Source organism: Pinus tabuliformis, chromosome 2_2 (assembly GCF_031772625.1).
Source record: "Pinus tabuliformis cultivar Carrire ecotype Pingquan chromosome 2_2, CPIR1, whole genome shotgun sequence".
NCBI lineage: Eukaryota > Viridiplantae > Streptophyta > Pinopsida > Pinales > Pinaceae > Pinus > Pinus tabuliformis.
The window spans coordinates 1,292,463,798-1,292,535,886 of NC_142300.1; the positions used below are offsets into that span (position 1 = coordinate 1,292,463,798).

At 37.0% G+C, this 72,089-nt stretch overlaps 1 pseudogene; it reads left to right on the top strand.

Annotated features, from left to right (window-relative positions):
• The first annotated feature begins 28,142 nt into the window (after positions 1-28,142).
• Positions 28,143-58,459, top strand: LOC149198227 (uncharacterized; annotated as a pseudogene).
• Positions 58,460-72,089: the final 13,630 nt, after the last annotated feature.

The following is a 72,089-nucleotide window of genomic DNA, read 5'->3' on the forward strand; positions in this document are numbered from 1 at the left end:
TTCAGGTTCCTTACTAGGTGTTTGCATTTTCTTTCCTCGGGGCATCAGTTACCGATAATAATTCTCTACTATGCCCTTTGAATTCCTTCAAAATAAATTTTCAAACCAAGCTTAAGTAAAAATTTAAAAAAATCTACACACCTTTTTTCACTTTGTAGGAGCTCGATATCGCCTCTGATGTATCTCTGTACTTTCCAATCATCTAGTTCTGAATTTGTGACCTGTAGTATCTCTCTGTTTCCTCTTTTCAATGCCACCAGTCTGATCCAAATTGGATTCTCCAAGGAGGAGTTATTCACAATCTCCCAAGATGACCTGATTATAGACCTTTCCAGAAGAGCGAAGTTGTATGAAGTGCCACGTGTACAATTTTCGATATTTGGTTCTGAAAAAGATATACAAGAAACTACAGTCTGTCCTCTTTCTATACCTTCTCATGAAATTTCAATCTGATTCCCAGAGAGAAAGTTATGACGATTTTCCCTAGGTCACCTGTTTTGAATGTAATTCAGGAGTCTGCAAAAAGGCCAACTTCCTCAGATCATATCTCCGCAAATATCGCTCTAAACGCTCTAAAATTTGGACCCAAGTTTCAGCGCGATTTCTTATCAAATGGGTTTTTTTTGCGACTTCTGAAATGTCACAAAAAAAACGTTATAATGAAAATTCCACGATGACCTGTTTGGAGCAGCGAAACCCTAGAATCCAAAGCTCTGATACCAAATGTTATGAAACCAGCTCAAGAAAAGATAGAAAAGATAGATCAACGCCTTAGAATTCAGCCTCTTCGAGGGGGAAACCTCCTTTACATTACATAAATGAACAATTCTTGGATGATTCAAATGACAAAACCTCCTTTCTATATATAGGAGTCTAAGGAGTCACAATATAATCCAGCTGACCTAACAATAATAACATAAAGCCACAAAAATAACAATAGAGGGATTCTATGGGGCATAGAAATAACAATATGGGGGTAATAGGGGCACAACAATATAAATAAGGGGTATAACTACAATAGTAATGGGGTAATCACTAGTATTATAGGGACCCCACAGATATTATTAGTCTTACCGTTGTTAGGCTGCTTGGTGGCTTTCTGTTTATTAGTTTCAGGGACATCTATTCTTCTGCTCCTCAGATTGTATTGTTTATGGACTTCATAAATGGTTGTATCATATCCCTCCCTAAAGTCAAATGATTCACCTGACTGAGTTTGGAATTGTTTCAGAACGTAAGCTTCTTGATCGTCTTGGGTCAAGAAAACTTGTTCTCCATTGTTGAGTCCCATCAAATTGATTTGGGTGTCTTCTGTTGGTTCATCAGAAGTGGAGGCTTCAGCATAATTTTCTTGGAAAGGGGGCCTAAGATTTTGATCAGGGCCAGTCTTCCCAGTATTCTGATTTTGGTTCTTCCTGAAATTTGGATTTCTCCCAGTGTTGCTAGGTTGTCCATCCCAAGGGGATTTCCTTTCGATTGTTTCTACTCTATCTCCTAATCTCTCCATACCTTTGATAATAGCATCAAGTTTTTGTTCAAAGGCTGAGGGTTCTTCTTTCAAAGGTATCCTCCTTTCAGCTCTGGCTCTAGCTCATTTGGATATTAGGTTAGCTTCAACGCTAACAGCTATGCTTTGCATCTCTTCTAAGGTTCGAGGAGCTCTTTCCCTAAGTTGATATGCCATATCTGAATCAAATCCATCAGGGAATTTGATTAATGCCAAATCTGGAGGAGGTCTAAGGTTTTGGGGGATAGCATTGTAAACATTATTAAACCTAGTACAATAATCTTGTACAGTTTCCTGTGTTCCCCTCTTCAAGTTTTCATACTCTGACAAAATATGGAGAGGGTCTTTCTTCTTTTCCCATCTGTTCAAGAATGTCTGATAAAGAGCTTGTAGGTCATTAATACTGTTTGTAGGAAGGGCTCTAAACCATGTTCTAACATCTCCAGTTAAACTTTGAACAAATATCCTCATTCTAACATCATCAGCATCAACCTCATATATCTCAAAATAGTGAGTCATTTTCTTGGTATGTTGTTGTGCAGTGTAAGTACCAGAGCCATCAAAAGGAGTGATTTTACTTTGATAGTCTTGGGGCATAGCCCCTGGGTTGGCAGGTAAATGCAGAGGAGTGTATCTGTTTGCCATGGCTAGAGGGATAGATGTGACGGATGGTGTTTGGTCAATTTAGTGTGTCCTAAATTGCTACATTAATTATCAATCCGGGAGTCGTAGACTAATGAAGTGTGGCGCACTATATGTGCAAGACAGCCTCTTTCTTACCTTTTTGTCATTTTCAATTTTTATTTTGTTTTGGAGGTTTTTATCTTCGTTTATCTCCTAATATGAATGGAAATCCTATTCCTAAGTTTTAAGAATACTATAGAAGGCAAGTATGGATATAGATTTTAAGGAAATTATGTCCTCTATAATGATTTCCAGAACTTAGTACACTTCAGAGGTCTTAGAACATACTAGTGATGAAATTAATGCTTGAACAAGAATAAAAATGTGATGTTATTTAAATCAAGCAAATAATGAACTACTGATCATGAAACTATTATCTCTGCTGCTGTCTAAATACAGAAAAATGAATTAAGCTACTGCACTCAAATAAATCAAAAATTGCATTCTAATAAAAGTAAAATCAATTCACATCATTCATAGTTCAATACCTCGCCAGGTAGTCTAAGCTATGGCTTTCGGAGATAATGTCAATGATATGAGCAAGTTGATGTCTAATTGCAGAAAAGTAAAACTAAAATCAAATCACATCATCCATAGTCTGATACCTCGCCATGTAGTCTAAGCTATGGCTTTCGGAAATAACATCGATGATATGAGCAAGTTGATATCTAAACTAACTAAAAAAGCAAGTGAACAAGACTGAAATCAACAAAACAGAACTCGAATTAAAAAGAAAACTAAGAAAAGTAAAGTCAGCAGAGAATTAATCCCATGTCACTAGTCATTGCGAAAATTATATGAAAATGCCCGGGCCTACTCTATCTTGAAACATACACACACTGATCAACATTAACAACAATATACAAAGCTTGTAAAATCATGAACAGGAATGAAATGTTAGTACCATAACAGATGAAATATACACAAGTGGATAGCTATGAAACATGTGCAATGAAAATAAGGAAATAGTACATAAAAATTGTACAACAACAAGGAAAACGAAACCTCAACGTACAGGGGCCCTCTGCACAGCCTCGGTCAACAGGCTATCAATCCAAAATTATGTTCACGCAATCATATAGAAACAGAGTCTTCTTTATATATCAAAACAGAGGAAGAATCCTCTCGTTATCACAGTGGAACTAGTGTCACGGCACAGTAACTTTTACAACAAAATTACATTAACAAAGACTAACTTTTATGCATATAGAAACACGTTATTATAACAAAAATTTCATAATTGTTTTCCTGTGAAACTACGTCAACAGAAGACACGTAAAAGACAGAGTCCATGGATTTAGCATAATGGTTGCTGAGGCTATTAAATCTATCAACCGTGGCTATTGGATTCACATCATGGGGCAGTCTACAGCTGTCAGCATGTCCCCATAGATCTACGAACGGCCACGAATCCTTCACGTGCTTGAAAACGGAGTCTTGTTGCTGTAGGACTCCTCTGTTTGACCACCGCTTGGCCAAACATCGTCGGTCTGTGTTAACGACGGGGAGATCCAGTTGGACGGGACACGAGTCCCACACGCTGTAAAGGAATGAGGTAGCAGGTGTAAGAGCTCGGGTGGGAGTGGACACAAGTTCCGCACGCTGCAAATGAATGATGTAGCAGTTGTAATGGGTTCCCAAAGTATAGTGCAATATCCAATATCCAAAGTATAGTTGTTTCCTTTTTGATGAGGTTTTGGATTCACAAGATTTTTATTTGTATTTCGTACATTACTTTTCCTCTCGTCAAGTATAAATATTTTTAATTTTAGATTATTAACGTCTTGCTTTATATTAAAACAAAATAATGTAATTTTAAATTTTATTATATATATTTGTAACTTTGGTGAGACTATATTTTTATTATGTTTAATATATTATCTTTATTTTGGTAGAGAATTAAATGAGTAATTTATTATTTTAACAAAGTTTCTAGCCGTTCTAGATAGCCGTTGATGGTCAATCTAATTAATCTAGCCGTTTGGATGATCTACTCTCCCTATATAATTGGTAGCCATGATCTGACTCCTCAACTTGTCCTGACGATGAACCACACTAGTTGGTTTGAAACGCATCGACAAAGGTTTTCTACATGTGATTTACGCCAAACCTCTTCTTAATAAAAGTTTCTAAATATTATCTATCCAAAACCCATATATATATATATATATATATTTAAACTATTTCAAAATTCAATATCATTAATTATTACTAAAATTATTTTTAATTTATTTTAATTAAAATTATATCTTTTTTATAGTGAAATATAATACTAATAGAAATAAAAATGCATTTTTTTATCTAAATAGAATAAAAACAAAAAAATTTAATCCCTTATTAAAACTTTAATTTTAATTAAAACTGAAATTCAAATTCAATTGTGAATGTTTTTTATATATCTACTATATTACAAAGACCCTACTTTGGCTAGTAGGTACAAAAGGAGCTCTGAAGACCTTGGGGAAAATTTGTTTGGGTCGGAGCTAGTCAAGCTCTGTAGTGCTCAAGATTTCATAATTTGCAACGGTCTAAAGAAGTGTCCCAATTCCAGCAAGATGACCTGTATCCATGGACTTGGTAGCAGCGTGGTAGACTACGTTATTTCTGATCTCCCATTATACAACGAAATAATAAATTTTGATATCTTAAATGACCACGAACCTGACTCTGATCATAGGCCTTTACTTATAACTCTCAATTTTGTCATGGATAGAGTTCCCACAGAAAATAATACTTACAGCCAAAAGAACTTAATATTTGATAGAAATAAAAATGATCTCTTTCTAAATGAATTAAAAACTAATTTGCTTCCTTTATCTAGTATAGACAACATAGAATATCTCTATCATAATTTTACTACAACCCTCTCATATTCTATTAACAAGTTCTCAATTGAAGTTTCAAATAATAAAAGAAATAGCAAAACCAATCCATGGTATGACAAAGATTGTAAAAGTGCGAGGAGAGCAATTAAGGAAGTTGTTGATGAATCTCTTAAAATGGACAAGATAAAAATATACAAAGTCCTAACTAAAAGGAAAAAGAGGCAGTACATTCGTCAAAGACATGAGAATCTCTTACACCTCTCTAAGGTAGCTCCTAAGAAATTTTGGAGGCAGATTCTGACTAGGAAGACTAAAGATAATAATAAAATTGCTCTTCACGATTGGAATTCCTATCTTAAAAAGCTTTATGAATCTCCAAATGTCATGGATAATTTGGAAACCCTGCTTACAACGAAAGAAGTTTTTTCTTTAGAAGATATTAAGTTTGGGGTTAATCGCCTCGCTAATGGGAAAGCTAAGGACATTGAAGGTTACCAGGTGGAAATCTTAAAAATTGGAGGTCTTGTCCTCATCCCCCATATTCACAAGCTTTTCAATCAAGCAGTCAAGCAAGGGTTCCCTAAACCTTGGACTGAGAGCCTCATTATCCCTATTTTTAAAAGTGGGGATACAAATAACCCCTCTAATTATCGGACAATTATGATCAGCCCTCTCTTAGCCAAGTTATATGGTATTATTTTGGAAAAGAAGTTCAGCATATGGCTTGAAAGTGAAGGTAAGCGGGCTAAAGGCCGAGCAGTTTCAGAAGGCATCACTCAACAACAGACCACCTCGTTATGCTTAGGATCATTGCGGAGGAATGTCGTAATGATAAATCCAATGTATTTTGTTGCTTTGTGGACTTTAGAAAGGCTTTCGATACGGTTCCTAGATACAACCTTTGGAATAGATTAGAAGAGCTAAAGGTTCCTCTCGATTTAAGCGCTGCCGCCATAAGGTTATACAAGAATGTAATTGCCAAGCTAAAGAGCAATGAGGGGTGGTCAAAAGATATTAAGTGTAACATCGGAGTTAAATAAGGTTGCCCCCTCTCCCCTACCCTATTTGGCATTTACATCGATAATCTTGAAGGCTACTTAGAGGAAGCAGGGTGTGATGGCACGATCTTAGCTGGGATGTCGTCATCCTTCTTCTCTATGCTGACGATATTGTTCTTTTGGCAAGGTGCCCATCTGATCTTGATAAGCAACTCAGGCTTCTTAAGGATTTATGCTCTACCATGGGTATGATTGTTAACACTGACAAAACAAAAGTTATGATTATCAAATCCAAGAAGGACACTTACGCTAATTTTATGTATGACAATGATAACTTGGAGGAAGTGTATTCTTACAAGTACCTAGGAATTGATATTCATCACAAGCTCAGTTGGAACCATAACATTGAGAAAAGGATTAATGGGGTGTGGAAAGCTTATTTTGGTCTTGAAAATAATTGTAAAACAACAAACCTCGTAATGTGGGATAAAAAGAAGTTCCTCTCTGAAACTTTAGTCACTCATATTATCTTATATGGGTGTGAGGTTTGGGGTTGCAACATCTCCAGAGAATCATGGAGAAAGATTGAGCAAATCCAGAAGCGTCTTATAACTTATAACCTAAAAATTAAAAGTAATACACCCAATCCTATTCTCCTTATAGAAGCAGGTCTTTCCCCTATTGAGAGCCTAGCTATGATTAGGTTTCTGCTGTACAAGCACAAACTCAATAACATAGACGATCATAGACTTCCCAAGCTAGCTTTAAGTTCCAGCCAAAACCACCTAAGGCTCAATCGGGGGTGGCATAAACACACAAGGGCCTGGTTAAACTATTGGGAGATCAAAGAGAATGATGCATTGCAAGACATAAATAACATTAAATATATTGTTATTTCTAAGTTCAAAAAAAAATGTGGTGTGAGAAAGATTTAGCGGCTAAAAGAAAATTAACTTATTATAAGAAGGTCATCAACCCCACCCTAGAAGATCAAAAGTATCTCCCTATTTTAACTAGCTCAAAGAAGAAAATTAATATAGCCAAGATTAGAACAAATTCTCATGAGATCCATAGTGAAACAGGTCATTTGGCAGTTCCTAAAACGCCATGGATGGAAAGGATCTGCCATATATGTGAGAATAGGAACATTGAGGATGAAAACCACTTCTTCTTAGAGTGCCCCACATACAACCACATTAGATCTCAGTTTCACAATCTTTGTTACAATACTGACCTTCCTAACCTTTTACAATGTCAAAATTATAGTGAGCTCGGAAGGCTTCTCTCCAAGCTTTTTGAGCATAGGAATAAAATCTTAAATCAAATTAAATAATTTGTTTTTAGGTCCGATAGACCAATGTTTGGTCTCAGGAGATGTTAACCATCATCATCATTATCATCATGTTAATTTTAATATTAGATATAAAAAAAAATGTCTAACAATAAAATGCTCCCGTAAAACTTAAATGAATTGAAATTTCTTTAACTTTGTTGGAGTCATGATTGCCGTTACACCAAAACCTTCAGGGGTTAGTAAACAGACACATCGTTAGATTTAATTTGAATTATCCTTCTACACCGCCATTAACCGGGAGCCAGGTGTGTTTCGAACTCAAGCTCTTTGGCTTTGATACCACTTGTTGGAGTCACGATTTCCGTTACACCAAAACTAGCAAGTATTAATAAACAGACACATCGCTACATTTAAGCACATGTCACGAAACACGAGGAGAGCGCTGGATTATCCTTCTACACTACCATTAACAAGGAGCTCAACAAACTTTACAATTAACTTATATTCTCATTTCCTCTCATGCTAAATTCAATAAACAACTCAATATTGTTTATGTTGTTTATGAAACATTCAATATTATTTATGGAACATAGAGTAGTTTGTGACTTACACTTAGGGCGAAAAGATTACTAATTTAAAATTCCATAAACACAAATCCAACTATAAATAAAATTGGTATACCTAAACAAAATGCAATCCTAAATAATTTTGACTATCTAAATAGCCATAAATGGAACCGGATTAGTCCCACCTATTTACATTCCTATTAACTTACCAAAAAACACAGAATTCAATACTTCCAATTTGACTTTGCCAACTGTATGATCTTTATGAAGAATTCTAGACGGATGCCACCGATACACTACCAAATTTTTATTTCATTTTCATTTTAAAATACAATTCACTCTCTTTGTTGCTTGTTAATGAGGTGTATTTAAAATATATAAAAGGTTTATATCTAATTTTAAAATGTTAATCTTATAATTGAATTGAGTACAACTTAAATATTTTAAAATTTTAATATATTATTATTTTTTAAAAATTAAATTATAAAAGTATACTTTTATATTATTAACTATTAATAAAATTATAATTATATGATTTTATTAATAATTAATAAAATATAATATAATTTTATAATTAAAATTTTAGCCTATGCAATGTTTAACTTATCGTTATTGCATTGAATACATGATTAATGGATCAGAAATACGGAAGGTGGTACAACCACACTTCCCCCCTCGATTAAGTGGGTTGACTATTGAGATTTTATCCCATCGCCCCCCGTTATCATTATTATTCATCTCATTCAAGAGAAAGTCATTATCACTGGAAAAACTGGAAAAAATCTGATCTCGATCCTTGATAAGAAGAGGATGGTTATCTTGGAGAAGTGAGGAGCGGATAGAAGGGAGTAGTGGGAGGAGAGTGAAAGATTAGTTGTAGAGCAACTTATATGATTTAGATGGTTAACCACTTGGTTTCCAGAATGTCAAACATGAAGGGGAATGATAACTAGAAGATGGGGGATAAGAGAAGAAAGACAAGTGAGAAAAATATCTAGACGTCATCTAGAGGAGAGTTTCTCAACTAGCAAACCATTGATGAGGTTTTTCAAAGTTGATATTAGAAGATGAGAATCACCTTCTACATTGAGCTTATGGAACCCATGTGAGCGTGAAACAAGAAGACCCCTTTCAAGAGCGAAAAACTCTACGATTTTGTTATTATTGTTGGAGGCAACAAGTATATAAATAGGGTGACTAGCTGAGCCTTGAAAGAGGCCTTAATAGCCAGAAGTGCTCGGGTTACCTTTTGATGCTCCATAGAAATTAAATATGAGGAAGTTTGAAGGTGGGGGGGACCAAATTGAGGGAGAAGAGAGGGAGGGAGGGAAGAGGCAAGGAAGGTGGACGAAGTGAGAGGTTTTCCAAGATAGTATATGCAATAGGGACAACTTATCAATCTTCAAAGGACCAAGGGGTTATGAGCATCGTTCCCCTGATTTAGTGAAATACTTTGTGCCAGGTGTCTTCAACATTAACTGAGTGTCCACATAAAATTATGCCATTTCTTTCTTTCCATGGGGACCAAAGAACAAAACTTGGAGTGAGGATCCAGGCTTAGTTAAGAATTGGATAAATCCAACATTCTCCAAGCCAAACTTTGCATTATGCCTATTTGATTGACCAAAGAGAAGGGAAATTTAGGTCCACAATTGTTCGGCATAAGGACATGCATTTAAATTATGCCCAATCGTTTCCTTATTGTTTTTGCAAAGATAACAAAAGGAGGGACTAGAAAATCTTGTTTTAATAATTCTATCCCAAGTTAGGGGCATGTGCCTAACTAATATCCATAGAAAATGAGCGACTTTGGGCCATGAATTTAGAGTTTAAATAAAAAACTAGATTAGATCCTATTATATTTGGTTATGTTCAACTATTAATGATAAGCTTCCTTGAAAGTGAACAAACCAACTAGTTTATATCGCTAGCGAGGCTTATCATATCCTTCCATAACTGGGATTTTCCTTTGGTTTAATCTTTCTTCTAGAAGAGCCTAGTCCCGATAAGGGTTCTGTAACAACCCTAGTAAAAATTCATGTAAAAAAAATATAAGACGAAGGTCATGGGACATGTATTCCACGCTAAATGTTGGGGAAAATATCGTAGTGGGTGTTCATTTCAGTTATTATGGATAAAGGAAATTGGCAAAGGCAATGACAAAGGCTTTGGAAAGGCATGAGTCATTAATTGACATTTTATTTTGAAATTAAGAGAAAAGGAAGGTGAAAGGTCACAGGTTTCATGTGAGGAGGAAAATGAAGAAAAATAATGGAAAAATTAAGAAAATAGAGGCCTCATTGATAAAAAGGCTTCTGAGGATCAGTTGATAGACTTTTGCCAGTTCAAGTTTGAAGCTCTTTCTTTATTATCTCTCTCACACATTGTTGGACACGTAGAGTTTTCTTGGAGCATTATAGCACTGGATCAAGGAAAGAAAAGGAAGGATTAAGAAGGCAAGATAAATAAAAGATCAGGAAAGGAAGAGTAGGATCAAGTGGCTACATCGGGATTATTTTCAGGTATCGAGTTGCATGTATGATTTCTTTGCTAGTTTTTTCATGCATGGTTTTGCATGTGTGTTCTTGGTTCTCTTGTTGTCATGGGCATGTCTTTTTCTAGGTGTGACAGTGTTCTTCAGCCTTGCCTTGCCATTTCCAGATAGCCATGGTGTGATTGGTTTCTCATCTTTTTGATTGTGCTGGATTGCCGAATGGATTCGAAACTAAGTGAGATGGTCTCTGAAAGAAAGAACACATGGCCTAGTGATCCCTGAATCGGATTGTGGATTGTAGTAAAGCCTTGGCCTAGTAATCCATGAACCGGACTATGGATTGCGGTAAAGTTGTATTTTGTGTTACCTCGGTGGGCCTAGGAATCCTCGACCGATTTATGGAGGGATATACGATAAAGCCTAGAGGTGGGTGACCTCAATCAGGCCCAGGAATCCTTGGCTGGTGAATGGCAGGATATACGGTAAATCCTGGAGGGTGGAGTATTGATTAGGCCAAGGGATCCTCAATCATTGTACGGTGGGATGTACGATAAATCTTAGAGACTAGGAGACACAAAAATTCCTCACAGTGTAGGTGGAGAAATCCAATGGCATCCATGCTTGTTTATGGTCTAGTGATCCAGTGGGGATTGTGGTAAAGCTTGGTTCTATTTATGAGGGTGAGGTGGTGTACCCTCGGGAAGCCATGGTTGATTTTGGTTGAGTCCAACATTCATGTGTGGAATATTGCTTGGGGGTGATTAGCTGAAAGAAAGATTTGGTTCAGAGAATCTATGGTAAGGTGGTTCTTGGAAGTCCCATACCTAGTTGGCTTATGCATTCGTTAATAAAATTTCCTTCTCCTTGGTATTTAATCTATAAATATATTAGTTTATATGTGGATTTTATGGTTGTTGTATCCTTTCTTTTTTTTTATATGATGGTTATGAGTATGTTTTATGATCATGATGATGTATGGCTCTCATCATGTTTGATTTGTAAATTAAATAACAATGAATATAAGACCTAATAGATGATAATGCAGCTAATGTGATAAGGCATCAATGCTTCTTAGTGACTCTCAGATAAGTATGACACCCCTATGCTCAGATCTATTGTTATGACTATAGAATACATATTTGTGACATGTTTGACGAAATGCATGTCATGGCTAGTAGGGGTCCAATCAATTATTCATTCAAGTACTTGCATTAATATCATTGTTTCGATATTACTTTTAATTTATGGAAGTTTCATGAAGTTATGGCAAGTGGCCTGAGTCATGGCCCTAAAAAAGTGGCTCAGAATCTAGGGTCGCTAGTATAGAACTAGCTGAAAAAGTCCCCAATCGCCGGTATGCCCTTTTTTTGGGAGCAATTGGAAGGTCCCAGTTGCATGCATGCCCATATCATGGGAGCGATTGAGGATCTAGGTTAGTAAAATGTCAAGTTACCTCAAAGGGTAGTCACCTAGAAGGGTTGGTTGGCTCCTAAAGGTTCTATAACATGTGTAGAAGGTCAGATTGGTTGTGTTTTGTCGATTCCACTTCCTTAACTGTACATGGGGAGTTGAATTAGATCATAGTAGCCTCTCGTCACATGTTTACCCCAGTGGATCGGTTAACTTGGATAAATGTGGGAGGAGGGTGTTACAGAGTGGTATCATAGTGAGTTCTATTTTCTTTGGGGAATGTCTAGTGTATGTTGTCTTTGAGTGTTATCTGATACCACATAGTGGTATTAGAGCATGGTTCACCCCTTGGACTAGATGGGCGATTTTTTGGTCATGCATTCATGTTGGTTGCATATGTTTTCTTTGTGCTTCTAGTTTATGTACTTGTTATGTACGCGTGGTGGTGGCAATGGTTGCAGTTGTGTCGCCATGTCCGAGTTCATAATTTTGTTGCTGAGATATGTTGTCATGAATGCATGTCGGTTGTACATGCATTTGTTATGCATGTTAGTGTCTACATGTTTTTATGCATGCATTTTCATGGTTATGATTGTCATGCATGAGATCATTCTATGCAGTTTATGTCATCCTAATGTTGTTGATAATATATGATGTTGATATGCTGGCTAAGATAGAGCAGGAAACGCAAACTATTAGAGTGGGGTTGCAACACTAGACTTTGGGGTAAGAGTAGATCATCATACAAGTATTCTATGTTTGGCATGCATGTGTGTTAGTTAATGTATTGCTATATGCATTAGGTTTATGTACATTCCTGTCATTCTATTGTTGTTATGGTTACATGTATGATAGATGTTAGTTAATCAGTGTGATCATATGTATATGCATCGATTAGTCATAAAGGAAAGTAACTTGCTGTTATATGCATTGTAATCATATGCATGATGGTTATGGTCATTGCAACTAAGATCCTGATGTTATATGTATCATGCTAATTTGGCCTATGCAGATGGTTAGGGTTATGACATTCAGGTATGAGTCAACCTATTTGTGATAGTGTGTTGTACTAATCTAGACTGCTTGTGCATATGTGATTATTATGCACGAATGACAATGGTTTATGAGTTTATGATGTGAACATGTTCGTTATTTACTATCATGGATATCATTACCTTATTTATGTTTGATTTGATATGTTGTGAATTTATATCGTGCTAATTTAGATTGATTGTGAAGACAAGATAACCTCCCCTAAGATACATTAAGGTATGAGTTTGCTTATGTCATCTACTTGGTGCTTGAATGTTTAATTATGTCATATATTTGATGGTTGGCTATTTGATTATGTCATCTAGTTGATTTATTTAACATGATATGTTTGCAAGTTGTTTGAATGTTTGATTAATTGAATGATATGAGTATGTGTCTGAAAAATTTCACTAATGAATGGTCTTGTTTTAATATGGTTGTACTAGCACATTATGTGCTGAGACCGCTGATATGTACTTGAGTGTAAATGTGTGCTAGTTGTAGTATTATGATTTTGACTGTTAGTTGATTAAGACATGGTTGATAGTCTTGGAAAAGGTTGATTTCAATTAATAGACATAATGTTTTGATCCTTGGAACTTGTGGCTGACATGTATAAACATTTGCAGGGCAACATGCTTGGTATTAGCATGACAAGGTAATAGTTGATTTATTTATATATCTATCCATTGGTTGATGTGACAGTACATAATAAGACTTGTAGCAAGGTAAAGGTAAAAGAAAGGAATTGGGTGAGAATTCCTTTGGCTATGTTTGGAAACCGCAATTCCAAACAAATGAATACTTCGAATACAAGAAGTCTTCTTAACCTAGAATTTGTTTGATATTATGTGGATATATGTTATATTCGTAAACATGTATTTGAAAGATATATTATGCTAGTTTTCAGCTATGGTTGGATTCGTCAAGGGAATGGAGTCCCTTGAGAGATGATATATGTACGATATCAGTTGCATGTCAGCTTGTTGGGTACAACAAGGTAAGGTAACCAATGTATTTTTATATTTATTTATACATTGACAGATATGTGTTTATATCAGTATGATGCATGATTGCATGGAAAAATAGACTGTCATGAAATCTTGAAGAAGGCTCAGGTTGAATTTCCCTTGGAGGCATTGGGAACCCATGGGGTTGAGTCATGGTGTTTTTTGGGAGTTTTCTACCTTCAGTATTTTGTGATTTGTTTGAGCTTGATTTATGGGTTTTGATTGTGTTTGGTGTAAGGCCTTGCCACTTTGTTTGTGGTGTCATGTTGCTATTGGTGTTTCATGGTTTTCTTCTTGTTGTTTCTTGTTCTTGTCTTTTATGTTTTGAGGGTCTTGGGATTTGGTTGGGAAGGAGGATGGTTATTGGAGCTCAAGGAGAGCTAAATGAAACTCAACAGGTAATATAAGGCTCAGATGAAGCTCGGTGCATGAGTAAGGGTGGTTGAAGGTAAGAATATGAAGTGGATTAGATTGGATGGGTCCATTGGGATAAATGGACGATGGCATAATAGTCAGGAAAAAGGTAGTAGGAAAGGTAAAGTAAATGGACTTGAGGCATCATATGCCTTAGCTATGTTGGGAACTATTGTTCTTGATGTTTTGTATGTTGTGCACGAATAAAGGGAGTTCTCTTAACCTATACCTTATGTTAGCTAGAAATTATATTGTGATTATGATTATGATGATGTCTATAGATGTATATATATATGTAGGTACGTAAGTTGTTTTCTGACAAGGTCATTAGAGATCATGATTGTTTTATATGTATATATGTATGTATGTATGTCATTTTTTGACAGGGCCATTAGGAATCATTCTTGTGGAGGAGTGATTGCTCATGTAGGTGAATGACATGAAGAGGTTCCTAGTTTATGAGGAGTCAAGTGGAAAGAGTAGCCTCGACAAATTTGTGAGGTCAGTAACATGTAGATATGAGTTGATATTATGTGTTTATATTATGCCTATGTTTATGTTATGGACAGGTAATGCTGAAAGATACATCAATGGAATCAAAACAGCATAATCCGCATCATGCTAGGATAAGCATGGATGGCGGAGAGACACTAGAAGAAAGGTTGCTTGGTAGAGTTAGTGTGTGGTCCCTGCATGTGTGGTACTATTGTTGTATATATGTTGTATATGTTACACTCGTAATGTTGTGTGCATGAGGTGTTGTGTATATATGGTGTTGCATACATGCTGGATATGTGGTGTTGTGTACGTATGGTGCTATGTACATGTTGAATATGCAGTGCTATGTACATATGGTATTGTGTTCATGTTGTACATGTGGTGCTATGTACCTATGGTGTTGTGTGCTAGTGGTGTTGAGTACATGTTGTACATGTGGTGTTGTGTAGATGTCATGCATGTGGTGTCATGTACATGTCATGCATATGATGTTGTGTACAGGTGGTGCGGTGTAGATGTGGCATTGTGCACATGTTGTGCAGGTGGTTTTGTGTACATGTGATGTTGTGTACACATTGTGCAAGTGGTGTTGTCTACATGTGGTATTGTGTACATGTTGTACATGTGGTGTTCTGTGCATGTCGTACATGCTATGTTGTGCGGTACTGCGTATGTGAATTATATAGTCATGGCATCGTGGCATGTGTATTCATTGTGTTGTACTATGTGTATGTATGTGTATTGTGTTTTACACCGGATGTAGGAGTATGTATTGTGTTGTGTTGTACACCGGGTGTAGGTGTACATGTCGTGATGTATATCAGGTGTAAATGTATGTATTGTGTGGTGTCGTACGTTGTGTGTGGATGTATGTGTTGTGATGTACATTGTGTATGTCTACGTGATTGAAAAAAAGAAAAAAGAATTGGGTTTTTGTTAGGTGTGGCAACTGATCCATTATGAGTATGGAAATGATAAAGGCAGAAGCTAAGGATCAATTAAAGGATAAGTGTCAATATTTTATTTTAGTTTTATTATGCATGTGATCTATGATCCTGATTTATGATTGTTACATCTAACATATGATTTTGGTTTATGATTGATCTATATTTAAACAGGAACGCAACAAATTACAGAGATAACCATAAATACAAAGATACAAGAGAAATAATCCTTCATTTCATTAATGTAAAATACTGAAATATGCTTACAAATAGAAATGGAAATTAACTAGCTCGGGCAATGGTAGCTTATCTGAGGAGAGATTTGGTGGCTACATGCCTCTGAAATATCTTACAATGAGGCTCAAAGACTTATTTATTCTTGATAAACATTATAAAACCCTAAACATCCAAAACCCTAACCCTAGGAGATGAAGCGCCAAACTATGGGCCCTGTTTTGGGTAAATTGGTACATCAACTTCCCAGGGTCGTAATTTTTGCATACGATCTCTGTTTGACGCGCACATTACCTTGTTAGAAAGATCTATCCGGGGACTACAACTTTACGAAGGATATCATCAGTATATGGTCTCATGTTTCTCGCAATTTTCCCAAAAAACGTCGTTTAGGGACTCAAAACAGCTCTGGAAGTTCAGGACTCGAAAAACTGCCAAAAATAGTAAATTGTGCTACAAATAAGGAAACTGAAAAACTAAAAGAAATAATGGTGGGGGTCCAAGTGGAATTTGTGGGTGGCAACCAATATACACCTAGATAATTCCTCCCCCCTTAGGAAGCAATGGTCCCCATTGCGTTGAGTTCCTCCATGAGATGAGGAAGCTTCTGCTGAACTTGGTCCCTGGTGAGCCACTTGCCCTGGTGAAGGTGTTGGTCTGCTTTGACAATTCGATACAGTTGGAGCTTCTGTTGGCGAGTGTGCTTGATTTGCGTGTCCATGATCCAATCAGTTGCAACTTGTTCCATGCAATCTGGATTTAACTCTTTTGGTGTGAGTTGTTCTGCAATGTCGCATGTGTCTAGTAATGGTGGAAAGTATGGCCGAAGGTGGTCCACATTGAACACTGGGTTTAGGCCAAGGAATGGGGGAATGTTGAGTTCAAATGCATTGTCTCCCATAGCCTTGGTAATGGTGTAAGGACCATATAAGAGTGGTTTGAGTTTCCGATAGGCTCCGGTAAGGCGTTCCTTTTGCAAATGCAACCAAACTTTGTCACCCACCTGAAACTTGTGTGGCACCTAATGTTGACCATATTGTTGCTTGTACTTGGCATTTGATTTCTTCATAATGTCGTGGACTTGCTGGTGGATATGTTGTGCTAAATGAAGTTTTTTTCCTTATCTGTTTTGAACTAGACATGACCCGAATCTGCCTAAGTAGCTGCAAATGGCATGGCCACATCAATGGGACATAGTGGATGGAATCCAAAGCCCACCTGAAAAGGGTTGTGGCTAGTTGAGCTGTGGAGAGCCCAGTTATAGTTGTACTGAGCATAGGGGAGGCTCTCATCCAATGTGCGTGGATGCTTTGAGTTGTACATGTGTAGAATGTGTATGATCATCCTGTTGACAACCTCTGTCTTGCCATTAGTTTAAGGATGGAAGGCTGTGGACTTGGTGAGATTGGTGTCTAGCATCGACCAGAGACTGGACTAAAATGTACTGAGGAACCTGCTATCCCAATCTAAGATGATAGACTGTGGGATCCCAAAGTGTACCCACACTCGTTCAAAGAAGAGTTTAGCAGTGGCTCCTGTTGTGATATTCTTCTTTCTGGCCGCCATAATGGCCATCTTCGAGAACTTGTTGATGACCACAAAAACACAGTCGTTTCCATGCTTAGTAGAAGGAAGGCCGACATGTAATCCATGGAGATGGATTCCCAAGGTCGACTAGGGGTAGGCAGCAGGGTATAGAGGCCTTGCTTCTTGATGGTCGGTTTGGCAATGGCATAGGCAATGTATGATCTGATGTACTTCCCGACATCCTGTTGAATATTTAGCCAATAGAAATACTTCTGCAGTACTACCGTCATTTTCTCAACCCCAAAATTCCCAGCAGCCCCAATGTAGTGTGCTTCCCAAATCATCTTGGCATGCTCGCTTGAAGGAACACAAAGGTGACCCAGGTGGCATAATAGGGCATCCTGGAGGTGAAAATCTGGAACATGTTGACCCTCCAAGAGTGTCTGGTATGTGTGGCCGAATTTTGGGTCCCCTTTGTAGAGAAGTGGTGAATTAGAAGTCTTGTGCCCACAAGAGTTGAGAACGGTGGTTAATGCCATGATCAGATGTAGATTGAGGCAATCTGCAACATTATTGGTGTTGCCCTTCTTATACTTGATATTCAAATGGAATTGTTGCAAGTATGTGGACCATTTCTGATGGCGATAATTCTGCAACTTCCTTTGTGTATGTATGAACTGTAGGGGCTGGTGGACTGTGTGGATGACCGTTTCCTTCCCCAAAATGTAATGCTTCCATTGTCGATAGGTCTACACAATGGAATACATCTCTTTGTCATAAGTGGGATACTTTCGGACTGTGTCTGAAAGTGTCTCACTATGATATGCCACTGGATGCCTGTGTTGAGTAAGGACTGCCCCAATAGCATAATCAGAGGCATCTGTCTCCATCTCAAATGGTTGTTGCAAGTCTGGTAATGCGAGCACTAGTGCTGAGCAGAGGCGATGTTTCAACTCTGTGAATGTCTTCTTTTGAGATTCAGGCCAAAAGAAATTTTCTTTCGCTTCTCCCTTGGTGACTTGACTCAAGGGCTAAGTGATATGAGAAAATCCCAACCCAAACTTGCAGTAGAAGTTGGCAAGACCCAGAAAGCTACAGAGCTCTTTCAGAGTGTGTTGATATGGCTAATCCCAAATGACTTGGATCTTGGCTGGATCCACATGCACTCCTTGTTCACCAATAATGTATCCCAGATACTGAACTTGGGTCATGCAAAAAGTGCATTTCTCCAAATTGGCACATAACTTGTGTTGTCGTAGTGTTTGGAGAACTTGTTGGATGTGGTGGAGGTGCTATTCGCAACTTTGGCTGAAGATCAGGATGTCATCCAAGTATACCACTACCAATGAGTTGGTGAATGGCCACAAGATGTCATCCATTAGCCTCATGAAGGTTGTAGGAGCATTCGTCAACTCGAAAGGCATAACCAACCATTCGAAAAGGCCCTCCTTGGCTTTGAAGGAAACCTTCCACACATCGAAGGGTTTAATTGGTACCTGGTGATATCCTAACTTCAAATCGATCTTGTTGAAATATTTTACTCCTTTCAGTTGGTCCAGAAGGTCATAGATTTGTGGGATCGGGTACCTATTCCAGACAGTGAACTTGTTCAGCGCTCAATAGCCAATACAAAGTCTCCAAGTCCCATCCTTCTTCTGTACCAACAAGATTGGGCTCCCATAGGCCGATGAACTCGGTCAGATGTGACCTTTCTACAACAGCTCCTGAATCTTCCTCTTGATTTCTTCCTTCTCTAGAACGGAGCGTTGATAGATTGGTCCATTGGGCAGTGACGCACCTGGGGTCATATCGATGGAGTGCTTGACCTGATAGTGCAGAGGAATCCCTGCAGGGGAGGTGAAGGTGTCCTCGTACTCCTCCATGACCTTGTTCATCTATAGTTTTCGTGCGGCGATGCCCTGTCTAGAGGTCATGGCCACCGTCTTCTTCTTTCCTTGAGGGCGTATCATCAGGAAAACAAATTTCCTGGTTTTGGAAATCATCTTGCTGCATTGTTTTGTAGTAACCAAAGAGATGGTAGTAGGCAGTGCTACCTCTGGTATCCTGTACAACTTATTTCCCAAAGTAACAATAACAACACGAAGCCTTGACTCATATACAGCGTGTCGCTTCCACAAGTATGGTTGGCCTAATAATACATCACAAACATCAAGGAGAGCAACATCACAAAATACCTCATCCGTGAAGGGCTTGGTGTTGTATGGAAGGCGACATTGATGGCTCACACAAAGATCTCGTCCTTGGTGAAGCCACCCAATGGTGTACAATTGTGGATGTGTTGTGGTTGGTAAGCCAAGCTGCTTCATGACCTCTACCAAATGAGGTTCTTTTGGCTCCCACTGTCGACAATGAACTGTAGCGAGAAGCCCTTTACCCACATCTGGGAGTGGAAGAGGCGCCCCTCCTCCTCTGGATCTTCGTGGTGGCAAAGTTGGAATTGGGCTCCACATTGATAATCTGCTTCCCTTTGTCATTCCCCTTATCAATTTCCGACTAAGAGTCTGAACATGCATCTGATTCCAAATAATTTTGCTCGGCCACCAGTGACTGCTTGGCTCGACACTCACTTGTGTTGTGAGTGGAGCTCTTATGGAACTCACACCACTTTCCTGTGTCCTTCTTCGGCTTCACAGTGTTGTTCTTTGCTTGTGGCTTTGGCGGGTTGTCTTGGGCCACCCTGCCTTGGCTTTGTCCTTTGTTCATGTTGGACATCTAATCCTCAATGGGTTAGTGTGGAAGCTGAATGAACAAAAGGAGTCCAAGAGACCTTGGGATCTGAAACCCAACAGTCACAACATGTACTATAAATGTAAATCATTTGTTAATAAAAATCACACTCTCATGTTTTATATTTCATATTTCTCTTGCTGTCCATGTGTGTTTAACATGGTATCAGAGCAGGCGATTGCTGGTCTTGCTCCAATTTAAGCCACTAATTTTTGTGGTCATTTTCTGTGAGTTTGTTTTGTCCTCTCTGTCTACTGCGCAGTCTTCCTGCCTAAATTCAGAAAGCATTGAGAGAGGAACGGCTTCAGCACTGGAATATTGTCTGAAGAAGTTTCGGTGGAATATTGTCATGTTGCGTTGAACAGTTGATTTGTGCGCTGCTCCTGCTTTGTAAGAAACGCAGGTATTCTAAATTTGTACGCTGCTCAGGGATTCTGGTCACCAGTTTGGGATTCATATCTTATGCCTCCACGCAGGAACGAGGAACGAGGCTATTCTCAAATAATTTCTTGAACGCTGCTATCAAAGTCTAAAGTATGTTGAACGCTGCTATACTCTGCTAATATATTGCTCCACCAGGTTTACTCATTAAATGTGTTTGAGAATGCCTGCCTATCACTTTATTCATCATTGAACTTTGTGTCAGGCCAGGCAGTAACTCCACAAAACAAAAACTGATTCGTGTTATTCATTCAATCAGGTAGGTCTATTATATACATGAGGGAGAGACTGTTCAGTTCATCTCCCGATGACTGTTCACATTTCTCAATTATTTATTTACAATAATTCACCCAATCACAAGGATTAGGTGTCAACATTCCCCCCTTAATCTGAAGGGATGTTGGTGAGTCCAAGCATCATTCTGAATCTTTCAAGATTTTCTCTTCCAAGCGCTTTGGTGAAGATGTCTGCAATTTGCGCATTTGTGGAACAATGACGGAGATGGACTGTTTTGGCCTCAACATGATGTCGAATCAGATGATATTTAGTATTGATGTGCTTCGTTCGATCATGGAACTTTGGGTTCTTGGCCAACTTTATTGCAGAGGTATTGTCAATCATTAGTGGGGTTGATTGTACTTGTTTTACCTGCAAATCTTCAAGAATTTTCCTGAGCCACACAATTTCTTTTGTTGCTTCAGCTGCTGCCACGTATTCTGCTTCTGTTGTGGAATCTGTTGGAACTGATTGTTTGTGTGATCTCTAGGAGACAGCTCCTGATCCAAGACTCATAGCATATCCTGAAGTAGATACCCCATTTTCTTTGTCTCCATCGAAGTCTGAATCAGAGTATCCAATCAAGCTGAAGTCGTCCACCTGTGTATACTTGATTCCAAGGTCTTGAGTTCCCTTCAAGTACCTTAGAACCCTTTTTGCAGCAGACCAATGTCCCTCACAAGGCTTTTGCATAAACCTAGAGAGGATTCCAACAGCAAATGAAATGTCTGGTCTGGTAGTAGTGAGGTAGATGAGACTTCCTACAAGCTATCTATACTTTGTTGCATCCTCAAATTCCTTTCCTTCAATAGATGTGAGCTTTAAGTTTTGTTCCATTGGAGTAGTAAGAGGATTGCACTCTGTCATGCCAAATCTATTTAACAAATCTCCAATGTATTTCTTTTGAGAAAGAAATATGGACTTTGGATGTTGGGTTACTTCAATGCCAAGATAGTAATGAACATAGCCCAAATCAGTCATTTCAAAACTTTTCCCCAATTCCTTCTTTATGGATGCAATGTATCTTTCATTGTTCCCTGTCATTAGAAGATCATCTACATATACCACAAGATATACAACTGTGTTGCCAACTTTCTTGACAAATAAAGTTGCATCATCAAGATCAAAATGATTGAAGTTGAGTTTCAGAAGATGCTCAGTTAGTTTTTCATACCAGGCCCGCGGTGCTTGTTTTAGGCCATACAAGGACTTCATAAGTTTGCATACTTTATGTTCATGTCCTTTCACAACAAATCCTTCAGGTTGGGACATAAAAACATTCTCTTTTAGATCTCCATTCAAGAAGGCAGTTTTTACATCCATTTGATGGACTTTCCAACCGTTCTGAGCTGCTAGCGCAAAGAGTGTCCGGATGGTGGCCCATTTTGATGTGGGGGCAAAAGTTTCCTCATATTCGACCCCTTCCTTCTGTGCAAAACCTTTTGCCACAAGCCTAGCTTTGTGCTTGTCAAGTGAGCCATCAGCTTTGTACTTGTTCTTGTAGACCCACTTGCAGCCAATTGGTTTGGTTCCAAATGGAGGGTCAACCAGCTTCCAAGTGTCGTTCTTTATGAGGGCATCATACTCCTTTTGCATCGCTTCTTTCCATTCATCATGAGAAGCAGATTCTTTGAAGGAAGTTGGTTCAAAATCTATAGACAAGTTCAATTCATAATCATAAGAAACATCCATATCAACAGGTGAATTAAAGTCATCTACATCACCTCCATTTTGTCGGTTTGAATTTCTGGTTCCTGTTTTTCCAATTTCATCAGGATGAACACTTTCAAGTGTATTTGTCAGCCACTTTGGGGGACCTTTCTGAGATGGTCCAGGCTGCTCTGTTGATTGAGTTGGGACTGAATCAAGATTGAGTCTCCCAATTCTATCAATTACATCACTTAAAGCATCATCTGTTGTTGGAGTTTCATTCGGGGGAGAGTGTTCTTCAGAAGAAGATTCCACATGTTGATCTAGAATAGGAATCCCCCCTTCAAGATGTGGAATCTGATTATCAAATTTTTTAAATGATTTTGTTTTAGCGAATCTATCCAAGCGATCAAGTTGGCGCTCAACAACATTGTCAGTTTTGGATGATTCAAGAAAAATTACATCTCTCGATACAACAAACTTTTTATTTACTTCATCATAGAGGCGGTATGCTTTGGAGGTGTTTGAATACCCCAGGAAGATACACTTATGACTTCTAGCACCAAGTTGGTTTCTATGTACCTTTGGTATCAAAGCATAACAGGTGGAACCAAAAACCCTGAGATGTTTTACCGAAGGAACATGTCCATACCACAATTCATAAGGAGTCTTGCTTCTTATAGCATTAGATGGACATCTATTCTTTATATATGCAGCACATAGAACAGCATCAGCCCAAAACATTATCTTTACATTTTTGAAGAAAAGCATGGATCGTACCATGTTCAAGATTGTTCTATTCATTCTTTTAGCTACACCATTCTGTTGGGGATTATAAGGCACAGTCGTTTGATGTTTGATCCCATGTTGGCAAAGATAGTTTTCAAATTCATTTGATGTATATTATTTTCCATTATTAGTGCGAATAGACCCAATATGAGATTGTGCATCATTTTCAATCCATTTATGAAAATTCTTGAATGTTTGAAAAGCATCAGATTTGTTCTTCAATAAATAAACCCAACACATTCTGGTGTAATCATCAATAAATGTCATGATATATTTATTTCCATTTGCAGAAGGAATAGGCATTGGACCACATAAATCTGAATGAATGAGTTCAAGCTTCCTATGTGCTCTTGAATGTGAATCATGAAAAGACTATTTGCTATGCTTTCCTAGAATGCAAGCATCACATTGCTTATGTTTCCTAGGAATTGTAGGCAAACCAGCAACACCATTTTTCTTCAATAAGCGGAGACTGTCATAGTTTAAATGTCCAAATCTAGCATGCCATAATAAACTTGATGGAAGTGTACCTTCTTCATGATGAGAAATATATGAGAAATGTTGTGCATGAGTAGAGGTTCCTTGCTGTTTGAGAAGCCTTTCTTCTTCTATTCCCCTCATGACAAGTGAGTGGTCAGATGATTTTCTTACCTCAAGCTTGCCATCAAACATATGAATGGAGTGACCTTGCTGGCAGATGTGGACCAAGGACAGCAAGTTTCTCTTGAGCTGTGGGAGATATAGAACATGATCCAGAAGAAATTCTGGAGGACCAAGCAGTTTAAGCCTGATTGTGCCAAGCCCTGATGGCTTGATTTTTGATTGATCTGCAAAGTATACTGCTCCATAAACATTGTTAGTGAAATCTTCAAAAAAATCTTTTCTATGAGTCATGTGACAGGTTGCTCTTGAATCAAGCAACCAATCATTTTTCCATGAAGCAAGTGAAGCATTAAACAAATCTTCATTTACTCCAATGTTACATTGTGCCTCAATATAGTGAGCGGATTCAGGTGATTTACCTTTGTCTGTATCATCAGTTTTACCTTTCTATTGATTTCTTTTCTGCTCAATTTTGTCCCATGGTAGCTTGCATGTAGAGGCATCATGTGATCCATTTCTTTTGCAGCGAATACAGTGTAAATCTGCCTTTTCTCCTTGAGAATGTCTGCCCCCCCACCTCTGAAATATCTTCCTTTTCCTCTTCGTCCACCTCTTCCTCTTGTAGAATCTTGAGCAGGATGCTTTTCTTTATGAGCAAGGCACACAGTCCCTTCAGAAGATTCAGGGGTTGTCTTCTTTCCAAAAGCTTTCTCTCTTTCAGCAAACTTTTTCACAAGAGATTCAAAGGTTATATCTTTGAGATTTCCATTTTCTTGCAAAGAATCAAGATAATTGGAGTAAGTAGGATAGAGTGCCTTGAGAAAAGCAATAAGAGGGATATCTAGCTCAACCTTAGTGGAATTGATACCATGCATTATAGACTTTACTTCAGATGCAAGAGCAAGAGGATCATTATTTTTCAGTTCAAGAGTGAAGAGTTTAATCATGAGCTGAACAACTTCAAGTGCAAAATGTGAGTCATAGAGTTCTTTCATCTTTTGTAAGGCTTGAAAGGCAGTTGAATATGACGAAATATGGCGACTCACCTCTTCATTTACAGATGCTGCGATTAATGCATAGGCTTTGTTGTTCTTGTTTTCCCAAATGACGAGCTCTTTGTCTGAGCTAGGTTGTACTGGGTCTTTGTCTCCTTCTCCTATACACACTCCTTTCCACAACTCATTGAAGATGAGGGTGTGTTTTATCATCTGGGACCATTCAGGATAGTTCTCCTTGCCAGTGAGAATTATTCCCACCATGGATATGATTGAATGCATTCTGTAAAAAATTTCGCTGATAGAAAAGAATACTTCTGCCAATATACAGTAACAATGTACTCAAAAATTTATGTGGGAAACAATTTTGGTTGTTTAATTCATATCACAGTCAGTAATCAATCATTCTCCGCGAGCTCTACAAAGTTGGAGCAACAATGGCATCAACCGCGAGCTCTACAAAGTTGGAGCAACAACGGCATCAACTGCGAGCTCTACAAAGTTGGAGCAGCAATGACATCATAATTTCAAAGCTCACTGAAAATAAAAACACCATAAATCCCTTTGATTCTCTAGACTTTGAAGCCAGTAATAAAAAATATGGCAGCGTTAAAGTGCTGGACAGTGTTTAAAATATGGGACAACGTTAAAGACATTTTAAAGACATACTAAAAAATGCATTGTCCAATCGATACCATATGCCAATCAATATATACTGCATTCAACTGTTACCAATGGGACAACGTTAAAATGTTGATACCATTCAATATATACCGCATTCAATACATTCAAATGGAAACGCAGAAACCCTTCCGCATTCAACTGATACCATATACCGCATTCAAATGTCGATACCAGGTTGTACAGAGCAAGGAAGCATATTTTCATGTGCTCTTGCATTCGGTCTAACAGAGACAGATCCCATCTTTTAAATGCTTCGTTGAACAGTTTGATGTTTTCTAAAGACGCATGCGTGTCATATAGGTCGTCTAAAATGACTAGACAGACGGTAGTTTTGGTCAAAAATGGCTCTACACGTAGCGAGCAAGTAATACAGTCCTTGCAGATCGAGAGAGCGAAACGGAATAAGAAAAAAATGGCGGGTAAGAGTTCGATGCAGTACAAGAACCTGGGGCGAATTTCAGATATATGGAAACGAACAGAAGCCCGAGACCGATTCCCACGCCATTGAATGGTATGGTATGAATACTACAGCGAAAGTTGGTCGAGAGAGTTGTTAATTTGGCAAAGTAACGGGCAAGATTGGCATGGAAAGGGCATGTCAGAGTAATGAGCAAGACAAGCAAACAAACAGTGAAAACAGCGTGGAAAGGGCAGAGCTGGCAGAGGATTTATTCAGTCATGACAGCGCTATTCAAAAATTTAACGTACAACGCTTTTCAGGACAGAGGGGAATAAGGCAGAGGCAGAGACAGAGGCCAGGACAGAGGAGTTACAGGAGCATAATAGCTAAAACAAGGAGCTGGCTCTGATACCATGTCAAGCCAGGCAGTAACTCCACAAAACAAAAATTGATTCGTCTTATTCATTCAATCAGGTAGGCCTATTATATACATGAGGGAGAGACTGTTCAGTTCATCTCCCGATGACTCTTCACATTTCTCAATTATTTATTTACAATAATTCACCCAATCACAAGGATTAGGTGTCAACACTTTGTTAATTGATGTTCATCTGCAGCTACAATAAATAAATTGTTGTCTTCAAAGACAATGCTTTGGTTTCTATAATGGGAATTCAATTGACATTCAAGAGAATATACGCTCGTGAATGATTGCTCTAGCCTGGGTCGATAGATTTGAAATCAAATGGTCGTCTGTATCCACCATTTGAGGTGATGCTTGGAGAACAAAATCGAAACGCATGAAAAGGCAGATACTACCAGTATGGAAGGACATAAAAAAAACGCAAATGCTGCAATTGACGAGAACAACAAACCCGCTAGAGTTATCTGTGATGGAGATGTCTGTGACCGTGCTGATTAAATTTTAATCATTAAAGTGATCTGTTTGAGTTGTTCATCTTTATAAATTGTTGGTTGTTATATACTGTGGTTGGAACACCAACCTTTGGGCATTATTAAACTGCTGTAAACCACTGCTTGAAAAATAAGAAGTACACAAAATACCTACAGCCATATGTATGGGACATGTTTGACGAATTCTTGTTTACTGTAGCTGCTATTCAATTACCTCAATTTCTGAGCTTGGGTAAAGGCGTATTGTGGGGACTCCTTTATCAGTTCTAAGGTTGTGCTAAGAAAGCACCTCCCACCGTTCTTAATCACTAGACAATTATCCAAAGAGGGTTCACGCTCTCCCATGCACCTGAATTTTCCCTTACAGCAGTCAAATCTACTTCTGGAACTGATTCGAGACATCTAGACCAAGACTGGAGTGGAGACAAGCATTTCTGGACAGCGCTATATCAGACGACTGGGCATTTGAGGGCTTCGTAGTGCGGTTCCTGACAAGGGCATCTTCTGGAGCAGCTCGAGGCGACTCTTCCTCTTCCACACGGACAGGTATGCTGGCAATCACAATCTACTATATAGAGGATGGTGGAGAGAGCCGGTGATAATGAGGCCATGCTTTTTAGGCTTTAAATGTGAATGACGAGATCCAACATATCATTTCAAAGTTTAAAGAAATGATGAAGGCCCCCACATCTCAATCTGCACCTGAATATACAATGCTACGCTGGTATATAACACTGTCCGCGCTGTCCCGGCTGACATCTCATTGAAAACGCTGGCTTGGCATCTCATGCAGTTTTAATATGTAACGCTGGTTTTGATTCAAAACGAAATCTTAGAATTCCTATTCTGGCTTGGGCATTTTATCTTCCCAAGGAAACCTAATGCTCCTGCGCACTTGAGCTCTGCCAATTTGCTGACATTAATGATTGCCACCGCTCTGCTCCATTGAACCGTTTGCAGCTTGTCCCAACTCAATTACCATATCAGCGCCATTTTGCCAAAACTTCTGCACTTGGCATCCACTCAGCGATAATCAACCTTTTCATTAATCTGCTCAACGACTTGGAATCCGCTCGACTGCAATCAACCGTTTCATTAATGTGACTACGGATTATGTTCATTATTTAATTTCAAAGGCGTTGCCCGCATGTTCGTTTTTGGGTATCACTGAGGATTGCAGATTCATCCTCGTTCTGTACTAAAGATGACAACGCTGTCAATTTTCATACCCTGTTACCGCAGTGGTCACCCAAGATTGGGCCCAGGTCAAGCTAACAATGGTCTTCGAGGGGATTTTCCAATAGGTTTAAGTGGAGCGAGAGCCATGTGCAAAACAGAGCGCGACATCACCACTATTAAAGAGCTTGCAGATGGGAGTCAAATGTTTTCTTTTGGAGCATCTCATTCATCAGGAAACAGGAGGAGAGCAACTGATTTTTCCTCATCACATGTGGAACACATGGCATTAAGCAACAGTTCCTTCCCAAGGAGAATGCCCTCTAATTTCAATAGACAGTCCCCAATTCCAATTTCTGCAGTTAAAAAGGAAGGAGGGCGTATTCGAAACAGAAAGCAGGAGAACAATGGTGCTGAAAAGGTGCAGAATAATTTTGATTCAGAGAATGTTACTGGAGAAACTGATAATGTAAACCACAGTAAAAGAGATCATCGCCTTTCTCTGAGATCATCATCTACATATGCGAGGAGATCTCCAATGTCATCTCTTAATGATGGATCCAATCCAGATATGAATAAATCATCTAACTCATCTGTTGAAGGTGACATTGTTGCTCTCTTTAGGCGAATACACGCTGAGTCTACTGTTTCAAAAGAAAATCTGGGAAATGATAAGAAAAATAGTAACATTTCTTCAAAATCTAAGAAATCTGCAGATTCTGTTTTAAGAGTGTTATGTCAATACCCTGACAAACCTAAGGAGGAAATTGAAGAAGAGCCTAGCTAAAAAATATCATTTATGGGAGGCTATGAGAAATTGGCGACAAACATAGATTCTTCAAGAAAGCAATCAAAAAAGTCCGAAGAAATTGAAGAAGAATCTAACCAAAACATATCATTATTGGGAGGATATGAAAAAATGACTACAATTACTGAAGTATTAGAGTTCATGAAAACTCTTATACAATCTACTGTTGATGACACATTACAAATAAGCAAAGGCTCTCTCTCTGAAATTCAGACATGTCTACAAAATGCACAGGAAAAGATCGATTTTTTGCAGCTTGAATCTCAGCTACAGCAAGAAGAACTAAAACAGAAGAGTCATTCTGAACATGTTTCTGTTCAGAACAATGAAACAGACTCCCATAAACAGCGAGTCAATATTGTTCAAGTTCATTCAGATCCAGTTGTTAGGACTCAGAATTGACCATTTTTGACCTTATATTTTTGCCATAATATTATCCTTTTTCAGTTCATAAGTTGAAAGCTTTGATTACATAATGACTTAATCACCCCAAGGTATGAAGTAACTCTCCGCATATCTATATGTTTAATTGTTCATTACATATTCATGTTATCTTTATATTTATATTTGGAAAAGCTAACTAAGTTGCCAAGTAACCGTTGAACTGTCTAAAGTCTGCAGGAATTATAATTCATAGTTGCTGTAACACCAGAAACAGCAACTACGCAGTTGTTGCAACACCAGAAGCAGCAACTACGCAGTTGCTACAGCTAGCAATGGCAACTATCTAAAGCAGGGGAATGCTATTTTGCAACAACTGGAAATAACAAACGGCAACTATCTGAAGATCGCCAGAATTCCACGCTGACGCAGCATGATCAGCAACTGTCCAAAAAGGGTAAAACACAGTTACAGTTGCTAAAATATCAGGAACAACATGGGTTTACTAAATCAGCAACCATGGGGAAATGTCAAAGGATAGTGCAAGGATCCCAAGAAGACAGTCGAGGTTCGGTTACCAGCTGTGTAACAGTAAGAAACCCAAGAAAGAATGCACTGTCACACTTTTGTAATAGCATCCTGTAACTCTTATTTTTGGACAGAAAGGGTTAACTGAATGAACTGTGATAGTCTATTGTAATAGATGTCTCCTCTATAAAGAGGAGACATCTACATTAGATAAGGGGGGGGAGAAAAATAGTTTTGTAAGGAAAATTTTGAAAGACAACAGCAAAGTCTGAACTTTCATTGTAACTGGATTTTTTGGCTGATGAATAGAAGATTGTTCTGAGCATCTAATCTAGCATTTGTGTTCTGGGGAATCTTGTGAGAGGGACCGGGCCCACCTTCCTCACAAGATTCACCCATTTACTTTTCTGTCAAGTGTGTAAGTGTGTTTGATAATCTCTTTTTGCTGGTACTCTGTTTTGGATTCTGTAGCATTACCTCTGATGATTTCCTTTTTGCTAGTACTCTGTTTTGTTAATTGCTTGAAGCTGTAAGAGAATATTTCACCGGTGAATTAGAATTGCAGTGTGTATTAGCAATCTGGTTACAGGGGCAGGTGCTGAACGTCCTTACCTGGAGGATAGGGTCCTGATCCTCTGCTAACAGAGCATCCATCACTTTTCTTTTCAGATTTGTAATCTTAAATTAACTGCTTTCATTTTATCTTTACAGTACACTGTTATAACATAACGTGAGAATTATGTATACTACAGCTTTTTAATGCTTTTAGAGTTAAGTACATACAGTACGCGGTAGCCTTTGAAATAAAAGACTTTCCCAGGTTGACAATTTAATGTGGTACTTGATTGTTAATCAATAAACAATTCAACTAGCCAACATTTTGGCGCCGTTGCCGGGGAAGGCGACTAGAGATTTCTAAAAGCATTGATGATTTCTTTTTGAGAATAACAGGTGCATGAGAGGACGCAGGAAACCTAATTTCACAGGCGGCAAGGGCGGAGGAGGAAGAAAAACCTTTATTGACGAAATTATCTCCAAAGCCGAGACATCACAGAGGACGAGTTCCCGAAGGCCTCAGATCCAGCATTCCTCACAAACAGATCGACAGACAGAGGAAGTACTAGGACCTGAAAGAAAGCTGGAAGTACCAGAATATACTGAGGAACCGGTAGAAGAACCTGAAGAAACAGAAGATACAGAAGATAAAGCAAGTGATTCAGGAAAAAGACCAATGGAGGATAACAGAACAGAAGGAAGAGGGGAAAATTCACTCTCTACCCTGGAGTTCCCTATTGGGGAGCTCCCAAGAGGAGCAACCCCCATGAAGAACATTCCACTCTCAGCATTACCCAACTTTCATGGGTTATCCTCTGAAGACCCGGATGAATTCCTTTTTGAATTCGATATACTATGTAGAAGTTATGATTATGTGAGCCCTAATCAGAAACTAAAACTGTTCCCAGCAACACTGAAAGGGAATGCGTTAAGGTGGTTTATGAGCTTAGGAGCTCAGGCAATCACTACCTGGGATCAGATGAAAGAAATCTTTCTGGCCAAATATTAGGATTACTGCCGGACAAGAGAAAGGAAAGAATAATTGTTTAAAATGGTTCAGAAGGAGGACGAGAATCTGGAAGACTTTGTGGAAAGACTGCAGTATAATCTACAGCGGTCTGACCACCCTAACATGAGTAAGGATATTCTGAAAACAATATTGCTGAAAGGGGTACGAGATGACTGCTTGGACATGTTGAATATGTTAGGAAAAGGAGACATTTCTAAAGAGCCATTTGATGAAATTGTTAACCTCTGCATGAGATGTTCAAGAGGAGCAGTGAGCAAATCAAAAAGCAGGGACAATGTATATTCAAGAGTTCAGAAGTCAGCAAGTGGAGGAGCAACAAGGGCTAAAATAGGTAATTTGTTAGAAGAATTTAAAACTGAGATGTTAAGCTCCTTTGCTTCACAAATTGATGCCCTACAGGTAAAGAAGAAACAGGAAGAAGCAGAAGCTGCCCTAGCTATTTTTTGTTCCAAATGCAAAGAAAAACACCCACTCAGGGAATGCCCATTAGATAAGGTACCAATCTGCGAAAAGGACCATGAGACCCAGCAATGCCCCTCTCTGCCTTGAATTAAAGCAGCATTGCAGACAACTGAAGAAGAAGCTGAAGCAGTGTACCTGATGACACAGAGGAGGCAATGGCCACAAAGACAAGGTATGAATTCTAACACAGCATTTAGTCGTTGGAATAATCACTCTCCTTTTCAAACAAATTACCCACCCATGAACCAAATGCAATACCCACCCTTTAACACAATGAATTTTCCACCTATGCAGCAACCAAATCTTCCTTTTCCTGATCCTACCATATGGAATCCTTGGGCTCCCCAGCAACCGTATTTCAATCAATGGAATCCAAGCTGGGCAGCCCAACAGATGCCATTTCCTCAACATCAACAGTCTCTTTCCTTACCATCCAACACTCCTCCAAATAACCAGGCAATTAGACCGCAGCTGCCTGTGAAACCCAATCCCAACCCAAATAATAATAAAGCCTTGCAAGAAATTGATATTCAAAATCAGTCTGTCTCCCCCATGCAATGTAACGATATCCACCTTCGCTCAGGAAGAATTGTTGAACCAATCATTGATGACATTACTGACTCTGATAAAGAGGAAGTTACAAAAGAAAAACCAGCTAACAATAATGCTGAAACAGTGGAAGCAGCATCTAACAACAATGATCAAACAGCAGATCCACCATTTCCTGAATGGCTAGCTCTCACTAAAACACTTGAGCAACCTGCCTTTAACCTTTTAGGCGAGCTACAGAATTTATACGTTAAAATCCCATTATTGCAAGCATTAAGAGATGTTCCCATTTATGCTAGGACTGTTAGAGATATTTGCATAAAAAAACCTGGAAGAAAAGCTAGGGACCCCCTCACAGTTCATGTGATGGGAGAACTGACTGCTTTAATGACAGAAAAAGATCATCCTGTGAAATATGGTGACCCTGGTCACCCTACAGTAACAGTCCAGGTTGGAAAAACTTTTGTCTCTAAAGTTCTAGTAGATTTAGGTGCTGCAATAAATATTATGACACTTGAAACAGCACAATTGCTTCAGTTAAAAAACTTTATTAGGGAAACTCCAACCATCCTAGAATTGGCTGATCGCTCTACAATTAAACTGGAAGGGGTCATTGAAGATTTAATAATTTCTGTAGAATCCTGGAATAACCCAGCGGACTTTGTGGTGTTACAAACTAAAACAAAGTTGGGGGGTCATCCGTTGATTCTAGGAAGACCTTGGCTGGCTACAGCAGATGCTTTCATCAGCTGTAGATCAGGATCAATGACCATCTCTAATGGGCAGGAGACCAAACAGCTTACCCTTTATCCTAATGCTACACCCATGATTAATAATGATAATTCTGTATGGGTAGATTATGAGGATGAAGAAACCCAACCTATATTGACTATTGGACAAGCCTTAACCTTCAAAGACTCTACCGAAGATGAATTAATCAGCAGCTTCATTTCTGAACCTTCTTCGGTCAACCCAGAAATGTATAATCACTTCACTGCAATCTTAGAATATGAATCTCAACAGAACCTGAAAGATAAAAGTTTATTTCAGACAACAGTAGGCAGCCCCTCCAAAAGTACAACAATAGAAATTGAGCCTGGCAAAACATTAAATATAAATCCTAATTTAACTGATAACGAAAAACAGCAATTAATAAAGTTACTCCAGGAAAATAAAGAAGCATTTGCATGGGACTATACAGACATGAAAGGGATCTCCCCTGAGCTATGCACTCACCGTATTTATATTAAAGAGGGATCCCGGCCAGTCTGTCAACCCTAGCGGCGAATGAATCCCAACCTAAGGGAAATTGTGAAGGAGGAACTTCAAAAACTCTTGAATGCAAGATTTATATATCCTATATTTGATAGTGAGTGGGTTTCCCCACTTGTAATTGTACCCAAGTAAAATGGCAAATGGAGAGTATGTGTGGATTACAGAGCACTGAATAAAGCCACCCAGAAAGACCATTTCCCTATACCATTCATTGATCAGGTATTGGATAATTTGGCAGGTAAGAAATTCTTTTCATTCTTGGACGGGTTTAGTGGATATAATCAGATTAAGATTGCACCCCAAGACCAGGACAAGACCACGTTTACTAGCCCATGGGGGACCTTTGCTTACAGGGTACTTTCATTTGGGCTATGTAATGCTCCAGCAACATTTCAAAGAGCAGTGATAGGGAGTTTTTCTGATATGCTAAATGATTCATTAGAAATATTTATGGATGACTTTACTCCTTATGGAGTGACTTTTGAGGATGCACTGCAGAATCTTGAAAAAGTACTCAAGCGATGTATAGAAGCACACCTTGCTTTAAGCACTGAAAAGTGTCATATGATGATGAATCAAGGTATTGTATTGGATCACTTCATCTCATTCCTAGGAATTCAAGTGAGCAGGTAGAACCGAAGGGCAGAGGCGTAGTACTTCAGTCATTGCCTCAACCGTGGCCGGAAGTTGCTGAATTTGTGAAGCAATACCTGACGTGCGAAGGTCGGTACTAGGTAATTTACCAGCACGATTTCGTCTTGTTGAATCATTTGAGGAATGGTCAGTTGATAAATATGCCATATTATTTATTGGGATGTCTTAAAAATATGTCACATTACACTGTCAACGCAAAGCGTCTGCTTCTTTCCTTGAAACACCACCGTCTAGCTCAATTGCTGATAAATAGAGGCCTCGCCTTAAATAACCCTCCACCCCCCATTAATCCCCATCAAGAGGCAGAAATTCCCCAGCCAGAACATGAAATTCCTCATCAAGAAGAGGAAATTCTTCACCAAGCTGAAGACATACCTCAGCAAGATGAAGAAATCCCTCAGCAAACAGAGGATATTCCTGAGCAAATACCTGAAGAAATCCCTCAGCAAGCAGACGACATTCCAGAACAAATGCCCAAAGAAGTCCTCCAGCAAACACCCCCACAAGTTGCTGAAAATGAACAATCAGCAGTAGAAATACCCGCGGAAACAACCCCATCCCCCAATAGAACCAATCCTTCCATTCCCATACTTGGTATTTCTACCGATGACTCTGATGACAACATCCCCATTACCCTACTCAAACGAAAAATGCAGCAGAAAACCCCACCAAAAAGAAGAAGAACTAGGGCTTCGGCTAAAGCAGCTGCTATTTCTGCCACTGTCCCTATCTTAAAGAAAGCCAGCCTGAAAAGAAAAATGTATGAATTCCCTGCTTCTCTACCCAAGCAAAAGACTCGGTCGTCTGTAATAGCTGAATCTCCTAGCCACACCCCTCCCAGCTCACCACCCATCACATTAAAAACCCACATTCCCACCAGCCCTGGAAACTCCTCTCCCTCACCCTCGGAGGCTGAGATGCAGAGTGTTCACAGTTTCGTGACATCATATTTTAAGGCAGCTGACACACAAGAACCAGCTGCCGACACCCAAGGTAATATTGGCCAAGAAGCTGCAACACAAGAAACAGCCACTACCCCAGGTGACACACAAGAACCACCTGTCGAGGGTATAAGGGATCAAATCAATGTTGAAGCACAACCTCTGCCTCCACTGGAACCTGCTGCTCCACAAGCTCAGCCTACCATATCTGCTCTGCAGGAAGAAATTGAATTTCTGAAGTCCCAAATCCAGGATTACCAGGAGGAAATAATAAGGATCAAGGAAGCCTACCAAAATGAATTTAGCCTGCACATTTTAGCACGAGTAGCATCTGTGGCAGAGAAGAGTAAGGAGAATGAATATATGTGTGCCAATTGTGGCGAGATATATACTCAAGCAGGATACAAAGTAGTGGCAGAACCAATGACTGAAGTTCCTGCTGTTGTGGTTGAAACAAAAGAACCTGTTGTTACACAGTCGGAAACACCACAACCCTCTGCTGAGACAGAAGAACCTGCTGTCACACAAGAACCAGCAGGCTCTCCAGAAAAGGTGCAGGAGCAAACAGAAGAACATGCTGTCACACAAGAACCAGCAGGCTCTCCAGAAACAGTGCAGGAGCAGACAAAAGAACTTGCTGACACACAAGAACCAGTAAGTTCTCCAGAAACTGCACAGGAGCAAACAGAAGAACTTGCTGACACACAAGAACCAGTAAGTTCTCCAGAAACTGCACAGGAGCAAACAGAAGAACTTGCTGACACACAAGAACCAGTAAGTTCTCCAGAAACTGCACAGGAGAAAATAGAAGAACTTGCTGAAACACAAGAACCAGTAAGTTCTCCAGAAACTACACAAGAGCAAACAGAAGAACTTGTTGAAACACAAGAACCAGTAAGTTCTCCAGAAACTGCACAGGAGCAAACAGAAGAACTTGCTGAAACACAAGAACCAACAAGTTCTCCAAAAACTACACAGGAAGTAACAGGGAATAAAGAAGAGGAAGATATAAAGTCACCCCGGCCTACCCAAATTGCTATGGAGCAAGAGGAGGAAGCAGTTACACAAGAATCAGGAAATGAAGAAGAAAACATAGACTCACCCCGGCCTACTCAAATTGCCATGGAACGAGAGGAAGAAATAGTTACAGAAGGAAATGAAGAAAACATAAACTCACCCAGGCCTACTCAAATTGCCATGGAACGAGAGGAAGAAATAGTTACAGAAGAAAACATAAACTCACCCAGGCCTACTCAAATTGCCATGGAACGAGAGGAAGAAATAGTTACAGGAGGAAATGAAGAAAACATAGACTCACCCAGGCCTATTCAAATTGCCATGGAACGAGAAGAAAAAGAAGGAAATGAAGAAGAAGACATAGACTCACCCAGGCCTACTCAAATTGCCATGGAACGAGAAGAGGAAGCAGTTACACAGGAAACAGGAGGAAATGAGGAAAAAGGCATAGACTCACCCCGGCCTACCCAAATCGCCATGGAACAAGAAGAGGAAGCAGATACACAGGAATCAATACAGAATATAGAACATGAAGAAGAAACAGTAGCTGGAAATGGAAAGGAAGACATTGGATCATCCCGGCCTACTCCAATTATCACAGAGCAGATTATCCTTGTTGATGCCTTTACACAAACAGAACTTCCCTCTGTTAGTGATGCATGCACAGAAACAAATAGTTTTCAAGAATTAAAAGGAAAATGGTGGAGAGAATATGAGTTGTCACAAGGCAAAGCATTCCAACAACAAAAGGGGACCTGGTTCATTTATGCATATAAGAACTGGGAAGCACTTGAGCAGTGTAGAGCTCAGTACAAAGAAATTAAGGAACTAAAAGCCAGATTGTCCCAGATGTTTGAGTTATTCCAAAGAACACTCGCCACAAGCAAAACCCTCTTTCAATTATGCAACATTTTTGAGGGAAAGACTGACATTCTTACAGATAAAGGCAGTTAGAGAAGGTAGACCTCATCAGGTGGTTACATCAGAACAATTTATGCAAACCTTTGCAGAGGCACCTAAAAATGATCAAAATTTGTTATGCGAGCTTTATCTCCATAATGAAGCCATGTCCGAAGAGAGAAACATGAATATGCTACCTGTTGTTGGCGACATACAGCTGAGAGCTTTCATCTCCTTTTTAGCCAACCAACTTACATGGCAAAACGCTTTTACCTCAGCTCAACATAATGAACAGAATTGCCTTCTGTGGATTAGGGCTGAACCTCAAAACGCAGCCACCTTCATTGCACAGCATCAAAGAATGATAAGTGATCCTGAAATGAAGGACCACGTCAGGCAACTACAAGCAGTGGTCCTGAGAGACTGTCAACACTATGTGAGAACCAAGGCACCCTTGGCTGTCAAGGCAAATAACTTATTCTGGGAAAACTGCCCCAAGGAGAGGCAGGAATATCACCCTTATAATCCACCTAATTTACAGGCAGCAATCTCAAGGGTACCTTACTATGTTAGATGCATGCTACAATGTGCTGAAAACTGGATTGGCTACAGATTTAAATTTCCACTTCTATGGTTATCTGGAGAACAATACAAGGGCCAATTTGGATTAATAAAAAAGGAAGAGGCAGCAGCATGGAGGCAAATACACACTGTCTGTGGGTTCAGAGATAAGTTTGATGCCACTTCCTATAACTATTGTCTCAGTAATTTACACTGTTCATCCCAATACTCCGACTCAGACTCAGAGTAAGCATTGCATGAGGAAATGCAATCTCGTCAGTTGGGGGGGATGTTAGGACTCAGAATTGACCATTTTTGACCTTATATTTTTGCCATAATATTATCCTTTTTCAGTTCATAAGTTGAAAGCTTTGATTACATAATGACTTAATCACCCCAAGGTATGAAGTAACTCTCCGCATATCTATATGTTTAATTGTTCATTACATATTCATTTTATCTTTATATTTATCTTTGGAAAAGCTAACTAAGTTGCCAAGTAACCGTTGAACTGTCTAAAGTCTGCAGGAATTATAATTCATAGTTGTTGTAACACCAGAAACAGCAACTACGCAGTTGCTGCAACACCAGAAGCAGCAACTACGCAGTTGCTACAGCCAGCAACGGCAACTATCTAAAGCAGGGGAATGCTATTTTGCAACAACTAGAAATAACAAACGGCAACTATCTGAAGATCGCCAGAATTCCACGCTAACGCAGCATGATCAGCAACTGTCCAAAAAGGGTAAAACACAGTTACAGTTGCTAAAATATCAGGAACAACATGGGTTTACTAAATCAGCAACCATGGGGAAACGACAAAGGATAGTGCGAGGATCCCAAGAAGACGGTCGAGGTTCGGTTACCAGCTGTGTAACAGTAAGAAACCCAAGAAAGAATGCACTGTCACACTGTTGTAACAGCATCCTGTAACTCTTATTTTTGGACAGAAAGGGTTAACTGAATGAACTGTGATAGTCTATTGTAATAGATGTCTCCTCTATAAAGAGGAGACATCTACATTAGAGAAGGGGGGGGAGAAAAATAGTTTTGTAAGGAAAATTTTGAAAGACAACAGCAAAGTCTGAACTTTCATTGTAACTGGATCTTTTGGCAGATGAATAGAAGATTGTTCTGAGCATCTAATCTAGCATTTGTGTTCTGGGGAATCTTGTGAGAGGGACCGGGCCCACCTTCCTCACAAGATTCACCCATTTACTTTTCTGTCAAGTGTGTAAGTGTGTTTGATAATCTCTTTTTGCTGGTACTCTGTTTTGGATTCTGTAGCATTACCTCTGATGATTTCCTTTTTGCTAGTACTATGTTTTTTTAATTGCTTGAAGCTGTAAGAGAATATTTCACCGGTGAATTAGAATTGCAGTGTGTATTAGCAATCTGTTTACAGGGGCAGGTGCTGAACGTCCTTACCTGGAGGATAGGGTCCCGATCCTCTGCTAACAGAGCATCCATCACTTTTCTTTTCAGATTTGTAATCTTAAATTAACTGCTTTCATTTTATCTTTACAATACACTGTTATAACATAACGTGAGAATTATGTATACTACAACTTTTTAATGCTTTTAGAGTTAAGTACATACAGTACGCGGTAGCCTTTGAAATAAAAGACTTTCCTAGGTTGACAATTTAATGTGGTACTTGATTGTTAATCAATAAACAATTCAACTAGCCAACACCAGTGCCCAATAAAGCAGCAGTTGTACATGCAGATGCAGAAACTCAATCTGCACTTCCCAAGCCCATCATCAGACCTTGGGAACAGCTTGTCCATAACAAGCACAGAACTGGTCTTGGATATGACAAGGACTTGTCCTTTCTTATTCCACACTACTCAAAGCCCATTAAGTTTCAGAGTGTTGGATTCATTCATGACAGTTCAGCTTCAGCTGTTCCAGACTCTGCCCCTTTTCCACAACAACAACAACAACAACAAAAGATTGTAAAATTCCAACACTGTGACCGAGTTGGTGATTTGAAAGATCATCATTTTGATCTTCATCCATGTAAGCACTGTCATAAAACCACCCATTCTTCACACATATGCTTCAGAAACAAACGTACTGCAAGAACAAAGATTCATCTTGGATGGATCGCTTCTTGGCAACGGGCATCAACAACCAAGAAGATATTCCAATCACATGTCAGAACTTGTTCTCGAGTATTGAACAGTCTTGCAGTTGAGTTTTCTCCATCATCTCACCTTGTATCTGACACGGGGGGAAATGATGGTCATCTACAAGCTTCAAAGTCACATCAAGCGAGCTTGAGCCACAACCTGCCACACAAATTTCAGAGTTGTAGCCAGAAACAAAGATGCCCATGAACATGCCTATAGTTGGCAATCTGGGGCACTTCCTTTAGCAGAAGACTTCAGCTTCTTGCCAGTTTCGGAAGAATTCCAAGAACAAAATTGGGGACACTTCCTCTAGCAGAAGAATTCATCTTCTTGCCAGTTTTGGAAGAGTTCCAGGAATTGCATTAAGAATTCCAGAGTTGTTGGTCATCCTTAAACCATCACAGGTTGAGACTTCCCTTTTTAGGTTGAAGTTCTCCCTTTTATGCGGGGTGAGACCTCCCTTTATTGGTTGAAGGTTTCCCTCTTCAAAACAATAGGAGCACTTCCTCTAGCAGAAGACTTCAGCTTCTTGCCAGTTTTGGAAGAGTTCCGGGAACTGAACTAAGCATTCCAGTGTTGGTGGTCATCCTTAAACCACCGCCCTTTATACCAACATTTTAGAGAGCACATTCAGCCTTGTGCTGCCATGCATTTTTTGCACATTTTGTATTACAGCTCTCTTCTTGGACTCATACATAACCCTTCGGATTAAGGGGGGGAATGTTGGACACCTAATCCTCAATGGGTTAGTGTGGAAGCCGAATGGATAAAAGGAGTCCAAGAAACCTTGGGATGTGAAACCCAACGGTCACAACATGTACTATAAATGTAAATCACTTGTTAATAAAAATTACACTCTCATGTTTTATCTTTGATATTTCTCTTGTTGTCCATGTGTGTTTAACAGTTCAGCGGTTAGGGGGCACGTTTCCCTTGCTTCAAATTTGTAGATCCAAAGTCTCACTTCTTCTGTTTAAACTTCTACTTGACCTTGACAGCGTATCGGTACGCTGTGTCGAGCGAGGATATGTCCAAGAACTCCATCTCATCCTGGGTGTACCTGTGTAGGCGGCCGCGATATTTGAGTACCAAATGCAACTCAGAATCATTGATACCCAATGGTGTGTGAAGGGTATGAAAAATATTGGTAAACTCTGGCACGTCTTGGTCACTTCCCTGCCGCAGCATGGCCCACTTTATGTTTTTATCCTCATAGCTTTTGACAGGGTAGTACTGCTACTTGATGGCATTCCGGAAAGAATTCCAAGTGGGTGCAGCTGAAAAAAGTGGGGTCGTACTTTCATCCTTCTTCTCGCAATAGGTTTCCCACTAGTTCTTGACGCAGGGGGGCACCTTTGAGAAGAGCGAATGTAATTTTTTCCTGGCCGAAAAAATCATGAACAGAAAAATACCCTTCTAGTAGATTTAACCATTTATCTATAGCGTCTGCATCTATCTGACCCTCAAATATGAGAATGTCAAAGTTAAATTGTACCTTAAACGGTGTGGCGCTTCCAAAGTAGTTGCTGGAAGTAGAAGTGTCGCCCCTGGGTAGCCGCTGAAGGATCTGGGAAATGTTGTCCATCATCGTGTTTCGTTGTCGCTCGAGGGCCTCTTCGAGTAATATTTTGATAGGATCTCCTGCTCCCTCGTCTTTCTTTTTATCCACCATGCGAGGCTGTTGAGATTTGTGAGGCTGGTCTTGCAAAGGTTCGACCAGTTCAAGCCCTAACTCCTTATATCCCGACCTCGTTGGGGACATGCAAAGAAAAACAGAGAAAGAGCAGACTGCTCTGATACCATTGATCCAGATTTAAACAGGAACACAACAAATTACAGAGATAACCATAAATACAGAGATACAATAGAAATAGTCCTTCATTTCATTAATGTAAAATATTGGAATATGCTTATAAACAGAAATGGAAATAAACTAGCTCGGGCGATGGCAGCGTATCTCTGAGGAGAGATGTGGTGGCTACATGCGTCTGAACTGTCTTACAATGAGGCTCGAAGGCCTATTGATTGTTGAGAAACAACGGAAAACCCTAAACATCCAAAATCCTAACCCTAGGAGATGAAACGCCAAACTATGGGCCCCGTTTTGGGTAAATTGGTACATCAACTTCTCGGGGTTGTAACTTTGGCATACGATCTCTGTTTGACGTGCACAATACCTCATTAGAAAGATCTATCCAATGAATACAACTTTGGGAAGAGAAACATTAGCTAATGTACCCATGATGCTCCCAATTTTCCCAAAAATGTCGTTTAGGGCCTCAAAATGGCTCCGGAAGTTCAGGATCTGAAAAACTGCCAAAAATATAAAATTGTGCTACAAATAAGGAAACTGAAAAACTGAAAGAAACAATGGTGGGGTTCCAAGTGGAATTGGCGGGTGGCCACCAATATCCACCTGGATCAATGATGATTTCATGCGATTCATGATTTTGATCTATGATGGTTGTTGTTTGAGCTAACTGTATATGATGTGTTTATACATGATGATTTGATCAAACAACTAGTTTAACTTATTGTGATAGGAAGTAAACAAAGTTTCAAGTGTACCTTATTGACGGGCGACCAATGAGGTATAAATTGAATTTATTTCAATAAGTTTTGAATCTAATGAAAATTATGTGCTTGGTAAAGGAAAGCATGGAAATGCTCGGTTGGGTGGTTGAAACTAATTAAAAGAATTATCCACAACAACAAAAGGAATTGGAACAAACAACAATATGTTGGTAAAACACTTCAGGAGGAGGGCCATTATGGGACACTGGTGCCCAATAGTGTCCATTGATTTCCATGAACATGTTAGGACCAGTAGGATGCTTTTGAGGTAGGACTATACTTTAGTTGTTTGAACTTCTGATGTGAGGAATCCTTGCCAAGGGATGGATTTCCCAGGATAGGGGATGTCGGGGAACTTGGAAGGTGAGTGATTGCATTGAAGGGGGTGACTGGATTTCTCGAGGGACTGTGTAGCTGAGAAGGGAAGGTCGAAGATGCATTTGTTTTGGTCATTAGCATTGTCAGATGGAATCAAATGCACATTGAGAGTGTGCCCTAGAACAATGAGTCGGTAACCATTAACTGAGAGGACAAGTGGTGCAGGATTGTAGCGCTGGACATTAGATTCAATTTTGACTTTGGTAGTGGATTTTGCACTTGCTGGGAAGGAGGTGAATACTGGTACTACTTTTGAGGGTGGGGGAGTATGCCTTTGGATTCCCTTGTTGTGGATGCAGGCATCATATCCTTTTATTTTTTGGTCGAGAAAATGTGCATATATGTATATGTGTATATTATTGTAAGTATTGTATCTCCAATGAGGTGGAAGGTTACAAGCATGCAAGTCATGAGCCCCCTCATCCCTCCACTTAAGTGGATTTCATCAGATAGATATGGTTTTATTTTCCTTCTTTCGAGCAAGGCCCAACCATGAAATTTGACCTGGGTGATTTAATGCCCATCCTTGAAGATATGGCATATGTTATGTGGGATGTACCAGGAATAAATTATTCATTCATAGAGGTTGGTAGCACTTTATTTATGGAAATTTTTTTATTCTGGGAGAGAGGAGGTATTTTGGTCAATGTGAGCTTTTGATATTGCTTTCTCGTTGTTCTTTGGTCCCCTAAAAGGTTGAAGAATTCAAACAACAACATGGTGCTTTGTAGGTGCTCGATCTTTCATGGCTTGTAGCTCTGTCCTTTTGGAAATTTGATGTTGTTTAGGCCCCTATTTATCTCTTTTAAGTCAACTATTCAAGAACGCCATTCCATTGTATGGTTGCTTCTTGATGTCAGGGTTTGTAATTGGCCTTTCACCTTGCAAAAGAAGTTGCCTCCAGATGAATTGAAGTTATGTGCCTCTCTCGTTGCATGTAATTTGGAGAGTGATACTCTAGGTGGAAGGCCTCATTAATAGTCTCCGGTTCAATCAAATCTAGGATTTCATGCACACTGCAGGTATAGCTATGGAATTACTCTTGTCACTCTATATTCCTTCTCTAAGGCACCAACCTGGGCTCTTTTTCTGGCAATTCCTCTGTCTTCCTCTCTAATGCAATCCCACTTATTGTCTTGCAATTTGTTCTTTCGATTTGGAGCTGGGTTCCATTGGTTGTAGGGTCCAGATTCTCTGCTTATTGGATATTAGTTTCAAATGGAAAATTGCAACCATAAAGAGGAAAATGAGGACGCCCCAAAGAGCTTGGATTCGTGCCCTCTTTGTCCTCATCCCCCCGCCAATGCATACTTTGATTATAACGTTCTTCAACAATATTTTCTCTAGCATTCAAAAATGATTCTATATATGTTCAAAGGAATGTAGAGGCTTCACGCTCAGATTAATAGTCAGAATGATGAAATCGAATCTCTCCATAGCTAATTGAATGACCTCTTCTGCTCACGACATGCAACAAGTCAACAAAGTTCTTGAAAAAATTTAGGCACAAATCAACCTGAAGCAATGTTAGCAGAGTCCCCCTATTGAAAGACAATGTTTTCCAAAATTATTATGCTTTGTGGCCAATTTTGTCCGATATATAATTGAAGTCTGTTAGTAGTATGTATGTGTTTGGTAATCTGTATGTAGAAGACTATGGTTCTCCTATTTTATCTACTTCTAAGAAAGAACCAACTCTCAAAACTCATTGTAAAGCTCGCAAGCTTTGACTATGTTTTTGAGTGCAAATTTAATGAAACACTACTCTCTTTATATATATATATATATATATATATTAAAATATAAAATAAATAAATAAATATTCATTTTTAAAAATTAAATCTAATTTTATTAAATTTCAATATATTCTATTAACACCAAAGATAAAACAAATCTAAATTTGTGATGTTTTAAATTAATAATATTTTATAATTTAAATTATATTTTAATCAACGATAAAATCAATAGCGTAATTTTTTTTCCATTATATTAATTATATTTTTAATATATAATTAAACTTAACATTTTATTTTTTTTATATTTAAATGGTATAATGAGTAATTTACTTTCTAATTTTTAATTAAAGTTATAAATAATTAATTAAACATTAAAATAAAATATTCAAAATAAGATTTTAATGAAAGAATCAATATTAATAAAAGAATTAGTGAATGATTAATTTCAAATAATTAAATATAATTTATAATTTGGAGGTTGTGGTTCAATGATTGGGAAGTTTGGTGAGCATGAGATTGAATTGGGGAGATTTGGCCTTACTAGTCTCTTGGTCCAATTTATAGGGCTATATATACCTGAGAGTTGCTCAATGCTTCAGAGCTCCTTAAGATTCAAAAATTTCAAATAAAAAAAGACATTACAAAATTATTATCGATAACTTAACAAGTGCTACAGTGTAGTTAGTCTCTCTAGCTTAGCTTAAATACAACTAAGTTAAAGTGAATTCAAATAATAATAAAAAATACAAAATTACTATTGACAATTTAACAAGTGCTACAGAGTAGCTAGTCTCTCTAACTTAGCTTAAATACAATTAAATTAAAGTGAAATATAATAAATGAGTGGAGTTTGCTCAAAATTAGAGTTAATTGACCATATTTAATTTTAATAAATCTATATTTTACTTTTATGAGTTGTAATACTAACATTGCACAAACTAATTGGGGTGCTATATCCACAGCCTTAGTTACCACAAGGGTTTAAATCATGGAAAAATATATTTTGGTCCTTGAATGTTTTCCAAATTAAAAACATATAAATTTATAATTTTGTATTTGAAAATTATATATAATTTTTAATTTACAAGTGTTATTTTCAAAGTAGAAAAAAAAATGAAAATGAAAATTATATATAACTAATGTTGTATGGGAGTTGGTTATTTGGTTTAATTTAATTTAAATATAGTTAAATTAAGAAAAATGGATAATAAAAATAAGAAAAAATGATAATATAAATAATAATAATTTATTAAATAAATAAATTATTTTTTAAATTTATATTTATTTTAAAATGTAATTTTTATTAAATTTTAAAAATTATTAATTAATTTACCTTTAAAATTAATTAAATACATTATCAATATATTTTTTTATATAAAATTTATATAAGAAATTCATAAAGCAAAAATTATCTTTTATATAAAATAAAAATAAATTTATATAATATAATCTTAATAATACAAAAATTTATATTATTATATTTCTATGAGTTGTCAATTTTTGTTGGTGACTTATGTTTTATTATAAAAACTATATATGTACAAAGTCAACTTAATAATTTTTTATTAAAATTTTATTAATTTTCTTTTGTGGGTAAGCACCAATTAGGGATTTGAACTAATGATCTATTGCAAGGAGTGCCTTAATAGTGCACCCATTCACTATCAATCCAAAGCCCATGAGCTAAAATTTTATTAAATTTAAATATATTATGTAATTAATATAAATACACTTCTTTAAATATCTCTTGTTCTGATAAATGACTTTTTAAGTTTGAAAGAATAATGTTTTTTAATACAACTATTTTTAACCAATATGAATCATGAGCATATAATTGATTATTTTAATGAAATAAAATTTCACCAAATTAATATTCAATAAACAAGAAAGTCATATTTGTTCTTACAATTACCAATCATACAATAAAATATAAGCTAATGTAATCTGCCTCTTTTAATTACGTTGAAATCCATTTTTCCCTTTTTCAACCTCCATCAAAAGCCGTTAACCATCCCATGTAAATATATAATAATATGAATTAGTTTATATAAATTTTAAAAAATGTTTTCTTTCTTAATTATTTAATATAAAATGATTAATATATTAATTTTTCTTATAAATTTATTTTTATGATAAATAAAGAAGTTTAAACATATATTTATAAATTACAATTAAAAACAAATTTTCAATAAAATAACTATAAACTATAATAAATATGTTTCAAAATTTTGTTAAAATTTTGTCTTATTTATGATATATTTATCTTTGTCTTATTGATAAATAAAGAAAGAGTGTATAACATATATTTAGGTTTTTTTAATAAATTAATAGAAAGTGAAATTTATATTTATTTTAATTTAATATTAATATTATTGGTTTAGATGTAATTAATTTTTTTAAAATCAAAATGAAAATATGCAATTATTTCATAACTACAATAAATGAGTTAGTTATAATATATTTCATGAGACTTGAATCTATATAGCTAATATATTTTAACAATTTATCATAAGAGGATATTGGGGGTGGGCTTTGATCCATTTATGCGTGCATAGGTCACAAAACCATTTAATAGTCTCTCTAGGTATAACTACATGTTCGATCCCGCATGGCTCTAGGGAAACTGCACAAGAATTAAACCTTGCTCTATGGTGAAAATATTCTCACTTTCCACTATTGGATCTAAATCTCTAGGTGCAACAACACTTTGGACCACTACCTCAAGGTGCCCCTTGGCTCCAAAGAAGCCATTATAGATATTGAACCTCGACTGATGGTGAAAAAATCCTCGCTTTGTACCTTTAAATCCAATCATTTTAAATATATATATATATATATATATATATGCTTGTTAGGTTATCTGATTCATGAGATGGCTCACATGCCTAACTTGAGGTACTCATGGCTCCAAGGAAGCCATTATAGATATCAAACCTTGGCTAATGGTTGTTAGAGTTGGCTTTTCCACCGCCTCATTTCCCTATGAGATAAGTATGGTGAGTTGTAAGCTCACATAGAGACTTACATCTGTTCAATTGTTGTAGTTATCCTTAACCAACACTTGGCCTCCTCCATTTCTATATAATGGAGGTCTTCTATGTACTTTCACCTAAGTTTAAGTTTGTTAGGTTATGTGAGTCCTCAGATGACTCACATGCCTAACCTATGGGTTGAGTAGCAAGGAACCAAGGCATCTAAGTCGTCAAAATCACCCAGGGCCCTTGTACCTTGTCTCGACCACTTCAACCCTTAATATAGTTAGATTTTTGCCCACAATATTTTGAATTGGTGATCTTTACATTATAGAGTTCTTTAACACAACACCCTGTCACTATTTGCTCTACACTCAATATGCTCTCTTTAAACATATGTAGTTAAATCTACTATCTACCAATAGTAATTAAATTTATTTTATTAGTAGATATATCAATTTACATAATCCTAGCAGTCCTTTCTAATTCAGTAAATTAAATTTAAAATGAAACCTTTGGATAGAAGTATTCAAGATTTGACACTTAGTTTCTAACCGAGTCATCAAATTCTTTTTCTGCAACACCTTCTTGATTTCCAAGATGGTTTCTATTATGTCCAGAATTTGAATCTGCTCCAACTCGACCCTAGTTTTTTAGTTAAGAACTCTGATCATGTCTGCAACCTCACTTGGTTTATCTTTAATAAGCTGCTTCACTTCATCAGTGGGCACCTGGCATCTGTTTATGAGTTCCTCCTATTCGAAAATGATCTAAATGGAGGGCCATACTTCAGTTATGGCATGACTGATATGTAACCATATACTTTCCTTGGCTTGGGCCAAGGTATGAGCAATCAATGAATGACTCTGCAACTCTTCAATTCTTATGTTCAACCTGTGTGTTTTTTGCATTTCCTCAACATACAAACTATCATTCTTTATTTTATGAGCTTCCAGATTCTGAAATTTCGTATGAAATCATTCATTCGATTGCTTCTGGTGAGTGAGCTCCTATGAGAGTTTGTTCAAATCTTATGTTGTCGATGCAGATTCCCTTGTGGATGATGTAGATTCCCTTGTTGTTCTGGACACTTTAATAGGGATAGTTGTGATGGGAGCTATTGCTAATTGAGTAATTTTCTCTTTTTCGTTAAGAAATTTCTCAATCTGCTCCTCCATAGTTTTATTTTGTACATTTTTCTCAATTATCAGTTTGAGAATTTCTTCCATGTGTTGTTCACTCTCTGCTATCTCCTTGGTCTAGGGGTCCTCTGTAGAAGGCAATTTCAATTGTTTCCTCAATAATGTAATATATGTATTCTTATTTCTGATAACGGCTTCAACAAATTTGACATCAGTAGGGTCATATTCAATGTTAATTACTAAGTGCTCCAATGTCTTAACCCTATTGTCCTTAGCTAATAATTATATTTTCTCAATATTTAATTGTGACTGCACATTTCACAGAGAAATTTTAAGCTTTGACAATGCCATAGATGTGTTGGTCATGTTTGAGAACAACATCTCACCAGACTACCTATGCATGTCCATTTGATCAATTGGATGTATCTGATTAGCATCGAATGTAACCACAATTTTCTTGTAATAAGAGGAACCTTTAAGAAAAGGCACTTGAGCCTGTAGAAAATCCATTGGATAGAGTTAATTGAAGGTCGATTGTGCATTGGGACAACAGTCTAACTCATAGATTTTCCAGTTAACTGATCAATCAAACCAAAATCGCTAATGCATGCATGGAATTTGAATTGCTCAGCTGAAGTGGAGATGACAAGGCAGTGTAACATGAGTTGTATAATTTTTTGAGTGTACAATTGTTGCATGAAGTCATAAGATCAATCATTGGGAATTGCGCAAAAAATAGGAGGAAATTCCTATCACTTATGAGCTAATTTCCTCAAGGATTGTGGAAGGAAATAAGAGTCTAGATGTGTTGATAATTATCAAATAAGAGTCTAGATGTGTTGATAATTATCTAAGTGTTGGCCTAAGTTTCTCATTCAATAGAGAAAACATTTATTCTTTTGTAGGGTGTGCTCAGAGCTGGAGCAAGCAATTGTAATAGTTTCTTTATTCAACTGATTAATGTAAAGAAGCTTGAGAGGTTTCTCCTAGTTGGGTTCCCCTAGAAATCATTGTGTACTTGTGGTTTTTCTTATTGCATGTTTATGCATGTTATTCTAAATTGTGATTTCCATTTCGCAGATCAGTAGAGTGGAATTGTGTCTCTTTTTTTTTTAGTTTGAAATATTGAGCAGTTACAATTTCTATCAAATTTCTACAGTGTCAATGCTATAATGTTTGAAATATAACACCTTTGAGATAAAATAATAATATAAAATATTATTTTACTTACGTCAATGACACAATCAATGGATGCACTATTAGTGCACCCCATAATTGAAGGTGAACTTTAATTGGAACCACTTGACTTATGAACGGTTTCTTAATTTCTATATGTCCTAGTGTATTTTTATGCCACTATGTTTCAATGATTTATATACATTTAGGTGGTGGAAAATCTCTCTAAGGCCTCAATATTCAACTTGTGTTTGTGACACATATTTTATTATAAAAAACGTATATGTAAAAAGTCAACATAATACTTATTAATATAATTTTATTAAATTTAAGCATGATATGTAATTTGAATATGAGTATACCTCTTTAGATGTCTCTTGCTCTAGTAGATGACTTTTTAGTTTTTTTAAGAGAAATGACTACGATTTTTTAATTCATCATTTTTAATCAATATGAAGCATGAGCATGTACTTGACCACTTTGATGAAGTAGAATTAGACCAAATTAATGGAACTTGAGGTATCTATGTCCTCGTCTTCCATATCCCTCTTAGCATCACCTCTCACCTGATGCCTAATAACGTTTTCTAAATTTAATATAAATGTAGATGACATATAAAAATTAACATACTCAAATCAATAATAAAATTTACTTTATTTTTCTTAATTTAACCTAAATAATAATTTAAACAAAACTAAAATGAAAAATTAAATCAAACATTTAAACACATTATCAAAATTTAAAAATATATTTTTTAAATTTAAACCCACAATGAAAAAAATAAAAAATCTTCGCATATTTCATTTATAATAAATAATTATAAAAAATACCCTAATATATTCAAATAATCTCACCTAAGATTATATAATATGTGTACATGAATTTACCATTAGTTTTGTTTGAAAAACAATAGATAAAAGATGTGGAAAAAAAATGATATGCTTCAATTATATATTTATAAATTGCATTACTAGTCTTCTCCACATTAGAAGACAAACCTCATCATTTACATTTAATCCATTAAGCATTTTAACTATTTTTTACACTTGTGAATTTATGTTGTTTCTTTCTATAAAATTCTATATAATATATATGTACAAATCATGTCAGCACTAAAAGTAAAATGCGTAAGTCATGCCAACACTATAGTGTATGAAATATAACAAATTTGATATAAAAATATTATTTTACTTATTTCATTGGTTGATTCACTATTAGTGTTCTCTATAGTTGAAGGTGAACTTTCATTAGAACCACTTGCTTCATGAACAATTTCTTATTTTTAATCAGCCTTAGTGTATTTTTATGTCACTTTATTTTATATCATTTATATACATTTAGGTGATGGAAACCTCTCTCTAAGCTCTTAATAGTCAATTCAGGTTGTTGAATCACATTTTATTATAAAAAATATGTATGTATAAAGTTAATTTAATAATTGATATATATATATATATATTTAATTTAAGTATGATAAGTAATTTGAATATAAGTATATTTTTTAAGATATTTCTTATCAATTCTTGTTGGTGACTCACATTTTATTGAGTGGGTCTAATGGTTAAAAGTATGTGTTTCCTCGAATGTTTTAATTTTTTCGAGAATTCCCTTCCTTTCTCGAACGCGAGAGGATGCGGGAGAGCCATAGCGACTAGGGTTACAGTAGACAGCAGAGTTCGTCTCTAATGGAGAGTGGCAGGGGAGGGAGCTCGACTCCCTCCTACAAAGACGTTGTGGCCAACAGAAGTAAATCACCGATTGGAAACAGTAAAGGCTGTACGGATGACAGGAACAGGGATAATGAAAAGGAAACAGATGGGACCAGAACCAAGGAAAACAACAGCACCAAGGACAAAGAGGAAGAAGACAAAAATCTAGGTTCAAGAGAAAAAAACAAAAAGGACCTTGCAAACCGAAAGCAGAAATCACTCCTAGAGTAATATTAAATGATCCTGCTCTACAGGTGCACAAGGAACACATGGGGACCTACGCCATTATCTGTAAATTCATGGGACTATGGCCCACTAAAAAGGCTTTACAGACATGGATAAAGTATCAGTGGAAACCCAAAGGAAGCATTGAACTACATCTGGGGTTAAAAGGATTCTTCACAGTGGTGTTCTCTAATATCGAAGATAAAGACAGAATATTCGAAGGAGGACCCTACTTTTTTGCAGCAGCCAGTCTCTATATGAGGCCATGGAGGATGAACTTTGTCCCAGAGCGGGAGACTTTCTCTTCTGTTCCAATGTGGGTAAGGCTCTATTCTCTACCTCTAGATTATTGGCAATCTAAATCGCTCGCTGCCATTGGCAATAAACTAGGACGCTTTGTCAAAGCTTCGGAAGCCACAAGAAGGGGAAAATATACCTCCTTTGCAAGGATATGTGTGAAAATGGACCTATCAGGAGTGCTTCCGGATGAAGTAATCCTGGAAGTTTTTGATGAGGAATGGGTGCAGACAGTGGACTACGAGCATATCCCTTTCAGATGCCAAAGATGCCATGAACATGGACATCTGTTAAAAGACTGCCCTCTCAGCAAAGCAGATAACAAATAAAAACTTAATACAACGAAGGACACAGAAAGCTTTCAGGAAGTGGCAAGTAGAGGAAAGGGAGGAAAAAAGGGGTCAAAGCAACAACATAACGAGGGGCAGAAGGGCAGTCGGACCAAGTTTCAAGTGCTAGAAGAGACTGAAGAAATTACAGAAGAGAACCAAGATCAAGAGGAAGGTACTAAAGAAAAAGAAAAAGAAGAGGACAAAACCCAATCTCAAGATATGGATTCTCAAAAAGAGGCGATGAGAAGTGAACAGAAATGGAGATGGACCAGGAAATGACCCAAAGTGAAACAGATCTGGATGATCATGAACTATAAGAAATTCTTGACAAGGAAAACCTGGATCTGGAAGGATTCTGTTAGAAAATTATATATATGGAGCAATGGAACACATAAAATATTGCAGAAATATAAACACAGAAAACGCACAAAACAAGAGAGACACAGATATACGTGGCTCACCCAGTTTGGGCTACGTCCACCCCGAACAGCCAGTCCTTCCTTTCTATTATCCAGCAAAATGAAGAGACACAACCTACAACAAATCCGCTGTAATATCCTCTGTTTTCTCTCACAGTCTCACCTCTCTGTTTCTCGCTCCCAGAATACACATCTATCACACAGCCTCAAATACAATACCCTCATACAAAGAGAGGGGTTGCCTTCTAGGGAAAAAAACCCTAAACTAAACATAAGTTCTACCGTCAGATCATCCGCCTAATGAACGGCCCAGATTGACTAGAAATTACTATACTTTTACAAGGCAATTTTACAGCTGTTTTTAGCTTAGGGGGCGCTGCCCCCGAAACCCCCCGCCAGGGGGGGGCTCCCAAAGGTTGTAGCCGCCCCCCCTGGACCCCCCCTACAACGAATATTTTACGGGTGGCGTTGTCGCCCCCATTTCGAACTGGGGTCCTATGTGGCGATACCTTTGAATATAGAAGATAATCAGGCTCCACACCCAACAGATTCCTGATGCAGGGAACCAAAGGAGGAATAGATTCACTGCCTCAAGAGGAATGCAATAGAATACAACAGTTGTTTTTATGGAAAACTTAGGAACGAGGGCTGGAAAAAGGTAAAAACATCCATAAACAGGAGCACAGAGGGGTGAAAACAATGAAATCAACTCCAGGATTAGCTACTAGAAATCCAGGAAAGAAGAGGGGCAGAAAAAAGCAAAATGAGCTCTTAATGGAGTGTGGAAAGCTAATGATAGATTTGGGTAAGATGAAAGATCTAACCAGTTACTCCTTTACAAATATTTAATTATGAAGTTCATATCTTGGAATATCAGAGGTCTAGGTAGTAAAAGAAAACAGAGAATGCTAAGTAACAGAATGAAACTAGCAACGCGGGACATAATCTTCATTCAAGAAACAAAATGCTCCATTCAGAAATTAAAACAAATCCATAGCAAATGGCTTAGTAAATTTGAGTTTCTAGAAGTTAAAGCAGAGAACACGGTTGGGGGCATTCTCACTCTATGGAACCCCCAAAAAGTCAGCATAATAGATGCAGAGGCATCGAGAAATTATTTTTCAGTTATCATTCAACCAGTGGGGGTATTGGACACCTTCCTAGTTACAAATGTTTATGGTCCTCAAAGAATAGATGAGAAACTCAAATTTCTTAACTCCCTGGTAGATCTCAGAAGCAGACATGTAGAAATCCCCTGGGTCATTGGAGGAGATTTCAACATGATAAAATCTTTTTCGGAAAAAAAGGAGGTACCAAAATGCTAAGTAAAGATTTAGTAGCGTTACAATCCTTCATAGAATATATGAAAATGGTTGACTCTGAAATGCACAACGGTCTTTTTACTTGGGATAACAAAAGAGGTGGTGATGCCCAGGTTGCCTCCAAGTTAGACATATTTTTGATCTCTGAGGAGTTGATGCTCACAAAAAAAGAAATATCTGCAAGTGTTCTCCCCTTTGGTGGTTCTGGTCACTCGCCGATTCAATTAGAAATCAAGGGGATTGATTCTCCCAAGAATAGACCCTTTAGATTTGAGAATATCTAGCTCTCCCACCTAGATTTCATCAGCAACATTGAAAAATGATGGTCGGAAGATCTTCAAATTCAGGGCACCAAAATGTTCCTCCTTCATAAAAGACTAAAGTATATAAAACTCAAACTCAAAGAATGGAACAAGAAGGATTTTGGTAACATTTTCATAGACAAAAAAATCAGTGGAAATTAAAGTACAAGAACTAAACCAAGTATTGATCATAGATGGTTTTGATAAAGTCAAAAGTGAGCAAGCTGAAAAATACAACCGAGAATGGGAGAATTTATGCAAACAAGAGGAAATCTTTTGGCGACAAAAGTCCAGAGTTCAATGGCTCAAAGAAGGTGAACAAAATACCAGATTTTTCCACAGATCCACCATAGCCAATAGAACGCACAACAGAATCTCTTCGATATTGAATGAGAATGGGGAGCTTCAGACCTCTCATAAGAATATTGAAGCTGTGATGGTTCAGCATTTCAGAGGCATCACAAAGGAAAATAATCTAAACAGAGAGCAACACATTAAGGAAATTACAAAAAATATCCCCAGAATGGTGTCCAGAGAAGATAATTTTAACCTGAATAAACCAGTAACCGAAGAAGAAGTCAGTGAGGTAATCAAAGATATGCAGAATGGCAAAGCTCCAGGTCCAGATGGTTTTAATGTAGACTTTTTCAAAGCCTGCTGGAATGTTGTCAAACAAGATATTTTGGATGTTGTAGAGGACTCCAGAAAAAGCAGGACCATTCTGAAAGCCCTCAACACCTCCTTCATCTCCTTGATCCCCAAACAGGATTCAACCCTGACTCCTGAGAAGTTCAGACCCATTACTTTATGCAATGTGGTGTACAAAATTATTTCCAAGATTTTGGCTAGCAAACTCAAACCTCTTCTCCCTTCTTTAATTTCAGGGGAACAGTCTGGTTATGTCGAAGGAAGGAAAATCCTGGACAACATTATTCAGGCCCACGAGGTAGTTCATACGCTTACCAACAAAAGGCAGGCTGGTATGATCATGCAATTAGACATTGCAAAAGTGTATGACAAGGTGAACTGGATTTACATCAAGAAGGTCCTTATTACTTTTGGGTTTAATCACAACTGGGTCAGATGGGTTATGGCTATGGTTACTTCTTTCAGCTTTTCAATTTTGGTGAATGGCTCGCCCTCAGAGATCTTTACTCCTTCCAGAGGCCTCACGCAGGGAGACCCACTCTCTCCCTTTCTCTTTATCCTCATGATGGAAGGACTGGGTTGGTCCATTAAACATGCCAAAGTCTTAGGGAAGATCAAGGGCCTCCATTTAACAGAGAATGGTCAAGCAATGACCCATCAACAATTTGTGGATGACACCATGTTGCAGGCTATCCCCACAGTCAAAGAAACTTCTGCGTACAAACAAATCCTTAATGACTTTGCCTTGGCTTCAGGTATGGAAGTTAATCTCTCCAAATCAAAAAAAAAATTCTTAAATACTAACATTGCTATTCAGAGGAATATTTCCAGAATTCTTGGCTTCCAAAGGGATTCCCTCCCTTCAAAGTATTTGGGAATTCCCCTTACAGCTAAACCATTGCACAAAAGTATCTGGGAACCGGTGCTTAACAAGATGCAAGACAAGGTCAAAAAATGGACTTTTAGATCATTGAACCTTGCTGGCAGGTTGATTCTGACAAAGGTCGTTCTGCAAGCTATCCCTGTTTTCTTTTTATCAGCCCTTCCAGCTCCCAAAGGGGTCTTACAACAATTTAGGAATATCCAGAGAGACTTCCTTTGGGGTAAGGAGGAAACTAGGAAGAAATGGGCCCTAGTTTCTTGGGATAAAATCTGTAAACCCAAAAGTCATGGAGGCCTAGGCTTAGATGATCAGGAGATTCTGAGTAACGTTTTAGGAGCCAAGCTCTGGTGGAGATGGGTTAAAGAACCAGGGGCTCAATGGGCTAAAACCTGGAAAGAAAAATATGCAAGCTCCTGGCAAACAAGTGATCTTATAAGAATGTCTGGAAACATAAAAGGCTCTTACATCTGGAATAAAGCCTGGGAAAATAGAAGCCTAGTACAAAACAACAGTTTCTGGGAAATCAGAGCAGGAGACCTAGCTCTCTTCTGGGAAGACAAATGGCAACAAGAACCAATGTTGTTAAGAGAGGACTTTATAAGCCTCAAGCAGGAAACCGATTCCCAAGGATTAATAAAAGTTCTGGAATCTTCCTCATGACTCCAAAAAGTGGAGAAACTAGAGAAAAATAGACTGCATAGGGGATAGAACCATAAAAGCAAAAACAGAAGAACTCCTGAGCATGTTAAAACAAAAGAAGATCTTGGTAACAGATGGGCAGGATCAGCTAAGACGGGGCCACAATAAAAAAGGTATCTTTAATATTAAGGAATCAAAAAGAATTACCCCTAAACCTAGATCCATGTGTTTCAGCAAAGTCCTAGCAAAAAATTTGGAGCCACCAAGGATGGATGAAGATCAAGCTTTTTATGTGGTTAGTTCATCACAAGAAAATATTAACTTGGGAAAACATTCAGAAGAGGGGGGTTATGGGGCCCACTAGATGTCAGTTATGTGAAGCTCAAGAGGATACAATGGAGCACATTCTCAACAACTGCACCTACACCACCTGGCTGTGGGATTCTTTTGATAGCATTTTTCAAAAGACAAACAGAGATAAGGGCAGTATCATTAAAACCCTGAACAAGTGGAGAAAAAACTTTTCGAAGTATGAAATCCTTAATTTGGCATGGACCTTTGTGCCAAGCTTCATTATTTGGAATGTTTGGAAAGAAAGGAATAAACGAATTTTCAAGGAAGAAAAAACTACTCCTCTTCGCTTGATGGATCTGATCTTGAAGCAGATTAAGGAGACAGTTTCCACCACTGTGCACAGTCTTCCCAAGAATCCTTCCACAGTGATTGAATTGAGAACTCTAAAGCATCTGTGCATGCATGAGATCATTAACCATGGTCTTAACAGAAAGGAAAGAGGGTTGGAAATGGAAAAGGAGTTCTAGCATCCTCCACCGAAAGGTTATCTGAAATGCAATATTGATGGAGCTTCAAAAAGAAACCCGGGGATAGCAAGTTATGGAGGGGTGTTAAGAGATGAAGAAGGTAAAATAATCTTTACTTTCCACTATCATTTAGGCATAACCACCAACAACATGGCTGAGTTAATGGCTTTGGAACAATGTCTAGAGCTTCTTAAACTAAATAACAGCTCAAATGTCATTATCGAAGCAAACTCAGAAATCTCTATAAATGCAGTCAAGAAGATCAGTTGTGGAACAACACCAGAAAAGGTCTCAAAACATTGGAAACTAATACAAGTGTACCAGAGAATTCAAAAACATCTCCTAAGTCTTCGAACTGTTAGCTTCAATCATGTTCGACGAAAAGCCAATAAACTTGCAGATTTACTGGCCAACCAAGGAGTGATTAATTCAGAATACAGGATTGAGATGAACTGGCAAGGGATGCCTCTCAACAGGTTAAAAGCTCTCTACAATGAGCAAGCGGTAGAGGACAGAGAAATTTTTAAGCATTGGGCTAGTAGGGTTTAATTTACAGTCAACGGATGTTTTTGCTGCGAGTTTCGTTGACAGTGTTCGCGGGATGGACGGCGGGATAGTTCCCGCACGAGAAATTCTCCAGCAATCCTCCTACGGAACGGAAAACCAGGCTTTGAGCAGTATCCAGGCGTTCTTGAGGCATTCGAATGGTAAGTGGTATAGGATTGTTGAAAGAGATTCCACTAGGCCCTCAACACGTGGCATGGGTGGGGTTCGTAATACCACCCTCCATCGCGCCTTATGGATCATGTATCTTGGCTTTCCGATTTCTTTCCGAGCTGTTCATTTTTGTAGTGGGATTCGATGGTCAGAATGGACCGTGCAATTTTGTGGGGCCACTAGTATTAATCATGGAAGGGATCATAGAGTTCAACTTTGGGTTAGCGTTTAGCCGTGGGGACCATTTAAAAGGTTAGTTTGTACTTTAGTTTGTTCTAAGGGTCACATCTACGACAGTATGCCCTTGATGTTTCCATAGTCCATGACAAATTCTAGTTTTTTGCAATATATTGTAACATTACTTTTGGTTTAATGGAATAGAAGGACAGTCTCTTGCTTCAGCAAAAAAAAAAAAAGAAGGTATGTGTTTCCTCTTAAGAGGTCATATGTTAAAAACTAGAGGGGTAGAGTATGCATGTCTTAGTAGACTTAGCATCAAATCTGGGTAGAGGTAGGTCTCTTATCCCACAAACAAAAGGGTCTCATACACCAATTTGGTATATGGCTTAGCAGTGACCTTAAAATTGGATAACAACAACAACAACAACAATAAATATATGTGTATAAAGTCAACAAAATAATTATTTATAAAATTTTATTAAAATTAAACATAATATGTTATTTTAATATAAGTATACCTCTTTAGATATTTATTGTCCACATCTATGACTCACATTTTATTATAGAAAACATATATGGAAAAGTTAACAGAATAATTATTTATTAAATTTTATTAAATTTAAGCATGATATGTAATTTGAATTTGAATATAAATATGTTTTTTTATTTTTATCAACTCATAGGTGACTCATATTTTATTATTAAAAATATATATGCACAAAGTCAATATAATAATTATTTATAAAATCTTATCCAATTCAATCATGATATGTAATTTGAATATGAATATACTTATTTAGATATTTCTTATCAATTTATGTGGGTGACTCACATTTATTAAAAAAAAAAAAACTAAATATATAAATTCAACAAAATAATTATTTATTAAATTTAAGCATGATTTGTAATTTGAATATAAATATACCTTTTTTAGAATTTTTTTTGGTCAATCCTGGTTGGTGACTTATGTTTTATTATAAAATACATATATGTAGAAAGTCAACTTAATAATTTTTTATTAAAATTTTATTAAATTTAAATATAATATGTAATTCGAATATAAGTATACTTCTCTAAATAGTTCTGGTAAATGACTTTTTAAATTGGAAAGAATAATGTTTTTTAATACATCTATTTTTAACCAATATGAATCATGAGCATATAATTGATTATTATTATTTTAATGAAATAAAATTTCACCAAATTAATATCAATAAATAAGCAACTCATATTTGTTCTTACAATTACCAATCATGCAATAAAATATAAGCTAGTGTAATCTACATCTTTTAATTACCTTGAAATCCATTTTTCCGCCTTTTCAACCTCCATCAAAAGCTACTAACCATCCCATGTAAATATATAATAGTATGAATTAGTTTATATAAATTTTAAAAAATGTTTTCTTTCTTAATTATTTAATATAAAATGATTAATATATTAATTTTTATTATAAATTTATTTTTATAATAAATAAAAAAGTTTAAACATATATTTATAAATTACAATTAAAAACAAATTTTCAATAAAATAACTATAAACTATATATTTTTATAAATATATTTCAAAATTTTGTTAAAATTTAGTCTTATTTATGATATATTTATTTTTATATTTATCTTTGTTTTATTGATAAATAAAGAAAGAGTGTAAAACATATATTTAGGTTTTCTTATAAATTAATAGAAAGTGAAAATTATATTTATTTTAAGATAACATTAATATTATTTGTTTAGATGTAATTAAATTTTTTTAAATCAAAATGAAAATATGTAATTATTTCAAAACTACCATAAATGAGTTAGTTATAATATGTTTCATGAGACTTGAATCTATATAGCTAATATATTCTAACAATTTATCGTAAGAGGATATTGGGGGTGGGCTTTGATCCACTTATGGGTGCATAGATCACAAAACCATTTAATAGTCTCTCTGGGTATAACCACATGTTCGATCCTGCATGGCCCTAGGGAAATTGCACAAGAATTAAACCTTGCTCTATGGTTAAAAAAATCCCACTTTCCACTATTGGATCTAAATCTCTAGGTGTAACAACACTTTGGACCACTACCTCAAGGTGCCCCATGGCTCCAAAGAAGCATTATAGATATTGAACCTCGACTAATGGTGAAAAACTCCTCACTTTGTACCTTTAAATCCAATCATTTTGAATATATATATATATATATATATATATATATATATATATATATATATATATATATATATATATATAAGCCAAGGTTCGATATCTATAATGGCTTCCTTGGAGCCATGAGTACCTCAAGTTAGGCATGTGAGCCATCTCATGAATCACATAACCTAACAAGCATATATATATATATGGCTTCCTTGGAGCCATGAGTACCTCAAGTTAGGCATGTGAGCCATCTCATGAATCACTTAACCTAACAAGCATATATATATATATATATATATATATATATATATATATATGCTTGTTAGGTTATGTGATTCATGAGATGGCTCACATGCCTAACTTGAGGTACTCATGGCTCCAAGGAAGCCATTATAGATATCGAACCTTGGCTAATGGTTGTTAGAGTTGGCTTTTACAACGCCTCATTTCCCTATGAGCTAAGTATGGTGAGTTGTAAGCTCACATAGAGACTTACATCTGTTTAATTGTTGTAGTTATCCTTAACCAATACTTGGCCTCCTCCATTGCTATATAATGGAGGCCTTCTATGTACTTTCACATAAGTTTAAGTTTGTTAGGTTATGTGAGCCTTGAGATGATTCACATGCCTAACTTATGGGTTGAGTAGCCAGGAACAAAGGCATCTAAGTCGTCAAAATCACCCAGGCCCCTTGTACCTTGTCTCGGCCACATCAACCCTTAATATAGTTGGAATTTTGCCCACAATATTTTGAATTGGTGATCTTTACATTACAGAGTTCTTTAACAAAACACCCTATCACTATTTGCTCTACACTCAATAAGCTCTCTTTAAACATATGTAGTTAAATTTAATACATACCAATAGTAATTAAATTTATTTTATTAGTAGATATATCAATTTACATAATGAAAAATATAATTATTAAAAAATTTAAATAAATATGTATTTGTATTAATTCTTTTTAAGAATAATAATAATAATAAATGTTATAATTAAATTATTTTTTATAATTTTATAAATGTGAAATGTATAATTAAAATTATAACAAAAAATTCATGGCACACAAATATTGGTTCATTGATCATAAAGCTACAACTATTGGGACAACTCGCACTAATTATTTGACAAAATATATTAACGAGTTCAATAATTATTTTTTTTAAACGATGTTATGGCAACTCGCAGAATCACGTTTTAATAATTAACGTTAAGCCAGTTTTTGTCCTCAGAGATGACTATAGGTTAGTTAGTCATGGCAGAGCATCTAAAATAATTTGTTGGTTTTAAATTTTATGGATGACCAATGATATGAATTATTGAAAACAGGTGCTTAAGCCTTGACAATTACTAAGCTAGATGAAAGCATTGCTATTTGTCTAGCTATAGTTAATTGATTTAAAGTGAATTAATAGCAGAATATTGATGAAATATAACTTGCTAAATATTCAAACAGAATATTTGATTGGTTATAAGCAAAGAATAGAGGCAATTTCTTCCTTATGTTGTTCACTCTCTGCTATCTCCTTGGTCTAGGGGTCCTCTGTAGAAGGCAGTTTCAATTGTTTTCTAATAATGTAATATATGTGTTCTTATTTTTGATAATACCTTCAGCAACTTTGACATCAGTAGGGTCATATCCAATGTTAATTACTAAGTGCTCCAATGTCTTAACCCTGTTGTCCTTAGCTCAAGATGATATTTTCTCAATATTTAATTGTGACTGCACATTTGACAAAGCAATTTTAAGCTTTGACAATTCCATAGATGTGTTGGTCACGTTTGAGAACAACATCTTACTAGACTGCCTATGCATGTCCATTTGATCAAATTGATGTATCTGATTAGCATCGAATGTAAACACAGTTTTCCTGTAATCAGAAGAACCTTTAAGAAAAGGCACTTGAGCCTGCAGAAAATCCATTTGCATTCTTCCCTTCTCACTGTCAAATGTTGTCAACAACCTATGTTGTGAAGTCGAAGTCTGCTTCCAAAACTATGCATAAATATTAGTTTTCAAAGCTTCATTCTTCTGCTTGATTCCAAGGAAGTTAGTGAAGACATTTGATTCTTGTGTTTCACTTACTCCTGCAGATTGAGTAATTTCTAGCAAATTCTGTGAAGTAAAAGAAGAAGGAGTAGTAAATAGAGGTTCTTATGTCCCTACAAAAACCTATGAATCATCCAAATCGATGATGATAGGTTCCTTCTGACCTTGAGTAGTATTAGTAGTTGTAGTGCCATTTGATTTAGTTCTTGATTTCTTCTGATAGTAGATGAATTCTTTTTCTCCAATTGCTAATGATGATGATCCTTCCCTAAGCCTCTTTTCATGCTTAGTTTCAGAAGTAGGGTTCTAAAGAGTAGAAGGAGGTAAAACCTGTTCTTTTGCTACTTGAAGAGTATTCTCTTCCCACTGTTCCTGATTTCTGAACTTCTCAATATCTAGCCTAGGTGTATGATTATAAGGAGTGGTTTTGAGTTCCACCCTTAAGTCTGAAATAATGTTGAATGGATCATAGGATCAGGTGAAGCTGGGTTGGAAACCCATCTATTTTAATATATCATCTGCCTCTAAAGATCTAGTGTTACAAATGAATGATCCAACCTGTGCCTTTATCTTGAATTGTGATCTCCTCTTCCGTGAGATGAAATGAAGCTCATCCATATTCATAATTTTCCTAATATATTATAGAGAGAAAATTCTCATTGGAACATCTTTTGGCAACTTATATGGAGCAAAATCGCAACCATATACTCTGATCTTTGTGTAGTTCTGGTAGAGATACTAGTCTCATGTTCTGACTTGATCACTGAGGTGCAAAATCATTTTAATTTTTGTGTTGATTCTGGGTTCACTCTGACTGCTGAGAAGCTGTGCAACTGGGTGAATGAAACAATCTATGTAGTCTGAAAATCTGAACTTGGTTGAGTTCTTTCTAATCAATCAGGTCCAATGAATAACTGCTTGATTCTCTTGTTGATCATCCTGCTTGTGCAAAACAATAGGCAACTTGTCTCCCTATTGAAAAATAAACATATGAAATAGGATAGAGGAGTATTTAAACACTCCTTCAGTAGTGAGGTTCATTAATTTCTCATACATAGCTTCGGCCAAAAATTGACTGTAGTTATACATGAAGGCATGTTTGTTTTCTTTAGAAAAGATAGACAGATAGCCTAGGATAGCTTCATTTACCCACTGGTCTGATTGGTAGCCTAACAAGAAAGAAATAAGGGAAATTATACGTTTGACTCTTTCAAGGTACATAGATGTTGGGTAAGGAGGACTCTTCTTGGTGAGCTCATCATCTTCAGGGAGAAAGATCTCAAAGATTTGAGCTCTCTGAGGGAAGGTCAACTTGTGATAAAGGTTGATTAAGGTTGCAATGGAGAAAAAGCTAAGGGAGTCACTCTCAGGTATCATAAGAATTTTTTTTATGGTTTCTATAGTGATAGTTATCAGAATGTCTCCATTCTGAGCTACCATTGTTCTCTGTAAAGGATTATACCTGGATTGGAACCAGATAACTAAATTAGGGAAGGAATAAGTCTAGGGAAACATATACAAAGGTAGATTGGATTCTCATGAGTTTATTTCATCCTCAGATTCAAATTATATCTACTTCAACTAGTTGTGCAATTCGAACATGTCAAATTCACATTCGGTGTCTGCAATTTTAAAGTATTGATCGACTAACAAGATATGGTCTAGGTCCAAGGCATCAGATGCCTTTGGGGTTTTCTAAGTTGCAGAGGAGCTGGCAGAAGGCTTTTCCTTTCTCTTGGGAGCCATGTCATCACAGAGCTGAGATGTTGAATGGAAGAAAAGTGCAGAGGTAGGCAAGAGGATTCTTCCAGTTATAGGCTCAGCTCAGCAAAGAATTTGCAGAAAATAAACAGAGAATAGAAACAGTGAAGACATGTTTAGGAAAAGGTATTGTAACGGGGGATATGGATATTTGTAAATGAATTCGGCTACCATTACAATAGATGTCATTGTTGATCACCTAATTAGGAAATAAATGCAGTAATGGGAAGCAAGATTAGCAACGAGAGGGAATTAATGGAGGAAACAGATATGCAGGAACGGTTAGATGATAACTGGTGAGAGCACATGGCGTGGAGTGATTAGAGGTGGATGGTGCGGGAGGAGTGACCGCTAGTGCAGAATCGGGAAGTGTGGGAAGTGTGGATGGCAGATTTCGGGGGGGGGGGGGGGAGGGGGCGTAGTGGTAAGCGGTTTGGAGTGAGGGGGTGTGAAGCGTTGAGGAGGTGACACATATGTGAGGGGCCCGCATGGGAAAAACCATTTTTCGCAGCCCCCCCGCCCACCCCTTGCCATTATCTCATTTCGTAGTGAGGGGATGCAAAGAGCTTCCCCGTCGTTGATCTGGGAGGGGAGGTGAATGACCGTCGACAAAACAATTTTATCACATATGACTTTGGCTAAAAGCATAAAACATGTTTATTTACAAATGAATTAATCAACCTTTTAACAAGGTAATTAAATACTAATTAAAAATTAATCTAACTAGGGCGCATTTAGACTAGCTGCCCTTCAAAAATATTTGACTAATCTAAACGTAATCTAATATAAACTTAGGCTAATTTTTAAGCATATTAGGCATTTTATTTATCCTAATCTATCCTATTTTCTAATTTTCAACCAAGATTAAAATGTTTGGTTGAACTTATTCTCTAATCTAGGACAAAAAATTTAATGATCTGATCAAGATCAAACAGTTTGATTCAAATCATAAGAAAAGGTTGTGGCACAAAAACAAGCTGCACACAGACCTTTATTATTAAATATGGAATTTATCTTGAAGTGGAATGTAGAAAATCACGCTTATACAAATATTTTGATTTTATTTTGATGGGGTTTTATTTCATCTCTTTTTTTTATTTTCTATTTTTTCATATTTATTTATTTTTTCATACCCTCTTTCATAAAATAAAAACTAACTTATAAAAAATAAAGCATGTTACAACATCGGCTCCAACTGGGGACTGCTTCCTCCAGCAGGATGCAGATAACTTGCAGATCCATGTGCCTTCTCCTCGGGCTAATGGGGTTTTATGTTGAAACAAATACACATTGCATGTAAAATAAAACTCTCTTGTATAATACAATGATGAATGAATGGAAACCTCTCAATATTGAATATAGTTCTTCAAGTACTTCCCATTGACAAGCAATGAGGAATACTCTCCCTCCAGATTCTAGAGAATGAAAGTGTTATTACCCTTGACCTCGGCAATGCTAAAAGGTCCCAACCAAAGGTTGTCAAACTTTCCATGTTTTCCTTTGTCTTCTCTCCTAGCATCCCATCTCAGTACCAAATCACCTTGCCTGAAATCTCTTTCCCTGGCTTTCCTATCAAACAAGATTTTCATTTTACTCTGATATTTCTTAAGCTTGTAATGCACTTCATCTCTATCCTCATTCAATTCTATGATCTGATTTATTCTTCGAGAGAAGTCATCAGTCTCTTCATTTGAATCTTTCAAAAAATTCAAAACAGGAAACGCTAAATGTGTGGGAAATATTGCTTATTTTCCATAAACAAGATGAAAATGGGATTTACCTGTTGATCTTTTGGGTGAAATCTTGTTGGCCCAAAGTGCATAAATAAGATGACTATCCCAACTCATTTTATGATCCTCCAATGTTTTCTTTATTACTTTAACCAAACTTTTATTTGAGGACTCTGCCAATCCATTTCAATGTGGATAATATGGTGTAGAATTATGCAACAAGATCTGATATTTCTGATAGAAATAAATCATCTTAGTACTATTGAATGTTTGTGCATTATTTGTCACTATTTGTTGAGGGCATCCAAATCTAGACAATATATATTCTTCAATAAGCTTCATAACAATAGTATCAGTTGAATTTCTGATTGGAATTTATTCTACCCATTTGGTAAAGTAATCTGTAGCAGTAATTATCCATCTGTTATGACTACTTGATGGAGGATGAATTGCACCAATCAAATCCAATCCCCATTGATAGAATGGTGCTTGGACTAAGACTTGAACCAATAGAAGAGTTGTTAATCTCTGCTTTCCAATAAACATTTGACATTGTGTACATCTCCTAACCTTTGCTCCCACATGTGCAAAAAGAGTAGGCTACTAAAATCTTGCCCTTAAGATCTTGTATGTTGTGGCCCTCCAAGCATAGTGGCCTCCACAAATTCCTAAATAAAATTCATCAATGATCCCTTCTGTTTCATTCTCTGTTAGGCAAAGTAAAAGGATATTAAGAGGATCCTTCCAATACAAATTTTCATTCACAATAAAGTACTTTACAGCCTTCAATTTCAGTGTTTTACATTGATTTATGCTAAATTCATCTAGAGATTCAAATTCTCTAAGAAAGTTCACAATGTCAAAATACCAATTTGATAACAAAAAAAATTCATTAATGTGAAGCAAAATTGTCTAATCTGATGAAAAAGGTTCTTCTGGATTCTCCTATATGGGGATTTCAGAAGGTTTTTATGGATTCTTCTCATTTGGGCTCTCATAAGGTTCTTCTGGATTCTCCTGTATGGGGATTTTAGAAGGTTCTTATGGATTCTTCTCATTTGGGCTCTCATAAGGTTCTTGTGGATTCTCCTGTGTGGGGGTTGCAAAATTTTATTGTGTATTCTTCTCAGCTAGGATGTCAAAAATACTATTTATTCCTAAGATATTTCAATTGGATTTAGCAAGGAGCTTGGCCAAGCCTTGACCTTTTACCAGTTTGGTAGTCTTGATGATGAGGTCATACTCTAAAATTTTAGTTATCCATCTCCCTCTCCTTCCATTAGTGTCAAGTTGAGTTAGAATAGTTTTGACAACACTATTGGGTACACATGCAATGATAGAAGAATGGAGGAGACAAACTCTAAAGGATTTCAGAGCTTGATCTAAAGAGTAGGCTTGTTTTTCAATGATGTCGTACTTTAGCTTAGCATCTCTCATAACCTTGCTAAAAAAGGAAATATGTTGGTCATCTCCATCTTTGTTCTTTTTCAAAAGAACAATAGCTAATGTGGTTTCATAAGCAAAAGAAAAGACACTGAAAGGTTCAGAGTAATATGGACTGGCTAATATGGGGGCTTCTGCAATGGCATTTTTAATCTGATCAAATGCATACCTAGTAGGAAAATTCCATTTGATTTCATGGTTCTTTTTCAGCATATTAGTTATGTCCTTAATTATTTCAGCATAGTTAGGGATAAAACTTCTTAAAAAAATATTTTTTCCAAGGAAAACTTGAACTTCCTTCTTGTTCCTTGGTAATATGAGTGCCTGAATTGATGAGACTCTTTTAGGATCAATGAATACTCCTCTTTTTTGAAATGATGTGGCCGAGAAGTTTTCCTTCTTGGAGTGCAAATAAAGACCCTCTTGTGATTAAGAGAAATCCCAAATTTCCTACACCTATCAAAAACCTTTCTAAAATTCTTCAAATGTTTTTCATCAGAATTGGAAAACATAGTTAAATCATCTAAATAAATAATAACAAATTTGTTGGTCTTACCTACAAATTCTAAGTCCATATCATGTTGAAATGTGGCTCCAACATTAGTTAACCCAAAAGGCATCTAGTTATACATGAATGTGCCCCATGGGGTTGTAAATGTAATTTTTTCTCTATCCTCTGGACTAACCATAATCTAATTATATCTAAAAAAACCATCTAACATGGAAATTCTCTAGGCTCTTGAAACTTTCTGAAGTAATTGATCCATCTTAGGTAATGGATAATTGTCCTTCAGGGAAGATTTACTCAAATTCCTAAATTCTACACATAATCTAATTTCACCATTCTTTTTTTCACTGGAACTAGATTGGCTACCCAATATGAATATCTTAATGGAAGTATTATTTTAGCATCCAGAAGCTTCTTTAGCTCTTTTTCAATTACAATGAGAAGGACAGGATTAATTCTCCTCAATTTTTGTTTGAAAGGTTTTGCGTCTGGTTTTAATGGAATGTTGTGTTCAATAAGAGATGTATCATATGTTTTTAATTCATTATAAGACCAAGAAAAAAATCTTTGTAGGCTTTAAGGAGGGCTAAATATTTGTCTTTAGCTTCCATTGGTAGGGATGTGGAAATTTTAACGTTTCTGATCTCTTCAGAACTTCCAACGTTATAAATTTCAATATTTTCATCAGGTGAATCAGAAAGTAGATTTTTAGTGACATTATTATGATCAAAGAGCTTCTCAAGAGGGATTAACCCTTTTGGAATAAAATTATTAGAGAGTTGGATAATGTTATGATCAGCAATTGTAGAATCAAATTGTGGTGTTTGATTTTCGTTGTCAATTTCAAGATTATCAAGTGGTTCTTCCTCAACTTGCATGTTTGAGAATCCATCTATGACTTGCAAAAAGGATTTTAGTTGCTCATCATCATAAAATTTTTTCCATTACTTAATATTTTCAAGAATAGATGGTCTATACTTGACTTGAATTTGATATTGGACAAGCATCTTATCAGGGATTTTAAAGGAACTTGCAGAAACAACCAAGGAATCTACATGCATGTTTTGATCTCTAGGAATAGCAGTAATATTGAATGCTAAAAAGAAATTTTCAATTGAATCCAAAACTTCATTCCTATAACATCTCAATCTTGGGTGCTGAGTATGACACTGATTCCTAACTTGTCTGACAATAATTTCATAATCATTGTATACACTTAAGTTTTTCACCTTAATACTTCTTGCTAACTTCAATCCTAGTAGAAAAGCTTCATACTATACTACATTAATGGTTACATCGAATTCAAGTTTGTATGATTGGGTAATGTTTTCTTTATCTGGAGAAATTAATACAATTCTAGCTCCAGCTCCTTCCTTTGAGCAAGAACCATCAAAATACATTTTCCAAATATCAGTTTCAATGGTTTTAGGTTGGTCTACAATATCTTTAATAGTAAGTTAGTATTTTGTGAATTATTTATAGATAGTTCAAAACACCCAAAGTCTTGGTCAACAACATAAATAGGATGATTCCTAGCCTGATCAGCTCTACAAACAATGTTCATAAATCTGACCTCTCTATATAGCCTGAGATGCTCACCCCCATAAATCAGAATAGTGGCATAAGAAATATCCATTTGTAGGCTTCCTCCTAACTTAGCACAGCAAGATCTTGACAACAACATGCTAAATTTTGGAGGAATGTCAGTGACTACGATGTCTAAAACCACACTTTTAACGGGGATCTGAGCTAAGGTTACCACCAAGTCTTTAATGAGTCCAAGACAAGGAACTTTCTTCGAGTCAAAAATGTAAAGGTCATAGTAAGTTCTAGTGACTTCTAATTGCAACTGGTCCATGATCACTTTAGACATTAGATTATGGGAAGCGCCAGAATCTAGCATACAATTATATAGCAGGAAATCATGAATTTTCAAAGTCACATAAAACGGTGGTACATTCTCATCTATCATGTCAGAGCTTGGACAAAAAACTATTGAGTTTTTTTCGTCCTACATGCTTATCACATCCCCTTTAACATCCACACTAGATGACGGAATCCATTTTGAAACTTGGTTCTTATACCCTGTATTTTTTGAAATTTCAAATAGGGGAATTGGTATTTTAACTCTTTCCAGTTCTCTTTCAACATTGAAGGTTGTCAAAACAGTTTTATCAATTTGACTTGTTTCACCTATTTGATTCAATGGTTGAATGATAGTTGTCTGGGTTTCAGCATATTTTATCTGAGGTTCATTTTGAATGGGACCTTTTGGAGGTCTACCAGGCCCTGCCCTAGGTCTAAGATCATATCTTTTGTTCAATTCTCCAATTAGGAATTCAAAGAAGGCCTGGTATTTAGAAATTTGATTGTCTTCTTGATTTTGGGAAGACTGATTTGAAGGGTGAGGAGCAATAACATTATGTACAGATGAAGAATCAAAATTATTTATATATTTAGAAATTAGAGGACCAATATCATCTGGTTGTTGGTCATCAATCATCGGAGGAGGTCGGATTTGTTGATCAATGTTAGGTCTCTGTAAGATTTGAGTTTGAGGGGCTCTTCTAAACTGATTTTGTGGTCAGACAGCAAATTGTTGTATGAGTTTCAATCTTAGAAATCCTATTAGCTAGGTTTCTAAGTAATGATGTTATCTCATATATTTTTTGATCATCGTTTTTGGTCTTTGAGGAAGATCCTTCCTCAGCCTTCATTTTTCTTTTAGCCTTTTCAACCTTGGCTTTGAGTTTAAATGAAGCTCATCTGTTAGCCTCAACTTTGATAGTGTTAGTTTGCATATCCTGAAGGGTAGGTGTTATAGACATATTTGGGCACTGCAACCCCAATCACATATGTCCATCAACCAAGGGCTTCTAAACCCCTAAAATTTTTGTTTCAAACCCTAAAGGATCAAGGTTAACTGATTACATCATTTCCCAAAAGTTCTCCCTGAAAAACTACTCAGAACTGGTCAAAACTAGACCATACAGACTGCTCCATGCTGAGGGTGCGATGCATCTCACTTGCTACACACAAAGGGTGCGATGCATACTGAAAATCCCTTCTGTAGGGTGTGATGAGCGAGAGCAGACAAATGGCAGAGGCAGTTTGCTAGGTGGAAACCCAGATAATCTTCTAGAAACTGCTCATATGACACTTGCCTCTCTGAATTCGCCCAGGGATGAGTAAGAGATCATGAAATCTCCAAGTGGAACCAAGAACTATCAGTGAAATGACACTAATCAAAATCCTAGAATCTGACTCACCCCCCTGTAAATATATATATATGGATCCCTCATCCTAGAGATCCAGAGGCTGGAATTTTGTATTTTGTAAGGAAGTGCTATTGCTTTCTCTGTAAAGAATTGTATTGTTGGGTGATCTAGCTTTTCATGAGGTGAAGAGGGCTTTCATGCTGGGAGGATGGTGTTGGATCAGACAACTGGGTTGTAATCCTCTCTTCTACTACTTCTATCCATAAAGCTATTTGAGTTTTCCTCCATATACTTGTATATTTCTGAATCTTGTATTTGTGTATGCATTTATATGGTTAATGTATATTTGATCCTTCATTGTTTATGGTTATAGATCTCTATGATTTGATGGTATTTTGCTACTTTGACTCTACAAGTGTTCTTTGAAGCAGGACAAGTGAGAAAGGAGTGGTGAAGCTCTATGAAAGGAGAGAGGAAACAAGCAAGAGCCAAGCAAAAGACTAAGGTTGGTGTTCTCTACTTCTCTCTTATCTATCTCTCATAAAGGAAAACACAAGTTGCTTTGAATTGTTTGTTTCTAAGACAGCTACCCATCTTAGTGGGACTACCAGCTCTGAATGGACACTAGTTTTCCCAAAAACAGTAGGAGATATCCTTTCCCTCAGCATGACTGCAAAGTCATCATCAAAGGATTTGGAAAGCCTAACCTTTTCTATTGCAACAAGAGGTTTACAATCAGGAGGCATTTTTTGGTAGAGTTTATTGAATCATTTAATGAAATCTACCACAGGTTCTCCATGGTTCCTTTTAAGTTCTTCAAACTCAGTAAGGTAGTAAACTGCATCCTTTTTTA